At 35.7% G+C, this 72,089-nt stretch overlaps 2 protein-coding genes, 1 long non-coding RNA gene and 1 pseudogene across 3 annotated transcripts; all 4 read right to left on the reverse strand.

The window, feature by feature from the left end:
- Positions 1–3,996: 3,996 nt before the first annotated feature.
- Positions 3,997–6,789, reverse strand: LOC146726301 (uncharacterized; annotated as a pseudogene).
- Positions 6,790–33,589: 26,800 nt separating this feature from the next.
- LOC144344447 (uncharacterized) lies at positions 33,590–34,516 on the reverse strand. The gene has a single exon (XM_078006371.1). It carries the CDS (start codon positions 34,514–34,516, stop codon positions 33,590–33,592), a length of 927 nt encoding a protein of 308 aa, XP_077862497.1.
- Positions 34,517–37,935: 3,419 nt separating this feature from the next.
- On the reverse strand, positions 37,936–38,409 carry LOC102806147 (uncharacterized). Its single transcript, XM_006812660.1, has one exon. It carries the CDS (start codon positions 38,407–38,409, stop codon positions 37,936–37,938), a length of 474 nt encoding a protein of 157 aa, XP_006812723.1.
- A 14,880-nt stretch (positions 38,410–53,289) lies between these two features.
- LOC146726302 (uncharacterized) lies at positions 53,290–54,284 on the reverse strand. The gene is made up of 2 exons (XR_014928630.1): positions 53,958–54,284; positions 53,290–53,468 (listed from the first exon to the last, which is right to left on the reverse strand). It is a non-coding gene; the product is annotated as an uncharacterized LOC146726302 (long non-coding RNA).
- Positions 54,285–72,089: the final 17,805 nt, after the last annotated feature.

The following is a 72,089-nucleotide window of genomic DNA, read 5'->3' on the forward strand; positions in this document are numbered from 1 at the left end:
TGCCAATGGCATGCAAATATCTTCTTTCAAGCTTGGCAGTTGGAATATTAATGGGCTTTACAACAAGCTATCCAATAATGAATTTTATAACCTTACATCATCCTTAGACCTTATTTGTCTACAGGAAACATGGCTGAATAGCAGTATTAGTAGTGAGAATTTACTTAGTAGTTTAGATGCTTTTGAATTAATTAGAAAAGATAGAAATTTAACTAGTAAAAATGGCTCAAAAGTTCATAGAGGAGGTGTTGCGGTCTTGTACAAAAGCAAATACAAACAGTATGTTACTGAAGTAAATAGCAGTAATAATGAAGTTATTTGGTGTAAAATTGACAAAAAATTATTGAACAAAAACAATGACTTGTATATAGCCTGTGTTTATATACCACCTGAAAATTCCCCCATTTATAAAAAGATTGATAATGATATCTTTCAGCTGCTGGAAAAGGACATCACTAATTTTTCGTCCAAAGGTGATGTAATTTTAATGGGAGATTTTAATTCCAGAATTGGCAAAACTGATGATCTAATCAATGACAATAATAATAAACATTTACCAATGCCAAATGACTACATTAATGATCATTTTAAAACAAGGAAAAATATGGATATAAATTCTAAATCTAGTGTAAATAAATTTGGCAGAAAATTAATCGATATGTGCATGGAGTGTAATTTAATCATACTCAATGGTCGCACAATTGGAGACTCTGTTGGCAAATATACATGTTACACACCAAATGGTTGCAGCGCTATTGACTTTGGGATTATTTCAAAACTTTTTTATAACTCTGTACAATACTTCAAAGTTCATGAGCTATCTAATATTTCGGATCACTGCCCTATCTCTTTGTCTTTAGCCATAAACCAAATCATCTATAATGCCCTGAAAAAAAATAATAACAAAAATAAATTGGATCCATTACCAGCAAAATATATTTGGGATGTGGATACAAAAAATAAATTCTTGGCCTCTCTGCATTACAGTGAAAAAAATGAAATTACGGAATTTCTCCTAAAACAATATAACAATGATTCAGAAACAGCTTCTTCAGATTTTGAAAAAATCATATTATCTCTCACAGACCAAAATGTTAAAAAAATCACTCCAAAGTGTTTTAAAAAGAAAAACAAAACAATACTAAAAAAGAAAAAATGGTTTGATAATGATTGCTGGTTGCTTCGCGTAGAATTAAAAAATATTTCAAAATTACTGCAGAAACATCCACTAGACCCGATTATTCGTGGTAGATACTTCAAAACAAAAAAGCAATTCAAAAATTTAGTCAGGAAAAAGAAACATGCCCTAAAACAGTTAAAACTGAATGAGCTTGAAAAATCAAAAAGTGATACATCTAAATTTTGGAAAATACTGAATGATTTAAACAATGACAGTATAACACATTCAGATAATGAACCTATTTCACCTGGGGACTGGTTAATTTACTTTAAAAAACTGTTAAATAAAAACAACACTGTTCACTCTAATATGAAAACACATCTAGAAACTTTAGAGAAAAGTGTGGACGCAGTCAATACAGAATCTTTGAATGGTCCTATTCAAAAAAATGAAATTAAAAAAGCAATTAGCCAATTAAAAAATAATAAGTCATCAGCAGAAGACAAAATCAGTAATGAGGTTTTTAAATGTGGTGGTTATTACCTGTCAGACGCACTACAAAAACTTTTTAACATAGTGTTCATGTCTGGCAAATTCCCCGATTCTTGGAATACTAGTCTTATTGTACCCTTGCACAAATCTGGATCAAAATTGAACCCTTCTAATTACAGGGGAATAGCAATTTCAAGTTGTTTAGGTAAATTATTTAATAGTATTTTAAACACAAGACTAGTTTCATATCTAGAAAAAAATAATATCCTCTCTAATAAACAATTTGGATTCAGGAAAGACTGTCGGACAACAGACAATCTGTTTATCCTGAAAACTATTATTAATAAATACCTCCATCAGGACAAGGAGATCATCCATCAGGCAAATGATAAAAATAAATTGAAAACATCAAATAAAATTTATGCCTGCTTTGTAGACCTCAAAAAAGCCTTTGATAGTGTTTGGCATGAAGGTCTTTTTTATAAATTGTTGAAAAATGGTGTAAATGGTAATATGTACAAAATTATAAAAGATATGTATGGTGATGTGAAATATAAGGTAAAAACAAGAAATGGTTTAACAGAATCATTTTGTTCAAATATCGGAGTAAAACAAGGATGCAACCTTAGCCCAAGTCTGTTTAATTTATTTATTAATGACCTGCCTGATATTTTTGATAATGATCATTGTGACCCTACACTGTTACACAACACACCCATTAATTGCCTTCTTTATGCAGATGATATTGTGATTCTTTCAAAATCCAAAAGGGGATTACAAAACTGTTTGGATAAACTATCAGCCTACACATCAAAATGGCAGTTGTCTGTCAACACAGATAAAACAAAAATAATGATATTCAATAAGTGTAACAGACTCCTTAACAAGGAAATATTCTTTTATGAAGGAAAAGAAATCAATATAGTTAAAGATTTCAATTATCTTGGCTTAACTATGAGTCCAAATGGTAAATTTAAAGATGCAATGAAAAACCTAAAAAGAAAAGGAATAAAAGCCTTATTCTCATTAAAGACCAAAATTGGATCTGGTAATCTGGACATGTCCATACTACTGTCACTATTTGATAAACTTATCAGACCAGTTATTGTGTATGGGAGTGACATTTGGGGAGAAGAAAGCTCTACAAAATCAATTGTAGAGGATGTTCAGCTTACATACTATCGGTACATTCTTGGTATCTCAAAAAATACACCAATCATGGCAATATATAGTGAATTGGGAAAATTACCTCTTGACTCTTTTATTAAGAAACAAATGATAAAATATGCCAATCGTATTGCAAATTCCACAAATACTCTACTTCAAGAAGCATACTATGTCAATAAAATTATTAAAAGTAAATGGTTTAAAAAACTTGATCTGATATTAAATAATATTAACCATTCTTATCTTTTAAATGAAACAAATATTATCTCATTATCAAAATTAAAAACAATTGATGAGAAATTAAAAGAAGAGTTTACAACTGAGTGGAAAAATGAAATAAATAATGACAATAGGAAAAAATCAAATTCTAAAAATAAACTAAGAACCTACAAACTTTTTAAAACCAAAATAGAACAAGAAAACTACTTAACAATTATGAAAAACAGTGAACTTCGCAAATCCTTAACAAAATTTAGACTTGGCAACCACTGTCTGAAAATTGAAACAGGCCGGCATACAGGATTGGATTTTAAAGACAGAGTCTGCAATATGTGCGACAATGACCATGTTGAAGATGAACAACATTTTGTCACAAATTGTCCTCATTACAATGAAATAAGATCAAAACTTTACATTGTAGCTAATAAACGTATACCAAATTTTGACAAATTTAGTAATGAAAATAAATTCATATCATTACTAAGTGACGAGAAAATGTCAATTCCTTTAGCGCAATATTTAAAAAACTGTTTTAATACAAGACAGCAGCACCTACATAAACTAAGCCAGTAATACATTCCTTGTATTCAACTTATTATCTTTTTTTTTTTTTTATGCCTTTTTGTTCCCTTACTCTTTATGTGGTTATTTTTCTTTTACTAATATCTGATTTGTAACCCTTTTCATCCCCTCCGAGGGATGTTGTGTGTTAATAAATAAATAAATACAAGATCAGCTAGCACCCAGGGGAGCAATTTTGAATATCCCACCATTCATGCAGGGTGGTCAACAAATGTCTGTTCAAGATGTTGTTGCAACCCGGAATATTGCATCGCTGCGTATCCATGTGGAAAGATGCATGGAGAAAATAAAAAACTATCATATATTTGATAGACCAATTCCAGTGTCAATGTGTGGACTTGCAAACCAAATATTTTATATATGTCCATTGCTCACTAACTTTTGGCCACCTCTAGTGCCACAAATATAGTATACAAGTAAGATGACCACTTATTGCAGTAAAATAAACAGTAAATGATGTAATATATAAAACTAGTTTTATTACATGTTACCTCACAAGGTTTCTAGTAATATGAATATTGTATAAAAGCATTGCATTCTCTGCATTGAAAAAGAGTAAATGTAAATTCATGTAAATAAATTCAATAAAAAAAATGCTTGAAAATACATGTATTGCAATATATTGTGTAAATAATTGGTTTTGAAGTGGTTTAAATTAAAACAAATTGTTTTGTTTGTTAAATTTCCCTGAATCATTTGTATCTGTATAATTCGGGAAACAATGGTATGCCACATTTCGCACGCTCTGTAAATAGTTCTGCAACTACATTGTCCACATAAAATGACTGCAATTTAGGAAATACCATAGTTGACCATTCTTCTTCATCAAATAATATTCTTTCCACATGTATGTCATTATTTTCTGTGTAAATTACAAAGTCACACCACTTTCTTTTGGTTACAGCTAATTGACACTGCACTTGGTAATAGTACATATGGTGACGATGTAATTTCAGCATGCCATTTTTATCTTTTCGCAGTGCAAATGCGGACCCACGTTGAGCTGAGAGTTCTTTAATTGTAAGATTTGACACTGGGCATTTGATCTCAAGGTTTCCTACTGTGGGCTGGCTAGATGGGTCATGTGATCAATACTAGCTGCAAGCCAGGAATTTGCTGGCATTATTGAAAGCTCAGTCTCCATCACAGAAATTTCAGGGTGACCACTTTTTTCATACACTCTACATAAGCCTTTGATGCCTTGGGCTCAAACTCTATACTATGCTTGCAGGCCTTTGATATATAGTTTTGTTTGCTGTACCCCATGATTTTTTCAACAAATTATCTGGTGGTGTAATCTTTTTCCGATTGAAAACGATACCAGCAATGGATGCAGTTATTTTACCATGTCTGTGTTTAAACCAATTTTCATTGTCAGACTGACCTCTAGTATCATGTTCTATTTGATCAACTTCTTCATTTGTCAGTCGTTGAGTTTTTTCAAATTCAAGACATTTCTTCCTAAATTTTACATCTTGGGATAACTTGACAGAGTTTGGTTGATGGCTTGATTCAGGCTGATTTTCTGTAGGTCTATCTTGTGTTTCTGGTTGAACGTTTGTTTCAGAGTGATTACCGAGTATACCATGTGGTATGTCTGGCTGATGGTTAGAGTCAGGATGAATGTCAGTTGTATTCTCTGTTGTTTCTCGGTTGTTTTGTCTAAGATGCATTGGTCTCAGATCAATCTGTCTATTTCTTTGTTTTCTTTTATTTGGTTTCTCTGGATCATGCTTTTGAAACGGTGCCTCGTGGATTGATATGTTTGCCATTTTGCGCTTTCTGGTAGGCAGATGCCATTGTTGTGGTCGTGACGTGCACGTTGGTTTTTCATTATTGCTGCTCTTGTTAGAAATACATGTCAAAGCATATAGAAAAGCAGCAGCATGACAACAAATACCTGACAGACTTGCAGGACATGTACACTTGGATGAATGTATGGCTAAACTTGATTTGGATATTGCTATATAGACCAAATAAGTTAGTGCCTTTTTCATTAATGGTAACACTGATGCTCTCAGGTAAATAAATGGAGATTCTTCTGACATAGGGTGGTATTTAACTTGAACAATATGTCCAGAACAATACAACCTATATCCTTTGCCAAATAATTTATCACATGATTCACATCCTTTTGCCTTATCTTGCAGATGAGGTTGATTTCCCAAAAAAATGCCACATAGCACCATAATCCATTCCAGGTGGCACCTGTTTAATAAGAAATATATATATATATTAGTTATTAGTTGCATGTTTATATAACAGTTTAGGCATGTTCTGTTTACCATTGTTTCTACTCAAGTGTTTTAGTTTTACATGCATCAACATTTGTAATAAATAATCATTATTTACCAATATTTTATGGTATGAATTTATATTTAAGGCAGGGGCCAAAACGTATTCAAATAGATTAAAACCACTGACAGTAAAAAAATACATTTGGTACAAAAATTAAAAATAAATACATTTAGTATAAATCTTACCTTTGACAAATCAGAATTCCATCTCCCTGTTCAAGTGGTTCAAGGAAAGTAGGGCATAAATCAGCTGGGCAAGGAAGTCCCTTTCCTTCTAACTTTCACCTTGTATTGCTACCATTGCCTGGATCAATTATTATTTTATTCAGATCGACCACCTTGAATGTAATCTCTAACTCTGAAATCAAGACAGTTTAGTGTTACATTTTATGTCAGACTTGGAAATTACACATCTGTTTCAAGACACATCTGTTTATGAATTTTAGCAGTTCCAGTTTAGACAATAAAGGAGACATCCAACATTACAATGAACACATTTACACCTTATAATGGCCAAGCTGTATTTCCTCTGGCACAGTGGTTGAACTGAAAACACTCAACTTCAATTAAACTTTTTTTTATACAGTTAAATTACAGTTACTAGTAGTTATTTTATAAAATCTTCGTCTGATTTGTGAGTGTTTGACATGATAACAGTAAAACAAGACTGAAAGAATATTGCCACACAACCTTTAAACTTAGTGTGCTTGACAACAGTGACTGATATGAGAATAAAATGTATAAAAGTTTCATACCTTTTTACAAGTTCTGATTTTTTCCCTGAAGTCGATGCTCCTTGTGACGGCCAACTGTAACTGTGGCTTCAGATGGGTCTGAACAGTCCAGTTTTGCCCTTGGTACATCGTTTTCTGTGAGCTGTTGTTGCATGTGTTGTCTATGGAGAGCAGCCATGTTTATTGTAGCTATCCACCTGGAAGTGGAGTAATGTTTTGGTTAGAGCGGCCTCCCAAGTTCATAAATATGGGCAATTATCACATGAACTTTTGTTGTCAAAACTTTGTGATTTACATCATTGTAGCTTTTTGTGGGCAGTGAGAGCACTTTTTCCCGTCCTGTGTAGTTTTTTGTGCGTGGCTGCCAAGATTGCGTCATTCCCCCGTTGCACGCCTTGTGAATTTTCCCAATTTTTCCTGTGTGTTGCAAGGGCCGTTTTGACCGGTATCAGGACGATCCGGCCCTGGTTGATTGCGGCCCTGGTAAAAAAAAAGACGATCCGGCCCTAAAACAGTTTGGTCGATCCGGCCCTGGTATAAATTATATTCGATACATGTTCATATCTAATGTTAATATATTAAATGCACAATGAATGATTCACTATCTTGTTTAACAACTTATTTTTCGTCTTTTGCAGGGAATTTTCACGGTTTAACACCATATTTTACACTATGCAACAGATGTTTTTCATTTACTCGCCGCCGCCTTTGTACTAAACACTGTATGGCCAGAGTGATTTACACTGCGCACGTGCACATGTGTGGCCCACAGACAGATAACTTCAATACACATCTAATACAATCTGTTTCAGTCAGGATTTGAATAAACATTTGGGGTTTGTCGCGTAATGAATTAAGAACGGTAATCGACAGAGGAAAGTTTATGTATCAGTTTATGTAGGCAGACAAAATAGTCAGTAAATAAACAAATTAACTGTTTCTTTGCACGTTGTGCTCCTGGTTGTTGAGCAATACATTTCAGTTCCGCTCAGGGTCCGCATTTTTGTTGTTCGTTTGAATGTGTTTCCATGCGGAATTACGTGAATAAATTAAGAACAGAAGTCAGAACGTAACAATGTAGCAAGATGCCTCACTTTGTTGCCATGTTAAATGCACAACTTCTCGTACTTTATAGGCAAAATTACAAACAATGAACTGTCGGTTAGCGGCAGATCATTGTTTAAAGAGAAAAATTCACGGCTAAAACAAGGTGTTAACAACTTCAAAAGAAGTGAGTACGTGACTGATGATACCGTCTGTACGTAAGTGGTCAATATTATGAACAGTAAAGATGTCGTTCACTCACACACTCATACCAGGAAGCAAAGCACAGTTCAGTCATTCTGATTCAGTTTAGCTATCAGTTAACTGCTAAGAATTCTATATCGCTTGCTCTCTGAAAATTTTATATTTATCTGTCACGTTAAAATCGCTATACAAGTCCGACTGGTAATAAAAAAAAAAATTGTCACATGTTACAGTACGTCGCATTATTTAAGTCCCACTGATAATAAAAAAAATCGTTACGGTATGTCGCCTTATACAAGTCCCACTGATAATAAAAAAAATCGTCCCATGTTATGGTATGTCGCATTATATTAATCCCACTGATAATAAAACAATCACCCCATGTTACAGTACGTCGCGTTATATCAGTCCCATTGATAGTAAAAAAAATACAGCCAAAACAAGGTCAGCTTGGACGTTCAGTTGCGAGACATAACAAAAAAAAAACGCAGCCAGTGATACATTTCAAAAATAAAAATACAAATTAAACGCAATCAGAGGCGCCGACCACGTGTGTTGAAAATAAATAGAATGCATTGTGACAGTCTCACCAGCCTCTTTCACTCACGCAATATAATTATGCTATTTCCCAACGCACTTATATTTAATACATTGACAAAAAACACCACAAGAAAAATGTAAATCAGGCTTGTAATTACTAGTAATTCAACTCCAACACAATATTCATCACTGTAAAAATGGATAAATTAGAAAAATGTTTCACTACACTCATTACTATTTAAATATTCGTGTGTGCACCTTGTGGCTGGAGTCAAGTGACCTGTTTGCTACACTCCTCATTACCATTTCAATGATTGTGTGTACTTTGACACCATGCCCGAACGGAAGATGTGTACGACCCTTGCATTGTGCTAAATGTGTTAATTGGCTACATTCTTTCCATGAACTCTGATAAGTGCTACAAAAGACGGAAAATAAGTTGTGAATAAGATAGTAATACATTCGTTGTGCATTTAATGTATAAACGTTCATTACGCGACAAACCACGAATGTACATTCGAACCCTGACAAAAACAGATTGTATTTGATGTGTATTCTTATGTCTGCGGTTCACGCAGGCGACGGCGAATAAATGAACATACATCTGTCTGTCAAACACTGTGTTAAATCGTGAAAAATGCCCTGCAAAAGACGAAAAATAAGTTGTTAAACAAGATAGTCAAACATTCATGCATTTAATATATTAACATTAGATATGAACACGTATCGAATATAATTCATACCAGGGCCGGATCAACAAAACTGTTTTGGGGCCGGAACGTCCAAACCAGGGCCGCAACCGACCAGGGCCGGATCATCTAGAAATCTTTTGACCCTCGCTTGTGGTTATCATCTTAGGGAACGTTCCACTGCATGCAATATTTTGTGTTAGGCCTTTGCACTGTTGTTTCGGCTGTTTTTTTTTGGCGAGATTCGTTTTGAGAAACCATGGCGAGTCTTCTTTTTTTGGCGGCGTGTTTGGGGCAGCGACGCACTCTCTTGGTAGATTGTATAAACTGCTTAGTTAGTCGCATTTTGTGATTAGTGCGGTGAGGTGATTTTACTGATTTTATTGTGATATTGTGCACTTTAATCATTGTATTTACCCCGCCTTGTTTGTGTACGTGGTTGGGTGCATGCCTGTGCGTTTGTGCTGAGTTGGGAGCTAGTGTTTGGTGTGTGGACGTTGTTAACCTTTTTTTATCCGCATGCCCTGCTTCTTGTATAGCGTGGGGCTGCTGTGGGCGGTGTTTACTGTTTTGTTCAGGCATTTAATTTGTACAGCAGTTATTTTATTGTGGTCGGCGTGAGTGTTAGGCACTGCCAGGTTAATTTAGTTAATTTATAGGCAAGTTCCTGGCAGATTAATTTTATGTGATTTTATTTTTCCAGTGACAAGGCGCCACTGGGTTAATTTGGTCAGCCTGTTGGGTTGATTTATTTTGATCATTGACTTGGTTTGGTTGTCAGGTCCTGTCATATTAATACTGTATACCATTTCATAGTAGGCTTTACTTAATTGTGTTATGTGGCGAGGTTCATATTGACGTTATTGCATTAAATTGACAGTATGAGCTGTCTCTGTTTATAACTGTAGTATATGTGTTGGCTGTTTTTTTGGGGGTTGACTGATTCATTCCCCGACTGTATCTGCATACCAACTTCTCTACTCCAAACCCTCAAGTCTGTCTTTGGTATGTGAGACAGCCCCTGTGATTGGGAGGAGGAAGGCGACGACTATTGGTATCCTGCGGAGATTATTTAGATTGGTGAAAGGAAGTTTCATCATCTGCTTCGCCTCGTCGGAGTCCATGAACGCCGGAGGGCAGGGGTGGCATGATCATACATACAGTCAGTGATAAATACATCTTTATAAATACATAATAAAAAGAAATCAAAGAAAGCTTAGAAAGAACTCCCGTGTGCTGAGAGAGTATTGAAGACACATTAAAAATTAATTCAAAATTACTTGTACATGAGATATTGATGGAAAAGCTGAAAACTAATTGTGTACATCAGGTAACTAATATGAACAGAACAGAACAAAAAAATTATGAATTATTATGCTAATTAGAGAATTAATATGAACAAATTTTAACCCAAAATTAATCAGGCCTGTCTATTGTCCTAGAGCATTTATGTACCAAATTCTATTCAAATGTGATGATCAGTAATTGAGATATCAGTGTTAATTAATTATGTTAATTAGGTGATTAATAAGCATAAATATCTACCAAAAACTAATTGGGTTTCTGCATAATTCTCTTTAAAAGTTTCATTAAAATCCAATTTGTGGTTTTTTATATATCAGTGGAACATTATGCAAATTAGGTCATTAATATCCAATTAAAACTAATAAGGTCTCTGCATAATCCTAGAAGATCTATGTAGCAAGTCTCATTGAAATATGATGATTACTACTTGATATATCAAGGGCTGAAAATTCATTAATTATGTGAATTAGCTAATTAATATCTACTGATATTAGCCTAAAAACCTATCAGGTCTGTGCAGTGTCCTATGACATCTATGTACCAAATTTCATTGAAATGTGATGATTACTACTTGAAATATCAAAAGCTGAAAATTCATTAATTATGCAAATTATGTAATTAATATCTACTGATATTAGCCTAAAAACCTATCAGGTCTGTGCAGTGTCCTATGACATCTATGTACCAAATTTCATTGAAATGTGATGATTACTACTTGAAATATCAAAAGCTGAAAATTCATTAATTATGCGAATTATGTAATTAATATCTACTGATATTATCTTAAAAACTATCAGGTCTGTGCAGTGTCTTATGACATCTATGTACCAAATTTCATTGAAATGTGATGATTACTACTTGAAATATCAAAAGCTGAAAATTAATTAATATGTACTCGTATTACCCTAAAAACTATCAGGTCTGTGCAGTGTCCTATGACATCTATGTACCAAGTTTCATTGAAATGTGACAATTACTACTTGAAATATCAAAAGCTGAAAATTCATTAATTATGCTAATTAGGTAATTAATATCTACTGATATTACCCTAAAAACTATCAGGTTTGTGCAGTGTCCTATGACATCTATGTACCAAATTTTATTGAAATGTGATGATATTAGTACTTGAGATATCAGTGGAAAAGCCGAAAATTGATTAATCATTATGCAAATTTGGTAATTAATATTGCACAGATTTTTACCCAAAACTAATCAAATCTGCGCATTGGCCCAGAGCATCTATGCACCAAGTTTCATCAAAAGCTGATGTATGGTTCTTGAGATATCAGTGGAACAGACGGACACACACACACCCACACACACACACACACACACACACACACACACACACAGACACAGACACACTAACTGCAAAGACTCCCTTTTTGTGCTTCGCACACGGGAGTCAAAAACATAAGGTGACAACACTCAGTGTGACAACATGAAAAAAGAACTGAACACCTTGGCAAGATCTCTTCAAAAGAACCCATATGACAAACAGCTGAGACATATATATCACTGCAAAAAGAAAACATTCAAGAAGTTTGTAAAGAAACTATACACAGAGGATAAGAAAGAACATATGAAAAAAATAGAATATCTCACTTGTAATACAAGAATTCTGGAAGACAATCAACAAACTGACTCGCCAAAATGAAAAATCTTGTGTGCAACAGATCCCTCACCAGACTTGGATTGAACACTTTCAAGAACTCAGTAAAAACAAAGTTACAACAAAGGAACAACAGGTAGCATTACATGAAAACCTAAAACTCCTAGAACAGAAGAAATCAGTAGATACAAACCTAAACAAAGAAATCACCCTGAAGGACATATTATATGCAACAAAGAAATTAAAAAACAAAAAAAAGCATGTGGGCCTGATGGCATTCCTGAGAAATGCTGAAGTACAGCAGTACTAGTATGAAAGATGCACTAAAAAAGCTGTTTAATCATGTGCAAACTGGTGAATATCCAAATAACTGGAACGTCAGTCTATTGACTCCCCTGCATAAACAAGGTGATAAACATGACACCGATAACTATAGGGTAATATCACTATGTAGCAGCATTGGAAAACTATTTAATTCCATCATTAATAATAGACTAATCCAGTTTCTAGATGAGAACAACATCATTCACCCAAACCAAGGTGGTTTCAGAAAAAAACATCATACAAGTGACCACATATTAACCCTGCACACGATAATAAAAAAATATCAAGCACAGAAAATGAAACTTTACTGCAGTTTTATTGACCTCAGGAAATGCTTCGATACTGTGTGGAACACTGGTCTAATGTATAAAATGCAAACCAACAATATCAATGGCAATGTCTACAATGTCATTAAACATATGTATCTGAACAAGAAATGTATGGTACAGTCAAACTTGAAGATAAAGTAACCACGACATTCAAGCTGGAAAACAGTGTAAAACAAGGCTGTCCACTGAGTCCTACACCATTTAATATCTACATTAATGACAGTCTCCCACCACAATTACATAACACACCAATTCCATGTCTGTTATATGCAGATTTAATAAAGATAATTTATTGCATCCTTAGAAATAGTGTTTCCATCAGTTTATAGCAACAAAAGTAAGATATTAAAAAAAAAAAAATAACAAAATAACTATAGCAAATAATAAATGATAGATTTTAGTGTTTTGTTAAGTATCTTTCTCGTTTCTCATTAAGAACGAGCTGTGTATAAATTCTCCAACAAGTTTGATTACATTTGTGTTAGAATTTTTCATTAAGTATGTAAATTTCTGTTGGTCAGTTTTTGTTTCATCAGGAAACTGTATATTTGAGAATATATCCATTCGCAGTGTGTTATATTTTGGGCATTTAATGAGGAGATGCATTTCATCTTCTATGTCTGCTAAAGTACATTGTTTACAAATCCTGTTTTCCAAAGAAATTTTAGGTTGGGTATGTCTACCCTTTTCTATTGCTAGACTGTGATTACTTGTTCAGAATCTAGAGACAGAAATTCTATGTTTTAGATTCAGTATAATTAAGTAACTTTCAAAGTTGTACCGGTAGTTTGTTTTGAATTGAGTATATGTTCTCAACTTAGGTTTATCCATAATTGTCTCCTTCCAGAATTCAATATATTTTTGTTTAATATTGTTTCCTATTCTCTTTATATTTTGTTTTGTTGCATTCAATTTGTCATTGATATTCTTTATATCTAATGTGTTATCTTCCTTATTTAACTCTTTGTAAATTGACATAATCCATGGGAGTTTGCAGTTTATCTGTTCATGGTATGCCTGTTTTGTTAAATTACATTCTGGAAGTTCTTTGATCCGTGCCAAATACTTTATAAGATTTATTTTGATGTCTACTAATAATGGTGGTTCACCTATTTCTGCTCTACAAGCTAGATTTGATGAAAATTTATTCAAATTCAATCCAAGCATTCTTTTACTAAATTTCAGATGGGTTTTCTCGATTGGTGTAATGTCCCATTTATTATTTTCTTGAATTTCGAAGCCCCATACATCTGATCCATATAATAGTATTGGTCTTATACATGTTTTGAATAGGTGTAACATTGTTTTGCAGTCAGTTTCTTTTGGCACAGAAGTCATCATTGCATATAAAGCTCTTGTGGCTTTGTCTGCCAAATTATTTCTTGTGTCGCTGAATTTACCATTCGACTGTAATGATACCCCAAGGTAGTTGTATGAATATACACAACTAATATTTTGACCTTGATATGTAAATTTTTCAGTATTTCTCAAGTATCCTCTTTTAAATATTACAATTTTACTTTTTGACATATTCACTTGGAGTTTCCAATTTTGGCAATATTTCTCCAAATTATTGATTGATCTCTGTAGACCTTTATTTGTTTCTGATATTAAAACTAGATCATCTGCATAAAACAGTGAGCTAATTTTGATGTTATTAAGTTGAACTTGATCTTTGTCATTGTTTTGTATTGGACTATTTAAGTCATTGACGTATAGATTGAAAAGCATTGGACTCATAACACATCCCTGTCTTACACCTGTGATAGTTTCAAATATCGGAGATATCTTATCACCGAAACGAATGCATGCCTTTGTATTCTGGTACATATTTTGAATTAATTTGTAGATATTTCCAGTAATACCATTATTTAGCAGTTTATAGAATAATCCTTCTCTCCATACTTTGTCAAACGCTTTTTTATAATCGATGAAGCAAGTATAAATTTTTTTGTTTTGTTTCAGATATTTATGAACTATTGTTTTTAAGACAAAAATGTGATCAGTTGTCCGGTACCCTTTTCTGAATCCTGCCTGATTGTTGTTTATGATATTCTTGCTTTCTATGAATTGGCATAGCCTAATATTTATTATTGTGCAAAATGTTTTGCCTATACAACTTGAAACTGCGACTCCCCTGTAATTATCTGGTTCAGATCTGTCTCCTTTTTAGCTCCGCTGTCGACTTTGTCGAGCGGAGCTTATCATATGAGTGATTGTCCGTCGTCGTCCGTCGTCGTCGTCCGTCGTCGTCCGTCGTCCGTCGTCCGTGTCAATGTTTTACTTTTTCGACTTCTTCTTGAAAACTACAAGCCTGAATGCTTTGATACTTGGTGTATATGTACCTTGGGTAGACCTCTCTCAGATTTGTTCATTTCATGATGATATCTTCAATTCTCTAATTTTGGTGAATATTTTTGTCATTTTTAGTAAAAAGTGATATTTTCGACTTCTTGTTGAAAACCGCAAGTGCAATTGCTTTGATATTACATATATAGGTACTACATGTGGACCTCTCTTAGATTTGTTCATTTTGTAATGATATCTTTAATTCTCTAATTTTGGTGAATATTTTTGTAATTTTTGGTAAAAAGTGATATTTTCGACTTCTTGTTGAAAACCGCAAGTCCAATTGCTTTGATATTACATATATAGGTACTACATGTGGACCTCTCTCAGATTTGTTCATTTTGTAATGATATCTTTAATTCTCTAATTTTGGTGAATATTTTTGTAATTTTTGGTAAAAAGTGATATTTTCGACTTCTTGTTGAAAACCGCAAGTCCAATTGCTTTGATATTACATATATAGGTACTACATGTGGACCTCTCTCAGATTTGTTCATTTTGTAATGATATCTTTAATTCTCTAATTTCGGTGAATATTTTTGTAATTTTTGGTAAAAAGTGATATTTTCGACTTCTTGTTGAAAACCGCAAGTCCAATTGCTTTGATATTACATATATAGGTACTACATGTGGACCTCTCTCAGATTTGTTCATTTCATAATGATATCTTTAATTCTCTAATTTTGATGAATATTTTTGTAATTTTTGGTAAAAAGTGATATTTTCGACTTCTTGTTGAAAACCGCAAGTCCAATTGCTTTGATATATTATACATATAGGTACTACATGTGGACCTCTCTCAGATTTGTTCATTTTCTAATGATATCTTCTGTTCTTTAATTGCCATGTGCATTGCTAACAGCGGAGCTATCTCAGCCGACAGGCTGCTTGTTTATAAATATGAGAAATTATACTGATATTCCATATATCTGGGTAAATAGCAGAATGTAATATATTATTAAATAATTTTTTCAGAGGTTTAATTAAATAATCTGAGCTGTCTTTCAATAATTCAGGGCAATACCCATCATATCCTGCTGCCTTTCTGGGTTTAAGTTTACTAATTGCTATTTTTATTTCCTTATCTGTTATTTCTTTGTTTAGTTTGCATGAATTATTTATGTGTTCTATATTTTCTGTTGATTTAATTGTAGATGTCAAGTCATTTGGCAAATTTGTGTTTAAATTGTCGTTATTTAATTGTTTATAATATTTGATCCATTCTTCTGGTGAAATTGGGTTTGACCTATTTTTGTTTGAATCCCTAAGTTGGTTGATCAATTTCCAAAACTGTTGAGAATTTGCATTTTTTAAGTTTGCCAATTTTGTAACTAATGAATTTTGTTCTTGTAATCTCTTTTTCCTAACTAATTTCTTATATTTTTTTTTCTTGGCATAAAATATTTCTCTAACTTTAGCATCAAATGGGTACTTACTGAGTAAGCGTGCTGTGTTGTAGAGGTCCTTTTTAAGAATTACACATTCTCTATCATACCATTTCCTCCTATATTTTAGTTCAGTTTTCAGATGATATCATCCTTATGTCACAAAGTAAAGATGGACTGCAAAATTCCATGCATACATAGGTATGCAAACAAATGGGGGCTACAAGAAAACATAAAGAAAACAAAATCAACTATATTTAATAGAAATGGTTACAATACAGAGAAGCTAAATATAATGTATGGAAATGATATAATTGAGAAAACAACAAACTTCACCTATCTGGGTGTTAATTTTAATAGGGTCTATGAACTTAACAATGTCAACACTAGCAAAAAAGCAAGGACAGCAGAAAAGGCACAAGCACCTATCTATAATACAATAGAAACACTATTACTATAAAACAAAATTGTTTGAGACTACACAAATACCAATATTAACATATGGGGGAGAAATATGGGGAGTATGTACGAACACAAACTGGGACAAGACAGAAACTGAAAAAGTCCACCTCAGATTCTGTAGGCACATTCTAAATTTAGAATTAGCTGCCATCAACTGTACATAGAAGTGGGTAGACACACAAAACCAAAAACAAAAATTCAGGACAGGAAATGTGACAAATGTAACATGATTGAGGATGAAATCCATTTCATCACTGAGTGTGATCTCTATACAGAAAATAGACAAGAGTTATATAGTCTATTCTCCAATCCTAATTTCAAAAATTACAACAACAAAGATAAATTTATACATATTTTAAACACAACTAACAAACAATGTCTACTCGGGCTATTAGATTACATACAGAAAGCCTACAAAATAAGAAAGGATGATAATTAATTAATGTATTGTTGTTCTATATTTTCAGTGTGATTTAGTTGTAGTTTATTTGAAATCTATTATTGTATTGTTGTTCTATATTTTCAGTGTGATTTAGTTGTTGTTTATTTGAAGTCTATTATTGTATTGTACGTGTAATTTGATTGTAGTTTATTTCAAAAAAGCTTCAATACAGCAATTACCAAAACTGAAATGTCAGATTTCCTTAAGGGTGTAATAAAGCATTATTCTATTCTATTCTATTCTGTTAGATGCATGTAATTTATAGTCTATCTTAATCAGAATCTGCACATTTTGGGATCTAAAATAGCTGCTATGTATATGTACCAAATTTGAAAAGAATCCATCAAAGCATGTCTGAAATATGACTGCACACGCATGCACGGACACACGCTTGGACACACGCACGGAACCAAAAACACTACCTCCCGTTTTGGACTACTAAAAAAAAATAATTGTTAAAATATCTATCAAAAACAAAGCTTGTCTGTTCTGCTAATTTATCCCAGTACAGGGCCTGAGGAATTAATAATAACAAATAGGAATAGATATAGTTATCGGTAACAAGTCTCCCATTAGTAGTTCGTAGTGTAGTGAGTCAGGTCAGGGAATTAATATTAATATATTAATACCCAGTCCTAATTATATGTAACAAATGACTTATTGGTCGTTAGTGCAGTGAGTTAGGTCAGGTTCTCAGTCGATCCTTATTAACAAATGTCAGGTCAGAGCCTCAGAGATTAATAATACCCAGCACTAGTTATAAGTAACAAAACTCCCATTTGTACATGTAGTTAGTGTAGTGATTCAGGTCAGGTTTCCTGGGTATAATAATGCCCAGTCCTAGATATAGGTAACGAAAGTCCCATTGCTAGTTAATGCAGTGAGTTAGGTCAGGTTTCCTGGGTATAATAATGCCCAGTCCTAGATATAGGTAACGAAAGTCCCATTGCTAGTTAATGCAGTGAGTTAGGTCAGGTTTCCTGGGTATAATAATGCCCAGTCCTAGATATAGGTAACGAAAGTCCCATTGCTAGTTAATGCAGTGAGTTAGGTCAGGTTTCCTGGGTATAATAATGCCCAGTCCTAGATATAGGTAACAAAGGTCCCATTGCTAGTTAATGCAGTGAGTTAGGTCAGGTTTCCTGGGTATAATAATGCCCAGTCCTAGATATAGGTAACGAAAGTCCCATTGCTAGTTAATGCAGTGAGTTAGGTCAGGTTTCCTGGGTATAATAATGCCCAGTCCTAGATATAGGTAACGAAAGTCCCATTGCTAGTTAATGCAGTGAGTTAGGTCAGGTTTCCTGGGTATAATAATGCCCAGTCCTAGATATAGGTAACGAAAGTCCCATTGCTAGTTAATGCAGTGAGTTAGGTCAGGTTTCCTGGGTATAATAATGCCCAGTCCTAGATATAGGTAACGAAAGTCCCATTGCTAGTTAATGCAGTGAGTTAGGTCAGGTTTCCTGGGTATAATAATGCCCAGTCCTAGATATAGGTAACAAAGGTCCCATTGCTAGTTAATGCAGTGAGTTAGGTCAGGTTTCCTGGGTATAATAATGCCCAGTCCTAGATATAGGTAACGAAAGTCCCATTGCTAGTTAATGCAGTGAGTTAGGTCAGGTTTCCTAGGTATAATAATGCCCAGTTCTAGATATAGGTAACGAAAGTCCCATTGCTAGTTAATGCAGTGAGTTAGGTCAGGTTTCCTGGGTATAATAATGCCCAGTCCTAGATATAGGTAACGAAAGTCCCATTGCTAGTTAATGCAGTGAGTTAGGTCAGGTTTCCTGGGTATAATAATGCCCAGTCCTAGATATAGGTAACGAAAGTCCCATTGCTAGTTAATGCAGTGAGTTAGGTCAGGTTTCCTGGGTATAATAATGCCCAGTCCTAGATATAGGTAACGAAAGTCCCATTGCTAGTTAATGCAGTGAGTTAGGTCAGGTTCCCTGGGTATAATAATACCCAGTTCTAGATATAGGTAACAAAAGTTCCATTGGTAGTTAGTGCAGGTCAGGTCCTCAGCGATTAATAATACCTAGTCCTAATCATAGGTAAACAAAGTCCCATTGCTAGTTAGTGTAGATCAGGTCAGGTTTTCTGGAACTAATATTACCCAGTCCTAATCATCAGTGTGGTGATTCAGGCCAGGGCCTCAGGATTAATAAAATCCAGACCAAGTTCAGTGTTCTCCCCAGACCCCATGTCAAGCATTGTGGCTAATTTGGATAACAATGTATTTAATTTGTATCCTTGTTTTTGCATAATAATTAGTTCCCAATGAACATTGTGATACAATAACTGTTTTAGTATAAAAATTAGTCAACAACCTATCTATGTTATATCACTTTACTTCATTGTATTTTATGTATTTATCAAGTGAAATAAAAGCAAAAAAAACAATGGAAATACTTATGTTACAGCTAGTCAAAAAATATATTTTTATCCATGCAGGTAACTGGTTTATCATTATTTTGTGTACAAGAAGTACAGTCAGTTTTAGTGCCCATGACACTGTCATTTCATATGACGTTGAGGAAAACATTTTGTGGTTGCGAGATTGCGAGTTATCAAAATAGGATGAAATTAATAATTCAACAAGAGTTGGCAGAGCCATCTCGATGCTGGGAAAATAAGAGTTTTAAAGGTGTGTTTTGGAGAAATGGATTGGCGAACAGACAGAAAAACAATTTCAAAGACTTTGACTTTGTTTTAATGAAAACTTATTTATTTATTTTGGAAACTCAATTTTTAACTGAAGGAATTAAACTAAAGTAAATAATCATGTTAGAAATGACTACTGTTCAACTCCGGACGTTTAATTGTACTTAGCGTATGTTACTATGACAATCAACCAATTCGAGAAAAACAGTCGACAATGACTAAATGCATGGTTAAAGCCAAATCGCTGTTTAATTGAAATAAAACAAATATAAAAAAACAGAGAACTCTAAGACAGAAAGAGAAACACAAGCGATGTAGTCGAACAGGCATTACGGCAACCATGTTTGTTTCACCTCAATCAATACAGTATTACCCACGATGCACTATTCCCATAAGCGTGGGTATGTGGAAGTTCATAGCCAAGGATACTGCGGTCAAGAACAAGGTAAGAAATTACGTGACGAGACCATCCCGATTTGCCGTCGATTTCCGGGTTTGGGTGCGTTTCATACAAGAAGATTGATACGAACTACACCGCCGAGTGTAGTAGACATAATCCCGATGGCAATAGGAAGTTCAAAGAAAGCTAATACAGTTGATTTATAACAGTCAAAGTAAATGGAAATCACTTTTCAGTCCTCGTTGAGGCACAAACATATTCAAATGAGAGTCAATGGCAACTCCACGTTGTGGCAGATTTAATACACACTACTACAGTTCGACTAAAGTTTACAAACACCACGGTCAGTCACTTAAAGTCCCCCAAATTCAAAAGGGATTTTTTAATGCACCAGGGAACACGAGACAAACAATTGTGGCATATTTAGATGACGACTCCACGCTAAACGCAGCGTGAAAATGGCAATTTTAACTTTCCGGGGCAGATTTACATAATACTACAGTTCGATAACATGGCCAGTCACACAAAATCCATCAAAAGGGAGCTGCAAGTCGTATAATGCCAAAACAGTACCATGATTTCACAAAATACTTTCGCTTTTATCGATGTCCACTGTTCAACAGTTTAATGTCTTTCCATTCGCAAGAACACAAAGCCTAAACTATCAGAAATTCGTGACACACAATTCGAGTGATGGTATAACAAAATAACTCATCATTTGCAAATCCAATCCATCGAAAAAGTATAAAGAACATTATTATAAACAATTTTTAAATATATAAATACACTTTGAAAAGATTCAAGATTCACTACAAATTACACAATACTTATTTTCTAATGGAGTTTCTTCACAGCACAAACTATTGGAATCATGCACACGTGTGAGTACTTCAGTGACACATTTTATAGCTACGCCCAAAATAGTCCATCATTTATTACGTAACTGTGACCACATTACATCATTCTGTTAACATCCACACATTTTTATAAAATCTCCATGCACTTTTTGACCTTTCACAAGTACAATACACTACAATTTACTCCAGAAAAACAATTTTCTTGGTACATTCCTACATTCTTGCATACTAATGAGGGATTCAGACACATTCCAAGCTGAACAATTTTCTTGGACTAATAACAAAGCTGGTCAATCCTTTCCCAGCAATAATGACAAAATTGTTTTCTACAATTGCATTTTCTAAACTAAAATTAAACGATTTTTGATTGATCTATTCCTTATGTGTAATGCTACGATCACCCTAACCTTGTCAGCTAAACATTCTTGCATTGAACAGGTTTTCACCGCTGCTGATTTTAAGCTCTGCATATCATATGAGTGATTGTTCGTCGTCGTTCGTGTCAATGTTTTACTTTTTCGACTTCTTCTTGAAAACTACAAGCCTGAATGCTTTGATACTTGGTGTATATGTACCTTAGGTAGACCTCTTTTAGATTTTTTCATTTCATGATGATATCTTCAATTCTCTAATTTTGGTGAATATTTTTGTCTTTTTTGGTAAAAAGTGATATTTTCAACTTCTTGTAGAAAACCGCAAATCTGATTGTTTTTATACTATACATATTGTTCATTTTCTAATTATATCTTCTGTTCTTTAATTGAAATGTGCATTGCTAACAGCGAAGCTATCTCAGCTGAGAGGCTGCTTGTTTGTTATAAAAATACACATATTTAGAATGTTTTGTAAATTAAAATGATTCATTGGCGATTTTGCTTAGTACTCACACCACTAATAAACAGACTGACAATGTATCTCAAGTTAACGTTTTAATCTTATAAACAACTGGAGGAGATAAAAATAATGCACGAACTATGGTGTTTCAACATGAAGTGATGCAAAAGATCAGTCCAAAGTTTCATATTTTACCTTGCGTTGATCGATTCTTGTGGGCCCACAGACATTCATAAAACAGGTTCAGGTAAAAATAAAACAGCAAATATAAAATTCAGCTGCAGGTCAAACTAAATAATAATAATAATAATAATAATAATTTTATTCAACACGAAAATCTACTACAGAGATTAATTTTATGGTTGTAAAACAAGAACAGAAATAATACTTCACACAACTAATATCACAAATAGCACATTAAACATAAGCTAATGTTATTGTTTAGTACAAAGCAAGACGGAAGTACAGTTCAATCCACCAGAATCACAAATAAAACATTGAATACATGTAACTAAGAATGGAGGAAAAAATACATGAAAATTAGTATAACAATAAAACTACTAAGCTACATTGCATTAAAACCACCTGCAGACTAATTTGATGGAGTTACTATGTTTCATCTCTTAAGTTCATACTTGTATGTATGAATTGTGCAGTTTCTATTCCTGCAAAGCTTGTCATAATTAATCAGAATTTTTCATCTTCATTCATTTTCAAGAAGTCAGATTTTTTGCCCTGTATATATTTAAATAATTTATTACGGGTATGTCATATTTACTGCATCCTATTAAGAAATGGTACTCGTCTTCAATTTTATCATCTGTGCAGAGTTTACATATTCTTTCGTTTCTAGGAATTTTCTTTTGTCTGCCAGTCTCAATGAGTAGTTTATGATTAGAAATTCTAAATTTGCAAAATAATCGCTTTAATTTTAAATTTTTTATATCATTTAAATAATTCCCCATATTAAAAGTAGTTTTAAATTTTCTGTATGAAGTTAGTTTGTTTGTTGCTCCATTCATTCTGCTGTCATTAAATAATTCCCTTCTCCATGTTTTTACATAATTTTCTCTGAGTACCTCCCCTATATTTTTTTTCATGTTGTTTTGATAATTCTGAAAGATTGTTGTTTTTAGTTATTTCTTCTATTCTTTCTACCCATCCTGTTTTCCAAGTGTTTATTTCCATAAAGGCAGTTGCTACAATGTTTGGAATTACTGGGGCTTTTAGTCTCAACCAATATTTTAACATTTGTGTTTCAATTTTGATGTTCAATGGATATCTACCCAGCTCTCCAAGAATGGCAATTTTTGTTGAATTTTTGCTGACACCTAAAAGAAATCTACAGAATGCAAACTGTACACTTTCTATAATGTTACTATGTTTTGCTGATTCTTCTCCCCATACTTCACACCCATAATTAATGATTGGTACAATTAATTTATCAAATAAATTCAATGCTGTGCTAATTTTATAATGCGATAATGTTAATAAAGACTGCTTTAGTGGAAACATAGCTTTCATAGCTTTCTCTTTTAAAGTATTGGATGCAGTTTTGAATTTTCAATTTGGCGTGAAAACTATACCCAGGTAATTACAGCGAGCGCAAGATATTTACATACACCTAACTCGCGCACCCGGTAGGTAATTACCGAGGGACTTTGCAACATCCCCAGACACTTTGCTAGACGCCCCAACGACTGTTGTAGACGCAATAAAGTTACATACACTCTCACGTGACAGTTAATCAAAACACCGGACGCGGTATGCCTTTGATGTGTGGGCACGAGGAACGAGGGGTATTTGGAATATTCCATTGCTTTGTAGGTGTATCTAGCCGAAGAACAACAAAAAATACGAATTGTGCAAAAACTAGGTGATATTATGATTGAATAAGCCACACAGACAGTAAAACACACTTTAATTTTAAAAGATTGATCATTATTTGAAACTCCAGGGAAACGAATTGTTTTGAAAACAAAATAATCAACAATAATCTAACCTCAAACTAAATAAAGAATTCTAATAATTTCAACGGTTTTATCTCTCCATCCAGTGTTTCTATTGGTCAACCCTAACCTTGTAACAGTTAATTTCAGTGGCAGACCTATCCCATACAAAAAAATAATCAGAGATCGACAGCATTTTTGAAGAAAAAACATGTTTATTTATCACAAGTTTTGTGATAAATCTCCACTAGCAAAAATTTTGTATATTTTTTAATGTTATCTAGTCTATGGCAATTCCACAAAAACGAAAGAAATTGCGTGACATCAAGGGCGTTATTGATGCAAGTGCGTCAATAATAGCAGTCTCGGTAAATAACACGGCAAACATATCATTTTCTCGTAATTTTCTCTTCACTTGACGAAAACACATTTCACATGAATTAAATTCAGTTGAGTATGGTGGTTGAAAATGTAGCGTAACATTTCTTGTTGCCAACATTTCACGAAGCGCTGGCTCAGTTATTCGGCCATGGTGAAAACCACAATTATCCATTATTACTGTATCGCCTGGTGACAATACATGTTGCCCATTCTCGTCGAATAACTCCATGGTCTCTTCAAAAAAATTAAGCATTTCGAGTCCATTGGAAGGAACGTTTAAAATGTTGAAGTTACTTACACCTCGGGCGTTGTGTAAGAGGTTCACTGTAAAATAGCGTTGAAACACGACAGCTCTTTGACCGCGTAAACTGTGACCGTAATTGCGATTTGCCGTCGTTCTCTTCACACCAGTCTCGTCGAAAAAGTGCAAAGTTTGTGTGGATCAAGCTGAGAAACAGTGTCTATAAATTGTAATATTCGTTCCATATTTCTTTCAGTAACTTGCTCAGTAGGAGTTTGACTTATTTTTTCAAATCACTTTTCATTATATGATGTACCATACGCACCGAAGGCAAATTTTCCCTCAAGAGAGACATGCGTATTTCCTTTGCCGTCAGGGATGGTTTCTGTAAGAGACGAAATTCCATAAACTCAACGATTTCCCTGCGTAGATTTCAGTCGCCGACTGCCGCTACTCTTGTCGGAACGTATCCAACCGGTGCGACGGACATGCCTCACAATCCCTTGGACCGTTGCCCTCGCTAGTCCAACTTCCTTGGCGATCATTCGCAAACTATTTCCATCAAAGAAAAGACGAATAATCTCCTTCCGAGTGTCTCCGTCTACACGCGTTGGCATAATAGCAATAATTTTATAGTCAGCGAGCAATTCAAACTTGAATCCAAAAACTATACTCAAACCACAGGGAGCCCAGGAACTATAATCAACTGTGATACGCAGTCTCTATGAGCGGGGGGGGGGGGGGGGGGGTATCGGCTGGTATCGCACATAGCACTGAAACGGCTCTTTTGCGGGTCGCTAACGATGTACTATGCAGTATTGATAATTCTAAGAATTCAGTTGCTCTCGTACTTTTGGATCTTTCAGCCGCTTTTGATACTGTGAATCACAGGATTCTCATCGATAGGTTGAGATCAAATTTTGGTTTAAATGGTCTCATCATCAAATGGTTTGAGTCGTATTTGAGTAACCGCATTCAAAAAGTGAAAATTGGAAATGTATTTTCTGATATGACGTCTATATTAGTAACCGGTGTTCCACAGGGCTCCGTCTTAGGGCCATTATTGTTCTCAATGTACATGCGTCCATTGGGCGAGTTATTGCGACGTCACGGCGTAAAATATCATTTTTACGCCGATGACACACAGATTTATTTATCGGTTTCTGAAGATGATCAAATTCGCGCCCGGGTGATACTTCAGACATGTATTCAAGATGTTAGCGATTGGATGTCTTGTAATTTCCTACTTTTGAATGTGTCGAAAACTGAATTTGTGTGCATGTCGTCTCGGAGATTCTCACAAGACTCGTGTCCTTTGTCTAGTATCGCAATTGGTGAAGAATTGGTTAGTGCTTCGTCAAGTGCTAGAAACTTAGGTGTCTTGTTTGATTCGCAGCTATCTATGGAAACACACATTTCTACTATTTGTAGATCTGGATATTCCCATCTAAGAAATATTAATCGTATTCGTAAATCATTATCCCAATCTGATACTGAAAAGTTGGTACATGCTTTCATATCTTCTCGCTTAGACAGCTGTAATTCATTATTGTCTGGTCTCCCTGTAACTAAGATAAAACCTCTTATTCGTGTACAAAATGCAGCAGCCCGCCTTGTCACTCGTGCTCGAAAATATGACCACATTACAGACTTCATTGGTTACCAGTTGTACAAAGAATCAATTTTAAATTACTTTTACTAGTGTATAAATCTTTGTATGGTTTTGCCCCAAATTATCTATGTGAATTAATCGAATTTTATGTACCGAGTCGTAGTTTAAGATCTGAATCGAAGTTTCTTATTAAAACTCGTCAGATGTGTAGTAAAAAGTCCAAGGTGTTATACAAAGACCGTGCTTTTGAAAATTTAGGTCCTAAACTTTTTAATGAATTACCTCTGTCTGTTCGTTCTAGTCCTTCAGTAGACATTTTTAAATCCAGACTGAAAACGCACTTATTTAAATGTGCTTTTAATATTTGACTGATTGTTTATTGTATCAGCGCCTTTGATCTTCATATGTTGGAATTGTTGCGCTTAATTAAATAGAGTTATTATTATTATTATTATTATCTAGTGTAAGAAATAGACAAGGGATGAAGGCTCCAGCCAGCTCACATTTTTTAAACTCGAAAAAACAGACGAAAAAAATAAAAAATAAAATCTAAAAAAAATACCAGGTTGAAGAATATTAGTTGCTCCTTCGAATTTCGCCAAAGCCTTACCTACATTTTACCGATATCTGCACAATAAATCAAGAAAACTACACAAATTGACTCCATTTAGGAATTCCTAACGGTTAGTCCGAACGCACGACACCGTTGGAGGCGTGGCCTGTTCAGCATTTGTCAACAACCAATCACAAGACTGGTTACGTAACCAGATATCTTGTGTTTAATTTTTTTCAGTGAATTATCAGCAGCAGTACAAATAATGTTTGTAAGTTCAGTTACTGAATTATCGATGTTATTGTTTTCACAATTAAATGACACCAGCTTATTAATGATTTCTGTGCTGTGGAGTGCATCCTGATATCTTTTAATTGACTTAGTATCCCATAAATATCTATCTGGTAAAGGTGTACATTTAATTTCATTATCTGATGACAGTAAATCCCTTGTAGTTATTGCTAGTGAAATGGCACAATGATCAGATAAATAATTAATTATTAAGGCGTAGTCTACTGTACTGGCACCCCCAGCAAAATTATAGCATGTAAATAAGACCAAATAGCAGTGAAAATAAATCAGGTGGAGGTAAGTAATGAGCATTCTCTTGACACAACACACTGTAGAGAATCAAAACATTGTGTCAGTACTATTTCAAGACTGTTATATTAATTTTGCCTCGATTTAGTTGACTGGTACAGCTTTTGCTCAGATGTATCATATTTTCAATCGCTTTTTAATACATCACCGGTGAAATACTGTATCATAAGACCAGCTTTGTTGTAAACATGGCGACGTCAACTATCTTAGAAAATTGCGTAACTATCGAAAAAAATGTCCTTTTTCTTCATTATACATTCAACAACATTACTATAAAGATAGTCTATACATTCAAAAAATTGTTACTTTCCTAAAATATGGTCAATTTTGGCTAAAAATATATTATTACACAACTCAACATAAAACTTTCTGTGGGATCTGATTTGAACTGAATACAGAGAATGACTGAAATGCACGCGAGATCGAGGATTCCCGATGTGTGTACTAGCCATTCTGCAAAATTTGGCAAAGCAGAGCCACCAGCGTAGCAGAGATGCACATTCACCAAGGATTACCAGTAGGCAGATTGACACCTCTTAACAATAGCAATGCCAGTCTGTTTATCAGTGGTCTGATTTTAGACGTAACATCAAAATTGCTAATGAGATGTTGTTTTTAAACATCGTGGAAAATTGTGCACTCTTCCCACCATTGATCAAAATCTACCTTGTTAACCCAGCTTACCTTGGTTGTGATGTCACAACATGCATGATGTTGTTATCTTGTCTGCAGTTGAATAATTTTTACTTCGATTTATTTACAGTTTTCTTTCAAATGGGACTTAATTTCACTTTTTTATTTTTTTTTTATTTTTGGTAATTAGTGTCACCACCAAGTAGTAAAAACTGCAAATAACAGCAGTGTAACAAATCAGTATATCTTCCGGACGTATGCAGCATTTGTGATTTGTGAGACTTATTTCGTCACATTGTTGATGTTGCGTGCAATGGACAAATTATTAATATTCTAGTATTTGATTTGGATGTAGAGATGCATCACATCACGGTACCGTGATACTTCAGAGGTCTTGAGAGAACACTGTTATAGTTGGTTGATAGTGCAGTGAGTCAGGTTAGGTTCTCAAGGATTAATAATACCTTATTATTAGTTTTATAGTTAGTGCAGAGAGTCGGGTCAGGTCTTCTGCGATTAATAATACCCAAATGTCTTATTGGTTGTTATTGAAGTGTGTCAAGTCAGGCTCTTGGGGATTAATAATACCCAGTCTTAGTTATATATGTATAAGAAAAAAATGTGTCAACTCCATATTGAATCCTGCGGAAAGTTGTGGGATAGAAAATTGAAATGTAGAGGGCATTGGGGGGGGGGGGGAACTCACATCTTTTCCATAGAGCCCTATGTAAAAATCAGCTTTTTACCTCCACTATTCAAGCAACGTGTTAGTTATTTGTTTAAATTTTATGCTTATATTGTTCAGTTCCATTTTCTATCCCACGATTCTTTGCAAAATCCAATATAAAGTTAACACATTTCTTCCCCATAGGAAACAATTGTCCCATCGATCATCAGTGCAGTGAGTCAGGCTAAAATATTTAGATACCAATAGATTGAATGGTAAATTTTTGATTTTCAAATGATTTTTAGCTCCCGTGAAAAGGCGCTTATGTGGTACTGGTGTCTGTGACTCTGTGACTAAAATTTGTTCCACTGATAACTCAAGATCTACAATTTCAATTCAAATGAAATTTGGCACACAGCTAATATATGATGAGTAGATGCGCTGATTAGATTTTGGTGCAATTCCATGCATATTAATTAGTCAATTATTGCATTAATTAGTTCCCGGACGCAGTATCTGTATCTTAGAAATGCCTGGACCAATCACAATCAAACTTCACACATACATCATACATGATATTATACATTTGCACGTCAATTTGTTTCATGATCTGATTCAAGATGGCCGAATGGCAGCCATTTTTGTGCTGAAAATCATCAAAATCAAGCATTTCTTGGCTGTTTACAGATGGATTTTGTTCAAACTTGGTATATACATTAGACATACAGTTGTAAGACCTTGATGCACATCATTTTGTTTTACAATCTGATTCAAGATGGCCGAATGGCGGCCATTTTTGTGTTAAAAATCCTAAAAATCAAGCATTTCTCAGCTATTTACAGATGGATTTTGATCAAACTTGGTAAATAATTTGGTTTTTCAAATAAGATTCAAAATGGCCTACTGGCGGCCATTTTGTTTTAATGAATGTGGTTCTCGTGCCATATCTCTGACTTGCTTTCACTGATTATGTTCAAATTTTAAATATTCATTATGCATCATGTCATATATAGACAGATATATTGGTTTGATGATCCTATTCAAAATGGCCAAATGGTGGCCATTTTTGTGCTAAAAAATCATCAAATATTAAGCATTTCTGGCATTTATTGATGGATTTTGTTCAAACTTAGTACATATATTAGACATTACAGGTTCCTAATGCACATCATTTATTTTTCAGATCGGGTTCAAAATGCTGTCTTGCGGCCATTTTGTTTTAATAAATGGGCTTCTAGACCCATATCTCAGACTTGTTTTGACTGATTATATTCAAATTTTAAATATTTATTATACATCATGTCATAGATAAACAGATATATTGGTTTGACGAACCTATTCAAAATGAACGAATGGTGGTCATTTTTGTGCTAAAAAATCATCAAATATCAAGCATTTCTGGCATTTATGGATGGATTTCGTTCAAACTTGGTACATATATTAGACATTACAGGTTCCTAATGCACATCATTTATTTTTCAGATCGGATTCAAAATGGCTGTCTGACGGCCATTTTGTTTTAATGAATGGGCTTCTAGAGCCATATCTCTGAATTGCTTTGACTGATTATATTCAAATTTTATATATTCGTTATACATCACGTTATATATATATACATGTATTCAAAATGGCTGTCTGATATTGAATGCTGATTCAGAGCAATATTTCTCAATATGGACAAGTACTTGTTTGACGATCAGATACAAATGTCAATTTTAATGTTAAAAAATTATATTCCTGACATGGTTATATTCCAGCCATATTACTATAAACAAAGCTGTTTATCTTAAATTTGATAACTAACGAGGACTGTGCTGCATGGCTTGTTAATTTATAACTTAGAGTCAACAGCAAGGAAGTTTGTCAGTTTTATTCAAGATATAAATTTTCTATTTTACGCATTGAAGTTACACAACATGACCGAAAGCACTTCCAATGTGATCTAATTTGTAAACAATCTATTTGCACACGACTCCCAGTGTCTTCTCTTCGAGCAGACAGTAATGTTTCACATTTGTTTTTGCATGGTTTCCATCTTACTCAAATAAAACGAAACAGTTGATTCCTATTTTACTTAGTGTTTATTCTTGTTTGATATTTTTAAACAAAAATGCACTCATTAAACAAATAGTAAATATGCGAGTTTTTTGTTTTTGCCGAACGAGGACAAGGAAGACAAAATGGCGGTAGTTTTGTGTAGGGTCGATCGCGATCTTGAGTTCGTATCAAAAACACGTCTCGCACATGAAATATTTGTTTTGAGTGATAATTTGATAGCAATTAAACAAATTTCAATCATTGGCGTATGTAAGGGCTGGATCACTTACTTTCAAGGGCTCAAAGTCCGGACGAACATTAAACTATGATGTTTTTAATTAATGTTGTACAGACTTTTTAGTTGTACTATTTTGATGATTTAATTTCAAGAATCTGTCAAGGAAACAATCTGTTGTTACTTTACATGTTCACTTAGATTTAATTTAGCAGATTTTACTTGTCAGGGAAAATAGTGAAATTTGCCCATTGCGTCAGGAAGATCTATCCCAATTTGCTGCACTGAGGTTAATTGCGGTTTTTACTACTCCGTCGCTAATGACACTAATTACCAAGAATTAAAAAAAACAAGTGAAATTAAGTCGCATTGGGAAAAAACCCACAAGAAAATCAAAGCAAAAATTATTCAACTGCAGACAAGACAAACCCCAACCTCTAGAAATACCTAATTCATAGAGTGCCTCATTAGTGCCCTTTGTTTACAAGTATAGTGTACTTGCATGTTTTTCAAAATGCCCATATCAAAATCATGCGTTTCCATATGCAGTATGTCATAGATTCTCAGACATCTTGATCAATTTTATTGATTGATTGACCTACATGCAATTACATTCACTTATTAGGCAAAGCATATAATACATGCTCTGATCACACGGGAGCTATTTACAGTTTAACTTTGATTTTAGTAATATTATGTATTCACTTATCGTACATGTATAAATGAAAGTTTAAATTTCATCTATCACAGCAAGTAGTTGAGAATGAAATTAGGAAAGCATTTCAGTGAATTGATGGCGTCCCAAATTTAGTAGGAATTACATGTGGTTACTCGCATTCTGGAGCTACATTTATATCCACAATGCAGCAATAATAAAGATGGTTTTTGTATTGTAAAACTTATTAAACAAATTAAAATGTAATACAAAGATTGAAATAACCATGTTAGGGTTGTTATTAGTGAAATTAATACAAGTGTATAATGAGATTAATAACAAGATTGTATGTCTATATGACTATAGTATTGTCTTGGCTGTTTTATTGACTATTGACACACCTTTGTCATTTGCGCAAGTGAAATAGCAAATATGTGGTAATATATTATACAAATTGTTCTATCAAGTCGTGTTATAAAGAGAAAAAATAAGATAAAATAAGAAAATTACTGACATGTTTTATACAAGATTTCTCATGTCCCAAATAAACGTACCCCCCAGAATAAACATACCCCCCCCGTTAATTCTTCAAAATCTAACATACCCCTCGAAAAATTTCTGATGACTGGTAAATTGTTTCCTTGCTTTTAAAATGTGCTCTCACTGGTGTATATGCAAACTTTTCACTGTTCCTTGTAATTAGGAATATAAATGGTCAACAAATGATGCATTTCTAGCAATATACAGTCTAGTGTAGTTGTTGGTGCTACCTTCTGTTCAATTATAAATAACACACTTCTAGTTGTCAATGGTAGAGTTTATGCCTTTCATTAATAGTAAAGTTCACCAACATATATTTGTGTCTGGAAATGGCTGTTTATTCACACATCTGGTAAACAATATAGTATGACTCGACTAGTTAAGTTGTCTAACTCGTTTACTCCTCAACTTGTCCCATATAACTCATCAAGTTAACTCATGTAGTCATAAACTGTCGACTGATGAACTTTGATTAACTGGAATAAATAAAGAAATAAGCTACATTTCAAAAATGTTCAAAGTAAATCATGAAATGCACAAATACTATACCCGCCAAGCATGTCCCTGACACAAATCGAAATGGTTTACAGTACAAGAGCCCACAGAGTACAAATACCGGTAATTAAGTGGGAAACCAAAACTGAAGCAGAGACTAATGCAAGGACAATAACAGTATAACACTGTGTCAAAAAATACAGTACAACACCTCATCATAAGTATAGGCGCTATCTAACACGTACACAGAAATGTATCACAATACAAACTCTCAATGGAACAACGCTATATTTAAATAAAGGACTAAAATCACAACAGGCAAATAATCATCTCAAACTAGTAATATTACAAAGAATTACAAAGATATAATTTCTAAAATAACGAGATAAGGTATGGTCATTTGTCTTTAGAATGTTTCAGATTATCCACGGTAAACATGTCAAATCACCGCTATTTATAGTTATACTTACATGTGCGGCATCCACAAATTCACGAAAAACATAATTTCAGCTTCTTACCGAACTAATAGGTGAACCCAGGCGTTAACACTTCTTCTAGTAACTAAATATATAGTTTCATTGGTGCATTATAGCAATAAATCATCTAATATTAGCATGGTGTATGAGCGAGAAACAAACTCGTACTAGTACAGTTCTCTCCATGAAACAATATGGCGCCCTGACTAATGTATCTAAAAAAACGAAAATACACTTCATCGCTATATGGCGCTATACTAAATTAATAGAGTGCCATAACACTGTATTTGGCGGCAAAATTCCGGCCCTCTAAATGTTGAGTAAGATACAAAACATTTACAAATATTTATATAATATAAAGCCAAATACTTGTCTAGCAGGGAGAGGTTCCAGTACATCACCTGCAAGTGAATCCTCAGCATTCACTTTCATAATGGTATTAAGATAAATATGTCATTGAATCATTGATCAGCCATTAAGATCATGCAAATCTTATCTACAGGTCGGAGAAGCGATGTCATCCTTGTCTTTACTCTAACAATTCTAACAAGGTCTTTGTAGTCTTGCATGACTTCACGAAATCTACCCATAGGCCATGAATTTCCGGGTGCATTGTTATCAACAAATAAAACAATATCCCCTACTTGGAGATTTCTTCGGGACGTTGTACACTTCTGGCGTTCTTGTAGTAGCAGTAAATATTCCCTTGTCCATCTCTTCCAAAAGACATCTGCCAAATACTGAACCTGTCTCCATCGATGTTGGACATAGCTGTCACTTTTGTTGAATATTCCTGGTGATGGTAATTGATTAGCCTGTAGTAGCAATAGATGGTTGGGAGTTAGGGCTCCCAGGTCGTTAAGATATTTTGAAACCTTGCTGATTGGACGACAGTTGACAATAGATTCAACTTCACAAAACAATGTTTGCAGGTGTATCATCTGCTCTCTGAGCAGTGAATATAGGATCTTTCTAATGGTGCGGATTTGGCGTTCCCATATGCCACCAAAATGGGACCCTGATGGGGGATTGAAATGCAAAGTTATGTTCTTTTGGCTGAGTACCGATTTTGGCATGATTCCAATTATTGATCGCCTCACACAGCTCCCGTTCAGCTCCCACAAAGTTGGTACCATTATCTGATCGAATGAGCCTGATCTGTCCTCTTCTACAACAAATCTTCTGATTGCATTTATGCATGAATCAGTATCCAGTGAATGGGCTAATTCTAGATGGATAGCCCTGATATTCATACAGGTAAATACAACATCATATCGTTTAACTGTGGTTCTGCCTCTCTTAACCTCTATTGGCCCAACATAATCTACTCCAGTGTTTGTAAAGGGTGGATCACCTGTAGTTAGTTTATCCTTTGGCAGGTCTGCCATCATCTGTTCCCCAATTTATGCACGATAACGTCGACAGATTACACAATGGGAAAGTATCTATCTGACTGCTGAGTTGGCATGAAGAATCCAAAATTTCTGTCTCAATGCAGCTAATACTGAATTTCTTCCCAAATGTCCAAGGACTCTATGTATATCTTGAATGATCATGCTCGTCAATGGTGACTCCTCTGGTAATAAAATGGGATGTTTTATATCATATGGCAGCATAGCCCGGCCGAAGCGACCACCCAGTCGAAGAAAACCATCCTTCATAACTGGGTCCAACTTAGAAATCCTACTGGATTTTCTGACTGGTTAACCCTTTTGAAGAGTGCTGATTTCTTGGGGGAAATGTTTCTGTTGTTCATATCTTATGATTGATGTTTCTGCTAAATGTAATGTCTTAGGGGTCAGAAAAGTCACTTTGACATCATCTTTGGCTTTCATCATAGCCTTGTACTTCAAGCTCTTCATTTTTTCTTCAACAAGCAACTCAAGTTTTATGATATTTGGTTCTGATTTGTTCAGGTTTTCTCTGTATTCCCTGCGCTGTGAAACCCAATGCTTTAGATTTTGAACACCGTGTATGATCCAACCAGTCATCTTCTTCAACTTCTTCCATTCAGAAGTATGTAGTTGATTCTTCAGTGGCCATAACATTAACGTCGCCTTTGATTTCGGGATCATTATCTGGAATACTTCTAGATATATCTGCATTCTTAGGCCATTCTGATTCTGACTTCCATAAGGACTCTAGGCTATGAATCCATCTCTTATTTTGAAGAAGTTTGTCCATTGTCATTCCCCTTGACACATCATCAGCAGGATTTGAGTTGGTATCAACATACCTTCAATAAGCTGATTCAGAACCTTCTCAAATAATTATAATACGGTTTGCAACAAAGGTTTTAAATCGTGTGGTTTCATTGGCACAGTACCTCAGTACTGTCGGACTATCTGTCCAGAAGAAAGTGCTGTCAATTGGGTAATCTAATTCTTGCTGTAATTTCTGATTGACACAAACAGCTAGTGTTGCTGCAGTGAGTTCCATCGGGGAATTGTAGTTTTCTTCAAAGGGGAGACTCTTGAACAATGTGTCTGTCCTTCTGCATTAGTAAGGCGTAAATAGAATGCTACCACATATCCTTTTTCGCTGGCATCAGAAAAGTTGTGTATGTCATATAATTTCACTTCACCAAAGTCTGGTGGCTTAAGAAATCGCTCTACAGAAAAGTTCTGGAATTGATGTAAATCTGAGAGTCATCGCTGCCATCTTAATCTTTCTGAAGGTGTTGTATCTTCATCCCATCCAGTGTTGCTATAACACATGTCTTGTAGTAATATCTTCGCTGGTAGAATGAAGGGTCCTGCAAGCCCAAGTGGGTCATAAACAGAACTTACAATGGACAATATACCTCTTCTGCTATAAGGTCTAGCTTGTATCATGGTCTTGAATCCTAGGGTGACATGCTCTGCTGACCAATATACCCCCAGTGCTCTCTCAAGTGGTAAGTCGTCTGAAACCAAATCAATACCTTTTACTTCTTTGGCTCGTTCATCAATAGGAATGGTTTCCAGCACAGTTCGACTATTGCTTATCCACTTTGTAAGATGAAATCAACCATACTGGCAAGCATCTCTAAGACCTTTAACTAGACTAATAGCTTTGTCCTCGGATTCCACTGACAGGAGACAATCTTCTACATAAACATTTCTCAGTATTGCATTCACAACTTCTGATGAGAACTGGTCTTCATTATCTTGTGCTGTTTTGCGCAATGCCATATTAGCACAACTAGGTGATGATACAGCACCGAATAGATACACGACCATCTTGTATACTTCTAGTGGTTTCTCTAAATCTCCATTAGGCCACCAATACAATCTCAGGCAATCACTATCTTCTTGTGACACTCTCACTTGATGAAACATTGCTTCAATATCTGACATTACACCTATGTAGATTGTACACCAAGTAGATTGTTGGTGAGATCCAGACCTTGTAGTAAGTAATCTTTCAGGGACACTCCCTGATATTTTGCCGAGCAGTCAAATACAATTGTAATCTTGTCAGGTTTTTTAGAATGGTAAACCCCATGATGGGGAATGTACCAAATCTTTCCACCATCTCTATTTAACTGCTCTTCTGGAATCTTCACTGCATATCCTTTATGTATCAAGTCATTCATGTAGGTCTTGTAATCCATGTGAAACTTTGGATTTCTTTGCATTTTTTCTGTATGGCCTTCAACAGCTGCATAGCTTGGCTCTCATTATTTGGTAATCTTACAGTATCATCACAAAACGGCAAATTAATTTCATAATGACCATCATAATGCTTCATTGTTTTATTTATGTTCTCAATGAACTTCTTATCTTCTTGGGATGGCTCTTTCTTATCGTCTATTACACGTTCTGGAAAATTCATATTGATAGAGCGCTTAACCATCACTTCCAGTTCCTTGAGCTCTTCCATTTCTTTAATAGCGATATCCTCAGTTCTGTGGACATTGAACTCTTCTTGTTCACCATCTGTGCTACGTACCAGATTCCAAATTGCCCATCCCAGACGGGTCGTAGTTGTGTACGGACTACCACTTGGTCCAGTTATCATTTGTAGTGGTGTATAGGCATTAGCAACTGCATTGCCAATCATGAGTCTGACTTTAGCATCGATCTTTGGATTATGAACTTCGTTCAGGTGTGGCCATTCGCTAATATCTTCCTGGGTGGGAATGTGACGTCTGGTAACTGGTATCTTGTCCTTAGTGTATACAATGGGAAGATCAACAATATTCTGTCCATGGATATCACTCACTTCTAATCCCTTAATAATTAAGGTACTCATGAGGTATGGCATATCCATAGTATTCTAAGTGACATTGACTCTTCTTCTACACACACCAAGTTTCTTCATCACATCATCTGTACAGAAGCTAATACTGCTGCCTGGATCTAGAAAGGCATAGGTTTCTATGACTGTACTACCTATCTTTGATTTAACTGTCACAGGAATGACTGTAACTGCACACACGGTCTTACCGGTCCCCATGTGGCTGTGCATCTGTTGCTGTTCACTGACATGTAGAGCTGGATATTCAAGACATTTTCTCTTTGAGAACCAGACTTGTATCCATCACAGTGTAATACAGTTGGATGTCGTTTCTGACACTTCTTACAGGTTGCAAAATTATTTTTCATGTGACCATGCTTGAGACAACCAAAGCCCACTCCCTTCATTTTCAAAAACTGATAACGGTCCTTCAATGGCTGTGTACCAAAACGTTCACAGTTCTCCATGGAGTGTTGGGAGTTCTCACAGTATAAACATAATTTGTCAAATGCCTTTCTGTTTGATTGGCTAGTTTGGTTAGTTGCCCCACTGTCTTGACATCTTGGAGATCCTCATGTGTCTCTGGTCATCTCAGTAGATGTCCTGCATTCATTGCTATTCTTCCATATACAGGATGATTCATGCTCACTGCTTCTTCTCTAACAAACTTGACCAGCTGACTGAACCTAACAACAGTTGACTTTGTTGCTATTCTTCGCCACTTATCATGCATATGATATGGCAATTTTGAGACTAACATCTTCATGTTTTCTGAATAATCCAGTATTTGCATAGACTCTATATTAGTCACAGCATATTCACATTCAGTCAGGAAGATAGAATACCTGTCTAGACCCTTGATATCGTCTGCTTTTATTTTAGGCCAATTTCTTGTCTTCTTAATATACTCTGTGGCTATCAGCTCATTGTTTCCATATCTTTGATCAAGTTCTCTGATCGCTGCTGCATAACCTCTGCTTGCGTTAAGATAGCTATATCCCTTCACAATTTCATTTGCTTCACCAGATGTATATTGTCTCAAATAGTTCATTCTTTCCATGTCATCGTCTGTATTTGCAACAATTCGAGCAATGAATTGCCACTGGAAGTCATTGTATTCAAGTGGATTACCTCCTGGCTTCTGAATATCAGCTACAGGTTATCTCATCTGTTGTACTACTGCCATCATTACTTCCTGTGAACTTGTACTACCAGCTTGTGTACTACCCTTTTTATCAGTCTCAGCATGGATGACTGTGTGACTGCCCTGTGATGTATTTCTTGTATTCTCATTGGACGGTGTGAATTCTGTGGCTTCATGATTGAGTACATGCTCATTATTTTGTTTCACATATGTACATACATGTACATCAATATCTGGACGCATTGACATATCATCATCAATTGCATTCTTTAAACTAGGATTGAGATTTTGAGACACTTGTGGTTCACTCACCAATTCAGCGCGAGTGTTGCTTCTTGGTCTAATGTCACTGCTGGTTAACAATTGACTCTGATTGTGCTCGTCATATTGTGCAAGAATAGCAATTTTAGCATCAGCAATTGCAATTTGTTCTTTCAATTCAATCTCTTCCCTTCTTTCTGGCAGCTTGGCAGCTCAAACTAAGCCTTTTTAATGGCTTTCTTTGTCTTAGCCACTTCAATCTTTACTAGTAATTCTGCTCTTCTCCGTTCTCTCTTTTATGCGTGCAATTGATAATGAACTTTTGAAGGAACTAACACTGCTGAAGTTGGATTTTTTTGATTGCCTTGAAAAGGATGAAATCACTTGTGAAGTACTTTCTTCTGGTTTGATATCAGCATTCTCATCTCTTGTATGAAGGGCATGAATATTTGGTTCTGGTTTACAAAACTGACTCTCAACAAATTTCTTGAACTGCTTACATGATTTATCGAAGTCTTCAAACCAGCTAAAGAAGTCAGCTTCCTTGTCTGAACTTAACAGCAGTTCAATATACTCATCATGGCTGTTAAGAAATCCCTCATACTTGTTCATCCAGTCAATATATCCCTTTCTGATGACACTTGTGTCTTTGCCATTTACTATTAGTTCAGTGACATGTTGCCTTTTCATTTTCAATTCTCTGGATAGTTTTAGTCGATTTTCCGCTTTCAATTCTTTGTGATACTCTAGTCCTTTCACTGTCAATTTTCTATCTCTCTTACTATAAGTAGTAGTATCATCCTCTTCATAACTTGGATTTTTATTCTCTACAATAGGGAGATATTCTTGATCACTCATGGTGTATGAATGTCCTGGTTGTCAGTGATAATTGTGAATCAGTTATGGGCAATAATAATCTTTGTTCGGTTTATAGCAGCCAAAGTTCATCTATAACGTATAGTATAATGCATCCATTTGTTAGTTCGTTAATAGAGAACGTAGGTGCTACCTTCCTTTCAATTATAAATAACACACTTCTAGTTGTCAACGGTAGAGTTTATGCCTTTAAATAATAGTAAAGTTCAAGTTATATCTAAATAAAGGACCAAAATCACAACAGGCAAATAGTCATCTCAAACTAGTAATATTACAATAAGATGATGCAATTTCTAAAATAGCGAGATAACGTATGGTCATTTGTCTTTAGAATGTTTCAGATTATCCACGGTAAACATGTCAAATCACCGCTATTTATAGTTATACTTACATGTGCCGCATCCACAAATCCACGAAAAACAGAATTTCAGCTTCTTACCGAACTAATAGGCGAACCCAGGCGTTAACACTTCTTCTAGTAACTAAATATATAGTTTCATTGGTGCATTATAGCAATAAATTATTCAATATTAGCATGGTATATGAGCAAGAAACAAACTCGTACAGTTTTCTCCATGAAACAATATGGCGCCCTGACTAATCTATCTAAAAAAACAAACCGAAAATACACTTCATCGCTAGGTGGTGCTATACTAAATTAATAGAGTGCCATAACACTGTATATGGCGTCAACAGTAGTCTAAAATATCAAGTTCGGCTAGTGTGGCCTTTGTGGCTGGCAAAAAGCAAAATACTATATAATCTTTTAAATAGGCGTCAAGGAGGAGTGAAAGGCCTTAATTTGGTTGGGCGTCACGAAATGTTAGACAATTACAATCAATCAAAACAAATTTTCACATGACAACAAAAAATACTCAGTATATTTATTATGCATAATTTTTTTATAATGTTGTTGCTAACAAAACGTATATTCTAAAAGAATTTTCAAATAAAAACACATTTCAACTTAGTAGAATTCAACTTAGTTTCATCATAAGCGAATGATTTCGCTCACATGTAAACGTTCGATCTGATACGATATCCACCATGTTTGTCCAAACACTTTCGTGACTTGAAACTGTTCTTTGACCTGATGGGTCTAGTCGTCAATTTCAATTAACCAATCGAAATGCCATAGCACATTTAAATATGTTAATGACAGTTCAGCGACTTCATGGTGAAAGCAACACGAAAGAGATTTACCGATGTTCTAGTGCGATCTTTTGGCTTCGTTTTCCATGGGGAGGCATGATTTTATTTTAAATCAGGAATTTTTTTAATCAGCTTATATAGAAAAATAAATAAAAGTACTGTTCCAACCGGGTGGAATTTTTTTGGAAAAAAAAAATAAACGCACTGGTACATTTATTTGAGACATGAGAGTAACATTCAGGTTATGGATATGAGTTACTACCATCAAGACCTCATTAATTACTGTAAATATTGCTAATTAAAACATTTAATTTCAAAAAAATTAATAGTTGCTACAATATGGAATTTCCAGAATGGATGTTAACACTTGACAATACAAGCGAATTCAGGAAAGCCTTGGGCAAATGATTTTAATTTGTAAGTTTGCTAATTTGAAGCATAAGGCTTAATTGAATTGTACTTTGATATACGGAATATTGACAGAAATGCGTCTCAAAATGGGAGAAAACACAAAACGGCAAATGGTATAGATGTGTGATCTTTTATTTAAACCACTCATACTGGCATCTGTATGCAGTTCGAAGGGACGATCATAATCACAATAAGCTAGGACTGGTGGTGTTGTCAACTTTTCTATGATGGTGTTGAACGCTGATGTTACTCATCGATAATCTTCGAGATAAGAGGTACTCACAGCAATGTCATTCATAGATGATTTCTGGGCAAATGCGAACTTCACATGTAAACAATGCCAGTCCAGTAATACTGCCACTTCCGGGTTCGCAGACAAGTAGTCTCACGAAAAATGAGTGATGCCGTCTCACATTTCAAGTACCCACAACTTCAATTCAGCAACTTTCCAGTGATGAAAGTGCTCTTTTCAGTCAGCAACTTTCAGTTTCCTCTTCCGTGTCCCCTGTCAGTGAATTGCCCTGTCCCGCATGGTTTCCCCTTTTTACCTCCTCTGTCAATCCACGAGCGCGCGACCCGTTATCTCAAATTGACTAATAAACAGAATAATTAGAACAAATAATAGGTCACTCATAAATGTGACAAATAAACACTGGGCATGGCACAATACAATCAGAACTACTTTCTAGGTTGCATCACATGCGCTCCTAGATTGCTAAATGTAGAACTATTTCATAACACAACAACTTGTACATGTATGTACCATAATAACTCTATTAGACTGATCATTCATAAAACAACTTATCCACTATGTTTCGCTAGCATAGAAATTACACATGGTTACACGCGCATGCTCTGTGTTGTTGTTGCTTTTCTCCCAAATGTTGGCTGAATAAATGTTGTGTCTGCAACGCATCCAGACCACGGCCTCTTCGTGACTACTTTCACTACACATCAAAACATGGTGGCAGCAACTTGAAGTCCTGAAGATTTCTGAACAAGTGAAAGAATCCACAGACTGTCGACAGTACTGAATTCTGATCAGTAAACGCAGTGAGTGAATTGAACTTTCCCGCATTACTGTAATCACGTGACCTCGTCGTGCTGAGTCTGAACCTCTACACATAAATCCTGTGACTTTGATGTATTGACATTGTTGAATTAATTATGGCTGACCCCCCTGTTATCAATCAACAACCTGGTCTGAATTTACCAAGCCCTGTCTTACCACCAACTGCACCACAAAATCCATTGCCTGCTCACTTGGATATGGGTGACAGCGCCACTAGTCTTGAGAAATGGAAACTCTGGAAACAGATTCGGAGCAATTATATCATTATTACTAACCTGCAAAACCAAGCTCCAGCGTACCAACTAGCCCTGTTTTTACATTCTATTGGGCCTGAAGCTCTGAGTGTATACAACAGCTTTGATTATGGTGCTGGGGAAGATAAAAGTCTAGTTGATACAGTTATCAAGAAATTTGACAAGCATTTTATTGGCGAAACAAATGAAACCTACGAGAGATATCTATTCAACAAGATAGTCCAAGAGCCAGGTGAGAGTATTGATGTATATGTAACTGCACTCAAAACCTTAGTGAAAACATGTAATTTTTGTCAGTGTCTGCATGACTCTATCATCCGTGACCAGATAGTGATTGGTATAAAGGACAATGCAGTCCGCAAACGTCTACTAGAGCGTGATGTGAAATTAAATGCCTGTATTGATATTTGCCGCGGGGCTGAGGCAACTGCCTCACGACTGAAGGAAATGGGAGGTCAAGAAGAAGTACACAAGGTGAAGTCAACTTAATCCAGAGAGACAAGGAAGAAAATGGAGAAGAAATAGTCAAAGCCTGAAGCAAAAACTCGGACATTGACTGTAAATTTTGTGATTATAAACATATTTCTGACAAATTTAAATGCCCAGCGTGGGGTAAAACTTGTTCATTCTGTAAGGGTAGAAATCATTTTTCTAAGAAATGTAAGAAATCTAGTAGGGCACATGCTGTACTTAACTCTGACTATGACACTAACAGCCGACCTGACAGTGACTCTGACTCTAACCCTGGCCCTGAGTGGATATCCTGTGTAAAAGCTGACTGTTGGTTCTCAAGAGAAACAAGTCTATGCTGAAATGGTCATTGATAGGCAACCAGTGACATTTCATTTGGACAGTGGAGCTAGTATCAACTTTTGCCTGTTAGATATGTTAGAGACGGACAAATCAAGCCTTGTACCACAACCTTAGTAATGTGGAACGGTACCAAAGTAAAGCCCATTGGAGTTTGTCGGTTAAATATTTGCAATCCAAAGTCAGGCAGGACGTTTTCTGTAGAATTCATCATAGTGGGAGATAACTTAACTCCGCTACTGGGTCTTCATGCTACTGAACAAATGAACTTATTGTCAATACATAGGGGAAATTTCAAGCAAGTCAATGCAGTGAAAACTGACAGCAAAGATAATATTATCGCCAACTATCCTGATGTGCTCGATGACACTGCCCTAGGCAAGTTTGAGGGCAGAGTGCACCTTCATGTGAATCCTGCTGCAGTCCCCGTCACTCTACCGTGTCGACCAGTTGCAATTTCAGTTCAAAGTAAACTTAAGCTGAGCTTGACTGACTTGAGAATTTAGGAGCTCTAACCCCAGTAGCCAAACCCACCGAATGGTCTAGTCAGTTTGTTACTACCACTAAAAAATCGGGCGAAATCAGAATATGCATCAACTCAAAGCCCCTCAATAAAGCCCTCCAACGAGAAAGGTACCAGTTGCCAACGTTTGATGAATACCTACCCGATTTAGCAAAGTCTAAAGTCTTCAGAAAAGTTGATCTGTCTTCTGCATACTGGCATCTAGTCCTTGAAGAAGAATCTAGTCTGTTAACTACATTCATTCTTCCGTATGGCAGATACCGTTGGCTGAGACTCCCTTTCAGTCTCAATGTCTCAAGTGAGATTTTTCAGAAACGATTACATCAAGCTTTAGAGAACTTGCCTGGTGTAATATGTATCGCTGATGATGTAATTGTTCACTCCGATACTGTTATCGAACATGATACTCACCTTGAGAAACAGATGTCGTGAAAAAGGGATAAAGCTCAAGAAGGAAAAACTTGAACTTCGTTGTTCTGAGATTCGCTTCCATGGACATTCGTTAACATCAGAAGGTCTCAAAGTTGACCCTGATAAAGTGAAGACAATACAAGACATGCCTACCCCAAGAAATACGGAAGATGTCCAACGTCTCAATGACATGGTGAACTACCTCAGCCGATTCCTACCTCATCTTTCTGATATAATGAAGCCGATTCGACTGCTGACACATTCTGATACTGCGTGGGAATGGAGCACAGTTCACGAATCAGCTTTCACTGAACTTAAGTCTAAGATTGGTTCAGCGCCTATTCTATCCTACTACAATCAAAGACCTGGAAATACAGTGCGATAGTAGTCCGTTTGGACTTGGTACTGTTCTAATGCAAGAAGGCCATCCGATAGCCTATGCCAGTAAAGCATTAACACCTACCGAAGTCAGATATGCTCAAATCAAGAAGGAGATGCTCGCGATAGTTTTCTCCATGGAGAAAATTTCACCAGTACACATACGGCCACCAAACCATTGTCTATAATGATCATAAACCACTAGAGTCAATAGTCAAGAAGCCACTACACACAGCACCCAAACGACTACAACGTATGATGATACAATTACAGAATTATGACATTCGGGTTGTGTAAAGGTAAAGAAATGTACATTGCAGATACACTGTCAAGGGTACACCCACCCACAACTGCAAGTACGAAAGAAACCGTCTTTGACAGAATTAATATGATTAGTTTCCTACCCGTCAGAGAAGAGCGACTGGCCAAAATTCGTGATGCTACTGAGAACGATGAGTCATTACAACTGCTGCAGAAAACAATCATCACACAGCAAACACCAACTTCCTGCGCAGGTCACATCATACTTCAACTGTAGAGACAAACTGTCTATTCAAGATGGCCTGATATTTCGAGGAGAAAGAGTAGTCATCCCGCATAGCATACGAAAAGACATGCTAACTCGCATACACTCATCTCATATTGGTGTGGAGGGATGCCTACGTAGAGCACGCATTAGCCTGTATTAGCTCGGTATGTCAGCACAAGTGAAACACCATATCTCATCATGCGAAACCTGCAGAACTTACGAGACTAGTTAAGCAAAGGAAACACTGATGAGTCACAAGTTACCTCAACGCCCATGGCAGAAAGTTGTGTGATCTCTTTACACTTGTCAACACTGACTATCTTGTGACTGTTGACTATTACAGCGACTTTTACAACTAGACAAACTACCAAACACACGATCAAGACTGTGATAAAGGCAACAAAGAGCCATTTTGCGAGACATGGTATAACTGAACAAGTAGTATCCGACAATTGACCCCAATATGTTTCATCTGAGTTTAGAGCATTTGCACAAGCATGGGACTTTGAAATCCTGGTAACCAGTCCTTACAATAGCAAAGCCAATGGGAAAGTAGAATCTGCAACCAAGAAAGCAAAACGCATTCTAAGGAAGTGCAAGGACTCCAATAGTGATATCTTGCCATACTCGACCAGCGCAACACCCCTACGAAAGGAGTAGAATCCAGTCCAATACAACGACTCATGAATTGACGTGCAAGAACACTACTCCCTACCACGGCGAGATTACTACAACCACCAAGATATGTCAACTAAGAACAAGAGCGAGAAAAATGAGACTTAAACAACTCATCATACAAGCTAAGTATCACAACAGACAAGCCCACGATCTACCTGTTTTAGAGAAGGGTGATGTCATCAGGATGAAACAGTTTGTCCTCGGCGAGAAGGAATGGTGTAAAGGCATCGTGACACGACGTCTCGACCAGAGATCTTACACCATAGACACTCCAGACGGCACCCACCGATGCAACAGAATGCACCTGAGGAAATCTGCTGAATCACCATCTGCTGAATCTCACTACATTCCTGACAGACAACATCACCACCTCATGACAGATGGCCAGTACCCACAAATACTCAGTCAGATACCACATCTGACTTGACATCAGCCGCTGCACTGCACCATACAAATCATCCACCAAGACACGATGTGGACGTACTGTCAAATACACAGCCTATCTTGACCAATACACTACTTGACTGACCATGTGACATGACAGTCTGGTTTAGTAGCTAGTTTACTGTTAGTTTTGCAGTTATTAGTTGGCACCTGTTAAGTATTTTTACTGTTTACAATTATTGTTATTATTATAAATGTTATTCCGCTAATAGCATATCCAGATGAAGCATATTTCTGCTTAACCATACCCTAAGATGAATGCGATCTGTTTCAGTATGAACTATTCACAAGCACTGTCAGAACTCTTATATACAATAAACTGTAGTCCATCAACTCATTCTTTGAAAAGGAAAGGTGTTACAATATGCTGATGTTCTTTTGTTTGTATGACCTTTATTACCTTCACGCGCATGCTCTATTTTGTTGTTATTTTTCTCCAAGATGTCGGCTGAATAAATGTTGCGCCTGCAACGCATCCAGACCACGGCCTCTTCGTGACTACTTTCATGAACCAACACGCATCAAAACAATTTTCAATATCAGAGTTGAATCGTCATATACTTACCTTAACAGTTTCGATGCACTAAAATACCATTTCAATCGGCGACGGATATGCTATGCAATTGAGTTATAAAAGTACGACAGTTGAATTGTTCTCCGTGTTTAACTATGGCTGCCAGGACAGTTTATTGTAATACCCCCTAAGTTAGCGTCACTGTGACTGGATCAAAAAGATGACAATTCGGACGGAAAAGATGCGCAAGGAAAGAAAAGTTAAATTAAACATAACAAATGGCTCCAAATTATATACAAACTGTCCAGAATTATGAGATTTATTGAATTGTGCAGAAAAATAATAAAAAAAGCAAGAGAACGTTGGTTTTAATTTTCGCGGGTACCAAAATAGTGGCAAATACCAAAATAGTGGCTTAACAAACGTCCACGTCACTAAATAGAATATGAACGTTCACCTCACTAAATAGAGTATAAACGTACACGTCACTAAATAGAATATGATCGTTCACGTTACTAAATAGAAAATGAACGTACACGTCACTAACTAGAATATGAACGTTCACCTCACTAAATAGAATATGAACGTTCACCTCACTAAATAGAGTATGAACGTACACGTCACTAAATAGAGTATGAACGTACACGTCACTAAATAGAATATGAACGTACACGTCACTAAATAGAATATGAACGTACACGTCACTAAATAGAGTATATAAGTACACAACACTAAATAGAGTATTGTCACACGCAACGTAATATTACCGTAATTGGTATAGTATAGGTGTGATGGTTCAAATACCAAAATGGCAACGGTAACAGAAAGGCTTCCCTGGCGGCGATGATAAAATACGAACACGGAGCCAACAGATGAGGTTTCAACTGATACTGGTATTATTATACTCTGCAAACATCAAGTACAATAACGCGGTAAAACTCCACTACTCCAATAACTAGATACTTATACTCCAATACAATTCAACGAGATCTCCGATCTGAACTCAGTGCTGAACAACTCCCCTATATATACCCACACTGTCTATAAATAGACCATTACATCAGCATACATAATGAGTCTGGAATTTACTATAAATTTCTAGAATGTTCCATTACCTTCTATTGCCTTCTACAGTGTTCTATTACCTATTCAACCTGTTTCTTAAAAAAATCTAGAATATTCCACCCAGACAAAGTACGGTTCTACAACATTCTCAGTGACACGGAAGTGGTAAATAAGTCGTATGCGACAAGTATCAACGTACACCTCACTAAATAGAGTATGAACGTACACCTCACTAAATAGAGTATGAACGTACACGTCCCTAAAATGAGTATGAACGTTCACCTCACTAAATAGAATATGAACGTACAGAAAAATAATAAAAAAAGCAAAAGAACATTGGTTTTAATTTTCGCGGGTAACAAAATAGTGGCAAATACCAAAATAGTGGCTTAACAAACGTCCACGTCACTAAATAGAATATGAGCGTTCACCTCACTAATAGAGTATGGACGTACACGTCACTAAATAGAATATGAAAGTTCACCTCACTAATTAGAGTATGAACGTACACGTCACTAAATAGAGTATGAACGTACACGTCACTAAATAGAATATGAAAGTTCACCTCACTAAATAGAGTATGAACGTACACGTCACTAAATAGAGTATGAACGTACACGTCACTAAATAGAATATGAACGTACACGTCACTAAATAGAATATGAACGTACACCTCCCGAAATAGAGTATGAACGTACACGTCACTAAATAGAGTATGAACGTACACGTCACTAAATAGAGTATGAACGTACACGTCACTAAATAGAGTATGAACGTACACGTCACTAAATAGAGTATGAACGTACACGTTACTAAATAGAATATGAGCGTTCACCTCACTAAGAGTATGAACGTACACGTCACTAAATAGAGTATGAACGTACACGTCACTAAATAGAGTATGAACGTACACGTTACTAAATAGAATATGAGCGTTCACCTCACTAATAGAGTATGGACGTACACGTCACTAAATAGAATATGAAAGTTCACCTCACTAATTAGAGTATGAACGTACACGTCACTAAATAGAGTATGAACGTACACGTCACTAAATAGAATATGAAAGTTCACCTCACTAAATAGAGTATGAACGTACACGTCACTAAATAGAGTATGAACGTACACGTCACTAAATAGAATATGAAAGTTCACCTCACTAATTAGAGTATGAACGTACACGTCACTAAAGAGAGTATGAACGTACACGTCACTAAATAGAATATGAACATACACCTCACTAAATAGAATATGAACGTACACATCACTAAATAGAATATGAACGTACACCTCCCAAAATAGAATATGAACGTACACGTCACTAAATAGAATATGAACGTACACCTCCCGAAATAGAGTATGAACGTACACGTCACTAAATAGAGTATGAACGTACACGTCACTAAATAGAGTATGAACGTACACGTCACTAGAGTATGAACGTACACGTCACTAAATAGAGTATGAACGTACACGTCACTAAATAGAGTATGAACGTACACGTTACTAAATAGAATATGAGCGTTCACCTCACTAAGAGTATGAACGTACACGTCACTAAATAGAGTATGAACGTACACGTCACTAAATAGAGTATGAACGTACACGTTACTAAATAGAATATGAGCGTTCACCTCACTAATAGAGTATGAACGTACACGTCACTAAATAGAATATGAACGTTCACCTCACTAAATAGAGTATGAACGTACACGTCACTAAATAGAATATGAACGTACACCTCACTAAATAGAATATGAACGTACACATCACTAAATAGAATATGAACGTACACGTCACTAAATAGAATATGAACGTACACCTCCCGAAATAGAGTATGAACGTACACGTCACTAAATAGAGTATGAACGTACACATCACTAAATAGAGTATGGACGTACACGTCACGAAATAGAGTATGAACGTACACGTCACTAAATAGAATATGAACGTACACCTCACTAAATAAGAATGTGAACGTACACGTCACTAAATAGAGTATGAACGTACACGTCACCAAATAGAATATGAACGTACACCTCACTAAATAGAATATGAGCGTTCATCTCACTAAATAGAGTATGAACGTACACGTCACTAAAGAGTATGAACGTTCACTTCACTAACTAGAGTATGAACGTACACGTCACTAACTAGAGTATGAACGTACACGTCACTAAATAGAGTATGAATGTACACGTCACTAAATAGAATATGAATGTACACGTCACTAAATAGAATATGAACGTTCACTTCACTAAATAGAGTATGAACGTACACGTCACTAACTAGAGTATGAACGTACACGTCACTAACTAGAGTATGAACGTACACGTCACTAACTAGAGTATGAACGTACACGTCACTAACTAGAGTATGAACGTACACGTCACTAAATAGAGTATTAACGTACACGTCACTAAATAGAATATGAACGTTCACCTCATTAAATAGAGTATGAACGTACACGTCACTAAATAGAATATGAACGTACACCTCACTAAATAGAATATGAACGTACACGTCCCTAAATAGAATATGAACATACACCTCCCGAAATAGAGTATGAACGTACACGTCACTTAATAGAGTATGAACGTACACGTCACTAAATAGAGTATGCACGTACACGTCACTAAATAGAGTATGAACGTACACGTAACTAAATAGAGTATGAACGTACACGTCACTAAATAGAATATGAACGTACACGTCACTAAATGGAATATGAACGTACACCTCACTAAATAGAATATGAACGTACACATCACTAAATAGAATATGAACGTACACCTCCCGAAATAGAGTATGAACGTACACGTCACTTAATAGAGTATGAACGTACACGTCACTAAATAGAGTATGAACGTACACGTCACTAAATAGAGTATGAACGTACACGTCACTAAATGGAATATGAACGTACACCTCACTAAATAGAATATGAACGTACACATCACTAAATAGAATATGAACGTACACCTCCCGAAATAGAATATGAAAGTTCACCTCACTAATTAGAGTATGAACGTACACGTCACTAAATAGAGTATGAACGTACACGTCACTAAATAGAATATGAACATACACCTCACTAAATAGAATAGAATATGAACGTACACATCACTAAATAGAATATGAACGTACACCTCCCAAAATAGAATATGAACGTACACGTCACTAAATAGAATATGAACGTACACCTCCCGAAATAGAGTATGAACGTACACGTCACTAAATAGAGTATGAACGTACATGTCACTAAATAGAGTATGAACGTACACGTCACTAGAGTATGAACGTACACGTCACTAAATAGAGTATGAACGTACACGTCACTAAATAGAGTATGAACGTACACGTTACTAAATAGAATATGAGCGTTCACCTCACTAAGAGTATGAACGTACACGTCACTAAATAGAGTATGAACGTACACGTCACTAAATAGAGTATGAACGTTCACCTCACTAAATAGAGTATGAACGTACACGTCACTAAAGAGTATGAACGTTCACTTCACTAACTAGAGTATGAACGTACACGTCACTAACTAGAGTATGAACGTACACGTCACTAAATAGAGTATGAATGTACACGTCACTAAATATAATATGAATGTACACGTCACTAAATAGAATATGAACGTTCACTTCACTAAATAGAGTATGAACGTACACATCACTAACTAGAGTATGAACGTACACGTAACTAACTAGAGTATGAACGTACACGTCACTAACTAGAGTATGAACGTACACGTCACTAACTAGAGTATGAACGTACACGTCACTAAATAGAGTATTAACGTACACGTCACTAAATAGAATATGAACGTTCACCTCATTAAATAGAGTATGAATGTACACGTTACTAAATAGAATATGAACGTACACCTCACTAAATAGAATATGAACGTACACCTCCCGAAATAGAGTATGAACGTACACGTCACTTAATAGAGTATGAACGTACACGTCACTAAATAGAGTATGAACGTACACGTCACTAAATAGAGTATGAACGTACACGTCACTAAATAGAGTATGAACGTACACGTCACTAAATAGAATATGAACGTACACGTCACTAAATGGAATATGAACGTACACCTCACTAAATAGAATATGAACGTACACATCACTAAATAGAATATGAACGTACACCTCCCGAAATAGAGTATGAACGTTCACCTCACTAAATAGAGTATGAACGTACACGTCACTAAATAGAATATGAACGTACACCTCCCGAAATAGAGTATGAACGTACACGTCACTTAATAGAGTATGAACGTACACGTCACTAAATAGAGTATGAACGTACACGTCACTAAATAGAGTATGAACGTACACGTCACTAAATAGAGTATGAACGTACACGTCACTAAATAGAATATGAACGTACACGTCACTAAATGGAATATGAACGTACACCTCACTAAATAGAATATGAACGTACACATCACTAAATAGAATATGAACGTACACCTCCCGAAATAGAGTATGAACGTACACGTCACTTAATAGAGTATGAACGTACACGTCACTAAATAGAATATGAACGTACACGTCACTAAATAGAATATGAACGTACACGTCACTAAATAGAGTATATAAGTACACAACACTAAATAGAGTATTGTCACACGCAACGTAATATTACCGTAATTGGTATAGTATAGGTGTGATGGTTCAAATACCAAAATGGCAACGGTAACAGAAAGGCTTCCCTGGCGGCGATGATAAAATACGAACACGGAGCCAACAGATGAGGTTTCAACTGATACTGGTATTATTATACTCTGCAAACATCAAGTACAATAACGCGGTAAAACTCCACTACTCCAATAACTAGATACTTATACTCCAATACAATTCAACGAGATCTCCGATCTGAACTCAGTGCTGAACAACTCCCCTATATATACCCACACTGTCTATAAATAGACCATTACATCAGCATACATAATGAGTCTGGAATTTACTATAAATTTCTAGAATGTTCCATTACCTTCTATTGCCTTCTACAGTGTTCTATTACCTATTCAACCTGTTTCTTAAAAAAATCTAGAATATTCCACCCAGACAAAGTACGGTTCAATCTGATTAAAATCTGATGTAGTGTACGGGCTTTAATTATTTTGGCTATAAACTTATTTTAATTTTATTTTTTATTATATTTGTTATTAATGCCCTTTTATTTTATTATTTTACTTTGATTTTGATTTTGTGATTTTTTTTAATTCCGCCCTACCTACATCTGATCCGACGCCTATGTAAGTCCCGTTCAAATCTCGCGTAAGTAACAGCCAATCACAGACCCCCTTTTATACAGGCTGTCGGTTGCTTATTTTTCAGTGTATACAGGCAATCTTTCTGTACATTATATTTTGCCCACTTGAATGAACCATTAATAGAAAATTGCTAGTATATTTTTATTTGCAAAAGAAATTCCACAGCATTTTACAATTGTTGTCATTACATTGAATATTTTTTTCACTTCCAACAAATGTGTACACTTCCAGATACATCTTCGCCAGCCAAGGTTCGTTCATTCAGTCATCGCTTCAATTTTACATCACTGAGCATAATTATCTAGAATGGAAGCAAAAAAATAAGTAAATCGTAATGATTAGAACACTGTAAACAGCTATAGAAAACAATGCAAACTGATTTTAAATTGTATAACGGCCCACGGCATCGACGCAGACAAGTGGAGCAAAATAATATTTCCTGATCAATTGCGATGTGTTCCAAATAAAAAAATATTTTATTCCAGTCCAAATCAGCTCAATTACTTTAATAAAGAGTTATTGTATAATGTACAAAACATTGATACAATTTGATGAATATTTACAGCTACGGCTTCAATACCGTGGACGATTTTGGCCCGATCGTCAACAAAACATCACCCGTCTCCAGGGCAGGCGACTGGAAAAAGACACCGGTGTTCGGTCGAACCGGTGGAAACAAAATCTTCACTCCCAGAATAACTATGCAAAATAACGATCTAAAGTCGAACCATTCGAGCCACAATATTAACATAAAAATGACTTTCGTTGCATTTTACAATGATAAACTTACCGAAAAGCCGTGTCATTCTCGGTCGCTAACGTCGGTATAATCCACCATTTTATTTGAGTCTGTTTGCTACCTGACTCTGCCCGGTGACGTCATCATGTGCGCTATAGAAGGAGGTCTGTGATTCGTTGACTAAAATCGTCGATAGTGGGTCTCGTTGAAATCTCGTTACATAGGCATCGGCTCAGATGTAGGTAGGGCGGAATTTTAAAAAAAATCAAAGTAAAATAATAAAATAAAAGGGCATTAATAACAAAAGTAATGAAAAATAAAATTAAAATAACTTCATAGCTAAAATAATTAAAGCCCGTACACTACATCAGATTTTAATCAGATTGAGTACGGTTCTACAACATTCTCAGTGACACGGAAGTGGTAAATAAGTCGTATGCGACAAGTATCAACGTACACCTCACTAAATAGAGTATGAACGTACACCTCACTAAATAGAGTATGAACGTACACGTCCCTAAAATGAGTATGAACGTTCACCTCACTAAATAGAATATGAACGTACAGAAAAATAATAAAAAAAGCAAAAGAACATTGGTTTTAATTTTCGCGGGTAACAAAATAGTGGCAAATACCAAAATAGTGGCTTAACAAACGTCCACGTCACTAAATAGAATATGAGCGTTCACCTCACTAATAGAGTATGGACGTACACGTCACTAAATAGAGTATGAACGTACACGTCACTAAATAGAATATGAACGTACACGTCACTAAATAGAATATGAACGTACACCTCCCGAAATAGAGTATGAACGTACACGTCACTAAATAGAGTATGAACGTACACGTCACTAAATAGAGTATGAACGTACACGTCACTAAATAGAGTATGAACGTACACGTCACTAAATAGAGTATGAACGTACACGTTACTAAATAGAATATGAGCGTTCACCTCACTAAGAGTATGAACGTACACGTCACTAAATAGAGTATGAACGTACACGTCACTAAATAGAGTATGAACGTACACGTTACTAAATAGAATATGAGCGTTCACCTCACTAATAGAGTATGGACGTACACGTCACTAAATAGAATATGAAAGTTCACCTCACTAATTAGAGTATGAACGTACACGTCACTAAATAGAGTATGAACGTACACGTTACTAAATAGAATATGAGCGTTCACCTCACTAAGAGTATGAACGTACACGTCACTAAATAGAGTATGAACGTACACGTCACTAAATAGAGTATGAACGTTCACCTCACTAAATAGAGTATGAACGTACACGTCACTAAAGAGTATGAACGTTCACTTCACTAACTAGAGTATGAACGTACACGTCACTAACTAGAGTATGAACGTACACGTCACTAAATAGAGTATGAATGTACACGTCACTAAATATAATATGAATGTACACGTCACTAAATAGAATATGAACGTTCACTTCACTAAATAGAGTATGAACGTACACATCACTAACTAGAGTATGAACGTACACGTAACTAACTAGAGTATGAACGTACACGTCACTAACTAGAGTATGAACGTACACGTCACTAACTAGAGTATGAACGTACACGTCACTAAATAGAGTATGAACGTACACGTCACTAAATAGAATATGAAAGTTCACCTCACTAAATAGAGTATGAACGTACACGTCACTAAATAGAGTATGAACGTACACGTCACTAAATAGAATATGAACGTACACGTCACTAAATAGAATATGAACGTACACCTCCCGAAATAGAGTATGAACGTACACGTCACTAAATAGAGTATGAACGTACACGTCACTAAATAGAGTATGAACGTACACGTCACTAAATAGAGTATGAACGTACACGTCACTAAATAGAGTATGAACGTACACGTCACTAAATAGAATATGAACGTACACCTCACTAAATAGAATATGAACGTACACATCACTAAATAGAATATGAACGTACACGTCACTAAATAGAATATGAACGTACACCTCCCGAAATAGAGTATGAACGTACACGTCACTAAATAGAGTATGAACGTACACATCACTAAATAGAGTATGGACGTACACGTCACGAAATAGAGTATGAACGTACACGTCACTAAATAGAATATGAACGTACACCTCACTAAATAAGAGTGTGAACGTACACGTCACTAAATAGAGTATGAACGTACACGTCACCAAATAGAATATGAACGCACACCTCACTAAATAGAATATGAGCGTTCATCTCACTAAATAGAGTATGAACGTACACGTCACTAAAGAGTATGAACGTTCACTTCACTAACTAGAGTATGAACGTACACGTCACTAACTAGAGTATGAACGTACACGTCACTAAATAGAGTATGAATGTACACGTCACTAAATAGAATATGAATGTACACGTCACTAAATAGAATATGAACGTTCACTTCACTAAATAGAGTATGAACGTACACGTCACTAACTAGAGTATGAACGTACACGTCACTAACTAGAGTATGAACGTACACGTCACTAACTAGAGTATGAACGTACACGTCACTAACTAGAGTATGAACGTACACGTCACTAAATAGAGTATTAACGTACACGTCACTAAATAGAATATGAACGTTCACCTCATTAAATAGAGTATGAACGTACACGTCACTAAATAGAATATGAACGTACACCTCACTAAATAGAATATGAACGTACACGTCCCTAAATAGAATATGAACATACACCTCCCGAAATAGAGTATGAACGTACACGTCACTTAATAGAGTATGAACGTACACGTCACTAAATAGAGTATGAACGTACACGTTACTAAATAGAATATGAGCGTTCACCTCACTAAGAGTATGAACGTACACGTCACTAAATAGAGTATGAACGTACACGTCACTAAATAGAGTATGAACGTACACGTTACTAAATAGAATATGAGCGTTCACCTCACTAATAGAGTATGGACGTACACGTCACTAAATAGAATATGAAAGTTCACCTCACTAATTAGAGTATGAACGTACACGTCACTAAATAGAGTATGAACGTACACGTCACTAAATAGAATATGAAAGTTCACCTCACTAAATAGAGTATGAACGTACACGTCACTAAATAGAGTATGAACGTACACGTCACTAAATAGAATATGAAAGTTCACCTCACTAATTAGAGTATGAACGTACACGTCACTAAAGAGAGTATGAACGTACACGTCACTAAATAGAGTATGAACGTACACGTTACTAAATAGAATATGAGCGTTCACCTCACTAAGAGTATGAACGTACACGTCACTAAATAGAGTATGAACGTACACGTCACTAAATAGAGTATGAACGTACACGTTACTAAATAGAAAATGAGCGTTCACCTCACTAATAGAGTATGAACGTACACGTCACTAAATAGAATATGAACGTTCACCTCACTAAATAGAGTATGAACGTACACGTCACTAAATAGAATATGAACGTACACCTCACTAAATAGAATATGAACGTACACATCACTAAATAGAATATGAACGTACACGTCACTAAATAGAATATGAACGTACACCTCCCGAAATAGAGTATGAACGTACACGTCACTAAATAGAGTATGAACGTACACATCACTAAATAGAGTATGGACGTACACGTCACGAAATAGAGTATGAACGTACACGTCACTAAATAGAATATGAACGTACACCTCACTAAATAAGAGTGTGAACGTACACGTCACTAAATAGAGTATGAACGTACACGTCACCAAATAGAATATGAACGCACACCTCACTAAATAGAATATGAGCGTTCATCTCACTAAATAGAGTATGAACGTACACGTCACTAAAGAGTATGAACGTTCACTTCACTAACTAGAGTATGAACGTACACGTCACTAACTAGAGTATGAACGTACACGTCACTAAATAGAGTATGAATGTACACGTCACTAAATAGAATATGAATGTACACGTCACTAAATAGAATATGAACGTTCACTTCACTAAATAGAGTATGAACGTACACGTCACTAACTAGAGTATGAACGTACACGTCACTAACTAGAGTATGAACGTACACGTCACTAACTAGAGTATGAACGTACACGTCACTAACTAGAGTATGAACGTACACGTCACTAAATAGAGTATTAACGTACACGTCACTAAATAGAATATGAACGTTCACCTCATTAAATAGAGTATGAACGTACACGTCACTAAATAGAATATGAACGTACACCTCACTAAATAGAATATGAACGTACACGTCCCTAAATAGAATATGAACATACACCTCCCGAAATAGAGTATGAACGTACACGTCACTTAATAGAGTATGAACGTACACGTCACTAAATAGAGTATGAACGTACACGTTACTAAATAGAATATGAGCGTTCACCTCACTAAGAGTATGAACGTACACGTCACTAAATAGAGTATGAACGTACACGTCACTAAATAGAGTATGAACGTACACGTTACTAAATAGAATATGAGCGTTCACCTCACTAATAGAGTATGGACGTACACGTCACTAAATAGAATATGAAAGTTCACCTCACTAATTAGAGTATGAACGTACACGTCACTAAATAGAGTATGAACGTACACGTCACTAAATAGAATATGAAAGTTCACCTCACTAAATAGAGTATGAACGTACACGTCACTAAATAGAGTATGAACGTACACGTCACTAAATAGAATATGAAAGTTCACCTCACTAATTAGAGTATGAACGTACACGTCACTAAAGAGAGTATGAACGTACACGTCACTAAATAGAATATGAACATACACCTCACTAAATAGAATATGAACGTACACATCACTAAATAGAATATGAACGTACACCTCCCAAAATAGAATATGAACGTACACGTCACTAAATAGAATATGAACGTACACCTCCCGAAATAGAGTATGAACGTACACGTCACTAAATAGAGTATGAACGTACACGTCACTAAATAGAGTATGAACGTACACGTCACTAGAGTATGAACGTACACGTCACTAAATAGAGTATGAACGTACACGTCACTAAATAGAGTATGAACGTACACGTTACTAAATAGAATATGAGCGTTCACCTCACTAAGAGTATGAACGTACACGTCACTAAATAGAGTATGAACGTACACGTCACTAAATAGAGTATGAACGTACACGTTACTAAATAGAAAATGAGCGTTCACCTCACTAATAGAGTATGAACGTACACGTCACTAAATAGAATATGAACGTTCACCTCACTAAATAGAGTATGAACGTACACGTCACTAAATAGAATATGAACGTACACCTCACTAAATAGAATATGAACGTACACATCACTAAATAGAATATGAACGTACACGTCACTAAATAGAATATGAACGTACACCTCCCGAAATAGAGTATGAACGTACACGTCACTAAATAGAGTATGAACGTACACATCACTAAATAGAGTATGGACGTACACGTCACGAAATAGAGTATGAACGTACACGTCACTAAATAGAATATGAACGTACACCTCACTAAATAAGAGTGTGAACGTACACGTCACTAAATAGAGTATGAACGTACACGTCACCAAATAGAATATGAACGCACACCTCACTAAATAGAATATGAGCGTTCATCTCACTAAATAGAGTATGAACGTACACGTCACTAAAGAGTATGAACGTTCACTTCACTAACTAGAGTATGAACGTACACGTCACTAACTAGAGTATGAACGTACACGTCACTAAATAGAGTATGAATGTACACGTCACTAAATAGAATATGAATGTACACGTCACTAAATAGAATATGAACGTTCACTTCACTAAATAGAGTATGAACGTACACGTCACTAACTAGAGTATGAACGTACACGTCACTAACTAGAGTATGAACGTACACGTCACTAACTAGAGTATGAACGTACACGTCACTAACTAGAGTATGAACGTACACGTCACTAAATAGAGTATTAACGTACACGTCACTAAATAGAATATGAACGTTCACCTCATTAAATAGAGTATGAACGTACACGTCACTAAATAGAATATGAACGTACACCTCACTAAATAGAATATGAACGTACACGTCCCTAAATAGAATATGAACATACACCTCCCGAAATAGAGTATGAACGTACACGTCACTTAATAGAGTATGAACGTACACGTCACTAAATAGAGTATGCACGTACACGTCACTAAATAGAGTATGAACGTACACGTAACTAAATAGAGTATGAACGTACACGTCACTAAATAGAATATGAACGTACACGTCACTAAATGGAATATGAACGTACACCTCACTAAATAGAATATGAACGTACACATCACTAAATAGAATATGAACGTACACCTCCCGAAATAGAGTATGAACGTACACGTCACTTAATAGAGTATGAACGTACACGTCACTAAATAGAGTATGAACGTACACGTCACTAAATAGAGTATGAACGTACACGTCACTAAATAGAATATGAACGTACACGTCACTAAATGGAATATGAACGTACACCTCACTAAATAGAATATGAACGTACACATCACTAAATAGAATATGAACGTACACCTCCCGAAATAGAATATGAAAGTTCACCTCACTAATTAGAGTATGAACGTACACGTCACTAAATAGAGTATGAACGTACACGTCACTAAATAGAATATGAACATACACCTCACTAAATAGAATAGAATATGAACGTACACATCACTAAATAGAATATGAACGTACACCTCCCAAAATAGAATATGAACGTACACGTCACTAAATAGAATATGAACGTACACCTCCCGAAATAGAGTATGAACGTACACGTCACTAAATAGAGTATGAACGTACATGTCACTAAATAGAGTATGAACGTACACGTCACTAGAGTATGAACGTACACGTCACTAAATAGAGTATGAACGTACACGTCACTAAATAGAGTATGAACGTACACGTTACTAAATAGAATATGAGCGTTCACCTCACTAAGAGTATGAACGTACACGTCACTAAATAGAGTATGAACGTACACGTCACTAAATAAAGTATGAACGTTCACCTCACTAAATAGAGTATGAACGTACACGTCACTAAAGAGTATGAACGTTCACTTCACTAACTAGAGTATGAACGTACACGTCACTAACTAGAGTATGAACGTACACGTCACTAAATAGAGTATGAATGTACACGTCACTAAATATAATATGAATGTACACGTCACTAAATAGAATATGAACGTTCACTTCACTAAATAGAGTATGAACGTACACATCACTAACTAGAGTATGAACGTACACGTAACTAACTAGAGTATGAACGTACACGTCACTAACTAGAGTATGAACGTACACGTCACTAACTAGAGTATGAACGTACACGTCACTAAATAGAGTATTAACGTACACGTCACTAAATAGAATATGAACGTTCACCTCATTAAATAGAGTATGAACGTACACGTCACTAAATAGAGTATGAACGTACACGTCACTAGAGTATGAACGTACACGTCACTAAATAGAGTATGAACGTACACGTCACTAAATAGAGTATGAACGTACACGTTACTAAATAGAATATGAGCGTTCACCTCACTAAGAGTATGAACGTACACGTCACTAAATAGAGTATGAACGTACACGTCACTAAATAGAGTATGAACGTACACGTTACTAAATAGAATATGAGCGTTCACCTCACTAATAGAGTATGAACGTACACGTCACTAAATAGAATATGAACGTTCACCTCACTAAATAGAGTATGAACGTACACGTCACTAAATAGAATATGAACGTACACCTCACTAAATAGAATATGAACGTACACATCACTAAATAGAATATGAACGTACACGTCACTAAATAGAATATGAACGTACACCTCCCGAAATAGAGTATGAACGTACACGTCACTAAATAGAGTATGAACGTACACATCACTAAATAGAGTATGGACGTACACGTCACGAAATAGAGTATGAACGTACACGTCACTAAATAGAATATGAACGTACACCTCACTAAATAAGAATGTGAACGTACACGTCACTAAATAGAGTATGAACGTACACGTCACCAAATAGAATATGAACGTACACCTCACTAAATAGAATATGAGCGTTCATCTCACTAAATAGAGTATGAACGTACACGTCACTAAAGAGTATGAACGTTCACTTCACTAACTAGAGTATGAACGTACACGTCACTAACTAGAGTATGAACGTACACGTCACTAAATAGAGTATGAATGTACACGTCACTAAATAGAATATGAATGTACACGTCACTAAATAGAATATGAACGTTCACTTCACTAAATAGAGTATGAACGTACACGTCACTAACTAGAGTATGAACGTACACGTCACTAACTAGAGTATGAACGTACACGTCACTAACTAGAGTATGAACGTACACGTCACTAACTAGAGTATGAACGTACACGTCACTAAATAGAGTATTAACGTACACGTCACTAAATAGAATATGAACGTTCACCTCATTAAATAGAGTATGAACGTACACGTCACTAAATAGAATATGAACGTACACCTCACTAAATAGAATATGAACGTACACGTCCCTAAATAGAATATGAACATACACCTCCCGAAATAGAGTATGAACGTACACGTCACTTAATAGAGTATGAACGTACACGTCACTAAATAGAGTATGCACGTACACGTCACTAAATAGAGTATGAACGTACACGTAACTAAATAGAGTATGAACGTACACGTCACTAAATAGAATATGAACGTACACGTCACTAAATGGAATATGAACGTACACCTCACTAAATAGAATATGAACGTACACATCACTAAATAGAATATGAACGTACACCTCCCGAAATAGAGTATGAACGTACACGTCACTTAATAGAGTATGAACGTACACGTCACTAAATAGAGTATGAACGTACACGTCACTAAATAGAGTATGAACGTACACGTCACTAAATGGAATATGAACGCACACCTCACTAAATAGAATATGAACGTACACATCACTAAATAGAATATGAACGTACACCTCCCGAAATAGAATATGAAAGTTCACCTCACTAATTAGAGTATGAACGTACACGTCACTAAATAGAGTATGAACGTACACGTCACTAAATAGAATATGAACATACACCTCACTAAATAGAATAGAATATGAACGTACACATCACTAAATAGAATATGAACGTACACCTCCCAAAATAGAATATGAACGTACACGTCACTAAATAGAATATGAACGTACACCTCCCGAAATAGAGTATGAACGTACACGTCACTAAATAGAGTATGAACGTACATGTCACTAAATAGAGTATGAACGTACACGTCACTAGAGTATGAACGTACACGTCACTAAATAGAGTATGAACGTACACGTCACTAAATAGAGTATGAACGTACACGTTACTAAATAGAATATGAGCGTTCACCTCACTAAGAGTATGAACGTACACGTCACGAAATAGAGTATGAACGTACACGTCACTAAATAGAGTATGAACGTTCACCTCACTAAATAGAGTATGAACGTACACGTCACTAAAGAGTATGAACGTTCACTTCACTAACTAGAGTATGAACGTACACGTCACTAACTAGAGTATGAACGTACACGTCACTAAATAGAGTATGAATGTACACGTCACTAAATATAATATGAATGTACACGTCACTAAATAGAATATGAACGTTCACTTCACTAAATAGAGTATGAACGTACACATCACTAACTAGAGTATGAACGTACACGTAACTAACTAGAGTATGAACGTACACGTCACTAACTAGAGTATGAACGTACACGTCACTAACTAGAGTATGAACGTACACGTCACTAAATAGAGTATTAACGTACACGTCACTAAATAGAATATGAACGTTCACCTCATTAAATAGAGTATGAATGTACACGTCACTAAATAGAATATGAACGTACACCTCACTAAATAGAATATGAACGTACACCTCCCGAAATAGAGTATGAACGTACACGTCACTTAATAGAGTATGAACGTACACGTCACTAAATAGAGTATGAACGTACACGTCACTAAATAGAGTATGAACGTACACGTCACTAAATAGAGTATGAACGTACACGTCACTAAATAGAATATGAACGTACACGTCACTAAATGGAATATGAACGTACACCTCACTAAATAGAATATGAACGTACACATCACTAAATAGAATATGAACGTACACCTCCCGAAATAGAGTATGAACGTTCACCTCACTAAATAGAGTATGAACGTACACGTCACTAAATAGAATATGAACGTACACCTCCCGAAATAGAGTATGAACGTACACGTCACTTAATAGAGTATGAACGTACACGTCACTAAATAGAGTATGAACGTACACGTCACTAAATAGAGTATGAACGTACACGTCACTAAATAGAGTATGAACGTACACGTCACTAAATAGAATATGAACGTACACGTCACTAAATGGAATATGAACGTACACCTCACTAAATAGAATATGAACGTACACATCACTAAATAGAATATGAACGTACACCTCCCGAAATAGAGTATGAACGTACACGTCACTTAATAGAGTATGAACGTACACGTCACTAAATAGAGTATGAACGTACACGTCACTAAATAGAGTATGGACGTACACGTCACGAAATAGAGTATGGACGTACACGTCACTAAATAGAGTATAAACGTACACGTCACTAAATAGAATATGAACGTACACGTCACTAAATAGAATATGAAGGTACACCTCACTAAATAGAATATGAACGTACACCTCACTAAATAAGAGTGTGAACGTACACGTCACTAAATAGAGTATGAACGTACACGTCACTAAATAGAATATGAACGTACACCTCACTAAATAGAATATGAGCGTTCATCTCACTAAATAGAGTATGAAAGTACGCGTCACTAAATAGAGTATGAACGTACACGTCACTAAAGAGTATGAACGTTCACTTCACTAAATAGAGTATGAACGTTCACGTCACTAACTAGAGTATGAACGTTCACTTCACTAAATTGAGTATGAATGTACACGTCACTAAATAGAATATGAATGTACACGTCACTAAATAGAATATGAACGTACACGTCACTTAATAGAGTATGAACGTACACGTCACTAAATAGAGTATGAACGTACACGTCACTAAATAGAGTATGAACGTACACGTCACTAAATAGAGTATGAACGTACACGTCACTAAATAGAATATGAACGTACACGTCACTAAATGGAATATGAACGTACACCTCACTAAATAGAATATGAACGTACACATCACTAAATAGAATATGAACGTACACCTCCCGAAATAGAGTATGAACGTACACGTCACTTAATAGAGTATGAACGTACACGTCACTAAATAGAGTATGAACGTACACGTCACTAAATAGAGTATGGACGTACAAGTCACGAAATAGAGTATGGACGTACACGTCACTAAATAGAGCATGAACGTACACGTCACTAAATAGAATATGAACGTACACGTCACTAAATAGAATATGAACGTAGACCTCACTAAATAAGAGTGTGAACGTACACGTCACTAAATAGAGTATGAACGTACACGTCACTAAATAGAATATGAACGTACACGTCACTAAATAGAATATGAACGTACACGTCACTAAATGGAATATGAACGTACACCTCACTAAATAGAATATGAACGTACACATCACTAAATAGAATATGAACGTACACCTCCCGAAATAGAATATGAAAGTTCACCTCACTAATTAGAGTATGAACGTACACGTCACTAAATAGAGTATGAACGTACACGTCACTAAATAGAATATGAACATACACCTCACTAAATAGAACAGAATATGAACGTACACATCACTAAATAGAATATGAACGTACACCTCCCAAAATAGAATATGAACGTACACGTCACTAAATAGAATATGAACGTACACCTCCCGAAATAGAGTATGAACGTACACGTCACTAGAGTATGAACGTACACGTCACTAAATAGAGTATGAACGTACACGTCACTAGAGTATGAACGTACACGTCACTAAATAGAGTATGAACGTACACGTCACTAAATAGAGTATGAACGTACACGTTACTAAATAGAATATGAGCGTTCACCTCACTAAGAGTATGAACGTACACGTCACTAAATAGAGTATGAACGTACACGTCACTAAATAGAGTATGAACGTACACGTTACTAAATAGAAGATGAGCGTTCACCTCACTAATAGAGTATGAACGTACACGTCACTAAATAGAATATGAACGTTCACCTCACTAAATAGAGTATGAACGTACACGTCACTAAATAGAATATGAACGTACACCTCACTAAATAGAATATGAACGTACACATCACTAAATAGAATATGAACGTACACGTCACTAAATAGAATATGAACGTACACCTCCCGAAATAGAGTATGAACGTACACGTCACTAAATAGAGTATGAACGTTCACCTCACTAAATAGAGTATGAACGTACACGTCACTAAAGAGTATGAACGTTCACTTCACTAACTAGAGTATGAACGTACACGTCACTAACTAGAGTATGAACGTACACGTCACTAAATAGAGTATGAACGTACACGTCACTAAATAGAATATGAACGTACACCTCACTAAATAAGAGTGTGAACGTACACGTCACTAAAGAGTATGAACGTTCACTTCACTAACTAGAGTATGAACGTACACGTCACTAACTAGAGTATGAACGTACACGTCACTAAATAGAGTATGAATGTACACGTCACTAAATAGAATATGAATGTACACGTCACTAAATAGAATATGAACGTTCACTTCACTAAATAGAGTATGAACGTACACGTCACTAACTAGAGTATGAACGTACACGTAACTAACTAGAGTATGAACGTACACGTCACTAACTAGAGTATGAACGTACACGTCACTAACTAGAGTATGAACGTACACGTCACTAAATAGAGTATTAACGTACACGTCACTAAATAGAATATGAACGTTCACCTCATTAAATAGAGTATGAACGTACACGTCACTAAATAGAATATGAACGTACACCTCACTAAATAGAATATGAACGTACACCTCCCGAAATAGAGTATGAACGTACACGTCACTTAATAGAGTATGAACGTACACGTCACTAAATAGAGTATGAACGTACACGTCACTAAATAGAGTATGAACGTACACGTCACTAAATAGAGTATGAACGTACACGTCACTAAATAGAATATGAACGTACACGTCACTAAATGGAATATGAACGTACACCTCACTAAATAGAATATGAACGTACACATCACTAAATAGAATATGAACGTACACCTCCCGAAATAGAGTATGAACGTTCACCTCACTAAATAGAGTATGAACGTACACGTCACTAAATAGAATATGAACGTACACCTCCCGAAATAGAGTATGAACGTACACGTCACTTAATAGAGTACGAACGTACACGTCACTAAATAGAGTATGAACGTACACGTCACTAAATAGAGTATGAAAGTACGCGTCACTAAATAGAGTATGAACGTACACGTCACTAAAGAGTATGAACGTTCACTTCACTAAATAGAGTATGAACGTTCACGTCACTAACTAGAGTATGAACGTTCACTTCACTAAATTGAGTATGAATGTACACGTCACTAAATAGAATATGAATGTACACGTCACTAAATAGAATATGAACGTTCACTTCACTAAATAGAGTATGAACGTACACGTCACTAACTAGAGTATGAACGTACACGTCACTAACTAGCGTATGAACGTACACGTCACTTAATAGAGTATGAACGTACACGTCACTAAATAGAGTATGAACGTACACGTCACTAAATAGAGTATGAACGTACACGTCACTAAATAGAGTATGAACGTACACGTCACTAAATAGAATATGAACGTACACGTCACTAAATGGAATATGAACGTACACCTCACTAAATAGAATATGAACGTACACATCACTAAATAGAATATGAACGTACACCTCCCGAAATAGAGTATGAACGTACACGTCACTTAATAGAGTATGAACGTACACGTCACTAAATAGAGTATGAACGTACACGTCACTAAATAGAATATGAACATACACCTCACTAAATAGAATAGAATATGAACGTACACATCACTAAATAGAATATGAACGTACACCTCCCAAAATAGAATATGAACGTACACGTCACTAAATAGAATATGAACGTACACCTCCCGAAATAGAGTATGAACGTACACGTCACTAAATAGAGTATGAACGTACATGTCACTAAATAGAGTATGAACGTACACGTCACTAGAGTATGAACGTACACGTCACTAAATAGAATATGAACATACACCTCCCGAAATAGAGTATGAACGTACACGTCACTTAATAGAGTATGAACGTACACGTCACTAAATAGAGTATGCACGTACACGTCACTAAATAGAGTATGAACGTACACGTAACTAAATAGAGTATGAACGTACACGTCACTAAATAGAATATGAACGTACACGTCACTAAATGGAATATGAACGTACACCTCACTAAATAGAATATGAACGTACACATCACTAAATAGAATATGAACGTACACCTCCCGAAATAGAGTATGAACGTACACGTCACTTAATAGAGTATGAACGTACACGTCACTAAATAGAGTATGAACGTACACGTCACTAAATAGAGTATGAACGTACACGTCACTAAATGGAATATGAACGCACACCTCACTAAATAGAATATGAACGTACACATCACTAAATAGAATATGAACGTACACCTCCCGAAATAGAATATGAAAGTTCACCTCACTAATTAGAGTATGAACGTACACGTCACTAAATAGAGTATGAACGTACACGTCACTAAATAGAATATGAACATACACCTCACTAAATAGAATAGAATATGAACGTACACATCACTAAATAGAATATGAACGTACACCTCCCAAAATAGAATATGAACGTACACGTCACTAAATAGAATATGAACGTACACCTCCCGAAATAGAGTATGAACGTACACGTCACTAAATAGAGTATGAACGTACATGTCACTAAATAGAGTATGAACGTACACGTCACTAGAGTATGAACGTACACGTCACTAAATAGAGTATGAACGTACACGTCACTAAATAGAGTATGAACGTACACGTTACTAAATAGAATATGAGCGTTCACCTCACTAAGAGTATGAACGTACACGTCACTAAATAGAGTATGAACGTACACGTCACTAAATAGAGTATGAACGTTCACCTCACTAAATAGAGTATGAACGTACACGTCACTAAAGAGTATGAACGTTCACTTCACTAACTAGAGTATGAACGTACACGTCACTAACTAGAGTATGAACGTACACGTCACTAAATAGAGTATGAATGTACACGTCACTAAATATAATATGAATGTACACGTCACTAAATAGAATATGAACGTTCACTTCACTAAATAGAGTATGAACGTACACATCACTAACTAGAGTATGAACGTACACGTAACTAACTAGAGTATGAACGTACACGTCACTAACTAGAGTATGAACGTACACGTCACTAACTAGAGTATGAACGTACACGTCACTAAATAGAGTATTAACGTACACGTCACTAAATAGAATATGAACGTTCACCTCATTAAATAGAGTATGAATGTACACGTCACTAAATAGAATATGAACGTACACCTCACTAAATAGAATATGAACGTACACCTCCCGAAATAGAGTATGAACGTACACGTCACTTAATAGAGTATGAACGTACACGTCACTAAATAGAGTATGAACGTACACGTCACTAAATAGAGTATGAACGTACACGTCACTAAATAGAGTATGAACGTACACGTCACTAAATAGAATATGAACGTACACGTCACTAAATGGAATATGAACGTACACCTCACTAAATAGAATATGAACGTACACATCACTAAATAGAATATGAACGTACACCTCCCGAAATAGAGTATGAACGTTCACCTCACTAAATAGAGTATGAACGTACACGTCACTAAATAGAATATGAACGTACACCTCCCGAAATAGAGTATGAACGTACACGTCACTTAATAGAGTATGAACGTACACGTCACTAAATAGAGTATGAACGTACACGTCACTAAATAGAGTATGAACGTACACGTCACTAAATAGAGTATGAACGTACACGTCACTAAATAGAATATGAACGTACACGTCACTAAATGGAATATGAACGTACACCTCACTAAATAGAATATGAACGTACACATCACTAAATAGAATATGAACGTACACCTCCCGAAATAGAGTATGAACGTACACGTCACTTAATAGAGTATGAACGTACACGTCACTAAATAGAGTATGAACGTACACGTCACTAAATAGAGTATGGACGTACACGTCACGAAATAGAGTATGGACGTACACGTCACTAAATAGAGTATAAACGTACACGTCACTAAATAGAATATGAACGTACACGTCACTAAATAGAATATGAAGGTACACCTCACTAAATAGAATATGAACGTACACCTCACTAAATAAGAGTGTGAACGTACACGTCACTAAATAGAGTATGAACGTACACGTCACTAAATAGAATATGAACGTACACCTCACTAAATAGAATATGAGCGTTCATCTCACTAAATAGAGTATGAAAGTACGCGTCACTAAATAGAGTATGAACGTACACGTCACTAAAGAGTATGAACGTTCACTTCACTAAATAGAGTATGAACGTTCACGTCACTAACTAGAGTATGAACGTTCACTTCACTAAATTGAGTATGAATGTACACGTCACTAAATAGAATATGAATGCACACGTCACTAAATAGAATATGAACGTTCACTTCACTAAATAGAGTATGAACGTACACGTCACTAACTAGAGTATGAACGTACACGTCACTAACTAGAGTATGAACGTACACGTCACTTAATAGAGTATGAACGTACACGTCACTAAATAGAGTATGAACGTACACGTCACTAAATAGAGTATGAACGTACACGTCACTAAATAGAGTATGAACGTACACGTCACTAAATAGAATATGAACGTACACGTCACTAAATGGAATATGAACGTACACCTCACTAAATAGAATATGAACGTACACATCACTAAATAGAATATGAACGTACACCTTCCGAAATAGAGTATGAACGTACACGTCACTTAATAGAGTATGAACGTACACGTCACTAAATAGAGTATGAACGTACACGTCACTAAATAGAGTATGGACGTACAAGTCACGAAATAGAGTATGGACGTACACGTCACTAAATAGAGCATGAACGTACACGTCACTAAATAGAATATGAACGTACACGTCACTAAATAGAATATGAACGTACACCTCACTAAATAAGAGTGTGAACGTACACGTCACTAAATAGAGTATGAACGTACACGTCACTAAATAGAATATGAACGTACACGTCACTAAATAGAATATGAACGTACACGTCACTAAATGGAATATGAACGTACACCTCACTAAATAGAATATGAACGTACACATCACTAAATAGAATATGAACGTACACCTCCCGAAATAGAATATGAAAGTTCACCTCACTAATTAGAGTATGAACGTACACGTCACTAAATAGAGTATGAACGTACACGTCACTAAATAGAATATGAACATACACCTCACTAAATAGAACAGAATATGAACGTACACATCACTAAATAGAATATGAACGTACACCTCCCAAAATAGAATATGAACGTACACGTCACTAAATAGAATATGAACGTACACCTCCCGAAATAGAGTATGAACGTACACGTCACTAGAGTATGAACGTACACGTCACTAAATAGAGTATGAACGTACACGTCACTAGAGTATGAACGTACACGTCACTAAATAGAGTATGAACGTACACGTCACTAAATAGAGTATGAACGTACACGTTACTAAATAGAATATGAGCGTTCACCTCACTAAGAGTATGAACGTACACGTCACTAAATAGAGTATGAACGTACACGTCACTAAATAGAGTATGAACGTACACGTTACTAAATAGAATATGAGCGTTCACCTCACTAATAGAGTATGAACGTACACGTCACTAAATAGAATATGAACGTTCACCTCACTAAATAGAGTATGAACGTACACGTCACTAAATAGAATA

This window comes from Saccoglossus kowalevskii, unplaced genomic scaffold (genome assembly GCF_978046115.1).
Source record: "Saccoglossus kowalevskii unplaced genomic scaffold, keSacKowa6.1 SCAFFOLD_24, whole genome shotgun sequence".
NCBI classification, from domain to species: domain Eukaryota; kingdom Metazoa; phylum Hemichordata; class Enteropneusta; family Harrimaniidae; genus Saccoglossus; species Saccoglossus kowalevskii.

Excerpts from the sequence above, each read along its gene's own strand:
- LOC144344447 (XM_078006371.1), bottom strand. The coding sequence starts at position 34,516 with ATGGCAGACCTGCCAAAGGATAAACTAACTACAGGTGATCCACCCTTT.
- LOC102806147 (XM_006812660.1), bottom strand. The coding sequence starts at position 38,409 with ATGGAAAGAATGAACTATTTGAGACAATATACATCTGGTGAAGCAAAT.